Source organism: Myodes glareolus, chromosome 4 (genome assembly GCF_982192425.1).
Source record: "Myodes glareolus chromosome 4, mMyoGla1.1, whole genome shotgun sequence".
NCBI lineage: Eukaryota > Metazoa > Chordata > Mammalia > Rodentia > Cricetidae > Myodes > Myodes glareolus.
This window is the reverse complement of record NC_142029.1, coordinates 37450394-37511341: the sequence shown is the minus strand read 5'-3', so window position 1 is coordinate 37511341 and position 60948 is coordinate 37450394. Positions and strand designations below refer to the sequence as shown.

The 60948-nt window shown below is 44.0% G+C and overlaps 3 protein-coding genes across 3 annotated transcripts; all 3 read left to right on the top strand.

Moving 5' to 3' along the window:
* The first annotated feature begins 5526 nt into the window (after positions 1-5526).
* Positions 5527-7399, top strand: LOC146894613 (tripartite motif-containing protein 75-like). The gene is made up of 2 exons (XM_087905916.1): positions 5527-5545; positions 6810-7399. The coding sequence occupies exons 1-2, from the start codon at positions 5527-5529 to the stop codon at positions 7397-7399; spliced, it is 609 nt and encodes a 202-aa protein (XP_087762042.1).
* Positions 7400-10803: 3404 nt separating this feature from the next.
* On the top strand, positions 10804-11971 carry Ooep (oocyte expressed protein). The gene is made up of 3 exons (XM_048435691.3): positions 10804-11047; positions 11213-11395; positions 11700-11971. The coding sequence occupies exons 1-3, from the start codon at positions 10858-10860 to the stop codon at positions 11777-11779; spliced, it is 453 nt and encodes a 150-aa protein (XP_048291648.2). The 5' UTR covers positions 10804-10857; the 3' UTR covers positions 11780-11971.
* A 19596-nt stretch (positions 11972-31567) lies between these two features.
* Dppa5 (developmental pluripotency associated 5) lies at positions 31568-32711 on the top strand. Its single transcript, XM_048435690.2, has 3 exons — positions 31568-31793; positions 31876-32055; positions 32462-32711. Exons 1-3 carry the CDS (start codon positions 31682-31684, stop codon positions 32518-32520), a joined length of 351 nt encoding a protein of 116 aa, XP_048291647.1. The 5' UTR covers positions 31568-31681; the 3' UTR covers positions 32521-32711.
* Positions 32712-60948: the final 28237 nt, after the last annotated feature.

Sequence of the window (60948 nt, the reverse complement as noted above, 5' to 3'; positions counted from 1 at the left end):
TTCCACTGAAATCAAGAACAAGACAAGATTGTCCACTCTCTCCATACCTATTCAATACAGTTGTTGAGGTCCTAGCTAGAGCAATAAGACACCAAAGAGAGATCAAGGAGATACAAATTGGAAAAGAAGAAGTCAAATTCTGTTTGCTGATGATATGATAGTTTACATAAGTGATCCCAAAAATTCTACCAAGGAACTTCTACAACTTATAAACACTTTCACCAATGCATCAGGATACAAGATTAACTCAAAAAATCAGTAGCCCTCCTGTACACAGATGATAAAAGGGCTGGGGAAGAAATCAGAGAATCAACACTCTTCACAATAGAGAGAAATAGCATAAAATATCTCGGAGTAATACTAATCAAACAAGTGGAAGACTTGTATGACAAGAACTTTAAATCTTTGAAGAAAGAAATTGAAGAAGACACCAGAAAGTGGAAAGACCTTCCATGCTCTTGGGTAGGCAGAATTAATATAGTAAAAATGGCAATCTTACTAAAAGCAATCTGCAGATTCAACGCAATGCCCATCAAAATTCCAGTAAAATTCTTCAAAGACCTCAAAAGAACAGTACTCAACTTCATTTGGAAAATCAAAAAACCCAGGATAGCCCAAACAATGCTGTACAATAAAAGAACTTCTGGAGGCATCACAATCCCTGACTTCAAACTTTACTACAGAGCTACAGTATTGAAAACAGCCTGGTATTGGCATAAGAACAGACAGGAGGACCAATGGAACTGAATAAAAGACCCGGATATCAATCCACACATCTTTGAACACCTGATCTTTGATAAAGAAGCAAAAAATATCAAATGGAAAAAAGAAAGCATATTTAACAAGTGGTGCTGGCATAACTGGATATCAACAGGTAGAAAAATGAAAATAGATCCATATTTATCACCATGCACAAAACTCAAGTCCAAGTGGATCAAAGACCTCAACATAAAGTCAGCCACACTGAACCTTATGGAAGAGAAAGTGGGAAGTCACTTAAACGCATTGGCACAGGGAATCACTTTCTAAATAGAACCCCAGCAGCACAGACACTGAGAGAAACAATTAATAAATAGGACCTCCTGAAACTGAAAAGCTTCTGTAAAGCAAAGGACACAGTCAACAAGACAAAACGACAGTCTACAGAATGGGAAAAGATCTTCACTAACCCCACATCAGACAGAGGTCTGATCTCCAAAATATACAAAAGAACAAATAATCTAATTAAAAAAAATGGAGTACAGACCTAAACAGAGAACTCTCAACAGAGTAATCTAAAAGGCTGAAAGACACTTAAGGAAATGTTCAACATCCTTAGTCATCAGAGAAACACAAATCAAAAACTCTGAGGTTCCATCTTACACCTGTAAGAATGGCCAAGATCAAAAACACTGATGACAACTTATGCTGGAGAGGTTGTAGGGAAAAGGGAACACTTCTGCATTGCTGGTGGGAATGCAAACTGGTACACCCACTTTGGATGTCAGTGTGGCGATTTCTCAGAAAATTAGGAAACAACCTTCCTCAAGATCCGGTAATACCACTTTTGGGTATATATCTAAGAATGCTCAATTGTGCCGCAGGGACATGTGCTCAACTATGTTCATATTGAAAGACCCCAAAAGTCAAGGGGGTCTCACTTGGAGCCCTCTGCCCAAGAACCAGTCCACTGGATGCAAGAACAAGAGGCAGTTTAATGGATACACAGGCACCTGCGGATGCTACAGCAACCAAGTTACTGAGCATGCCGGGCTGAAGGCACATTATGTATTTATAGGGATTTAAGAGTTACATAAGAGGCTGCATAGCAACAAGCATTTCATTGGTTCTCAAATTGGTGGGCTTAGCTCACCCCAGGAATGGCCCCATGTCTATTCCCGAATTTCCCGGAAAAACCACAAAGCTAGATAGAGAACCCTGCAGCAAGTTGACAGTTTAGATAGAATGCCTTGGGGGTGGGGTACTTCCTCTCCTCAACCTAGTCAGTGAGTCTGCAACCCATAGATATCCTGTTTTAGCATTGGCTGGGGGGTGGGACACTTTCCTATGGCCCAACTAAATTTCGCAGGGTCATTAGCTGAGCCTTGGGGCTTTTTTTTTCCCTCTATGGCTCAGTTAAGTTTCAGCAGAGTTTAACATAGTATGTGGACATGGGGGTCTTTCAAGTATGTGGGGGGCCTTCAATATCAATTTTGTTTGTCATAGCCAGAGCCTGGAAACAACCTAAAGGTCCCTCGATTGAGGAGTGGATAAGAAAAATGTGGTCCATTTACACAATGGAGTACTACACAGCAGAAAAGAATAACGACAGCTTGAATTTTGCAGGAAAATGGATGGAACTAGAAAACATTATTTTGAGTGAGGTAACCCAGACACAGAAAGACAATTATCACATGTACTCACTCATAAACATAAAGCAAAGAAAGTCAGCCTACAAACCAACACTACCAGAGAACTTAGACAACAATGAAGACATTAAGAGAGATTTACATAGATCTAATCTATGAGGGAAGTAGAAAGTAGAAAAAGACAAGATCTCCTGAGTAAATTGGAAGCATGGGGACCTTGGGGGGAGGTTTGAAGGGGGGAGGTTTCTGAACCCTTCTTTTTATAGTAGGGGCACCAAGCATTAGGTCTGAACAAAGGAATTTTTACGATCTTGCCCCCCAACCAGAGGGTGAGACCCTAAGTGGGCAGGGAGGGGAGCAGAGAAAAATGTGGAGTTCAATAGTATCAATAAAAAATATAAAAAAAAACAACAAACATGTTTCCTTACAATTAGTGACTTTCGCTGTAATCTCCTTTAAAACGTATTTCATGATAGCTGCCTAGTTACTCACTGACATTAGAACCCACTGCCCACTTAGGGTTGTCTTTGACTCACCCTCTGGGCAAGATCATAAAAATTCCTTTGTTCAGACTATGCTTGGTGCCCCTACTATAAAAAGAAGGGTTCAGAAACTGGCCCTTTTGGGCCACAGCTTAACAAACTTCATCTCTGGCTGTGGTCTCAGCTAGCTGATAACCTTCTGTGCCCCGTGTTTTTTTTTTTTTTTAAAGTTTACTTCTGGTTTTCTTGGAATCTGGTTTCTGGAATAAAGTTTGCTTCTGGGTTATTAGACTTTGGTGGTCTGTCCCCCATCTTTGTGTGACCCCATCCCCTGGACCCAACACCCTCCTAATTACACCAAGAACAGGAAAGTTGGAGATTTGCTAGACACACCTGATCCTAAGGATAAAATACCTACAATTCAGACCCAGAGCCTGAGGCCAATAAAGGCAAGAGTTTAGTTAATAAATACAGAGAAATCAGAATGGTACAGTATAATGGGAAAAGACTTAAGACACCAGGACCTTCCCTTTTGGGAGCATTGTGAGAGGAACAGGCCCATTTAGTAAGACTAAGAAACTGTAGTACACCGTCTGTTCCCCAGAAGTCCTTTTCCCAAGGTCAGGCATTTGGGTAGGGTCTCCATTCCCTGGGGGCTTGTGGGAAGTTCCTGCTTGATAAAGCACTCATACATTTCTCCAGCAAAAGGAACTTGTGGTCCTTTCAGGAGCCCTGGTGGCTATTGTCAAGATCAATGCTAGATTCTTGACTTCAACCCGTGATTTATTTATTATGTATACAATGTTCTGCCTGCATGTATGCCTGCGGGCCAGAAGAGGGCACCAGATCTCTTTACAGACGGCTGTGAGCCATCTGTTGTGGGATTTGAACTGAGGACCCTTGGATGAGCAGGCAGTGCTCTTAACCACTGAAACATCTCTCCAGCCCCCACAAATATATATTTATTTTTATTTTATGTGTATGAGTGTTTTGCCTGCACATATTGAAGTCTATGTGCAGCGACCATAGAGGCCAGCAGAGGACACCAAATTCCTGGAACTGGATGAAACTAGAGCTACAGACAGTTAGGAACTGCCGTGTGGGTACTGGGAGCCAAACCTGCCTCCTCTGCAAGAGCAGCCAGTGCTCTTAACCACTGGGCCATCTCTCCAGGCCTTTTTTTTTTTAAACTCTTTTTTTTTTTCAATTAAATGCTGTCAGCCATCCCATTTCACCCTCAGAAACTGCCTGAAGTGAAACCCCACACCTCATCCTCCCCACTCCCCTGCCTCCGAAGCAAGTCTCTGAAGCCACTCTGCCATTTGTTTCTCCTGCTCTTTCTTTACTGTGCATGTATTTTTTTAAGATTTATTTATTTATTATGTATACAACATTTCTTCCATGTATGCCTGCATGGAATGTATGCCTTCCATGTATGCCTGCAGAAGAGGGCACCAGATCTCATTACAGATGGTTGTGAGCCACCATGTAGTTGCTGGGAATTGAACTCAGGACCTGTAGGAGAGCAATCAGTGCTCTTAACCTCTGAGCCATCTCTCCAGCCCCTGTGCCATGTATTTTTAAAAAAGATTTATTTATTATGTATGTAGTGTTTGCCTGCATGTATGCCTACATGCCAGAAGAGGGTGTCAAATCTCACCAGAGATGGTTGTGAGCCACCACAAGGTTGCTGGGAATTGAACTCAGTTCCTCTGGAAGAGCAGCCAGTGTTCTTAACTGCTGAACCATCTCTCCAGCCCCTGGTGCCACTCTCACAGTGAGATAGGGCAGGACGGGTATCTGGCCTCTGTTGACCACTGGTAGCCTTTGTCCCAGTACTACATGAGTGCTGCTAGGGAGTGATGAATGGGTCAGGCTAAAATTGGGGTGATCCTCTGAATTCTCATATGTGACTTTCCAACTGGTGTAGCTGGCACTTTCTTCACAATTCTAGGACTCAAATTTACAGTGCCATCAAATATCACTATTAATTACCCCATTTAGGCTTTTTAAAGTTAATCTTTTATGTGTATACATGTGAGCCTGTGTGGCTATCAGCACATGTGTGGGAACCTCCAATAGCCAGAAGAAGGTGTTGGATCCCATGGAACTAGAGTCAAAGGCTGTTGTGACCACTCAGCATGGATATGGAGGGTGGGGGAACTCTAGTCCTATTCAAGAGTAATATATAATCTTAACCACTTAGCCAACTCTACAATCCCCATTCCTTCCTTTTTTCTTTCTTCTTTGTTAGCTTCTTCTTCTATTTCTTCTTCTTCCTCATCCTTCCTCCTCCTCTGGTGCCACCTTCCTCCTCCTTCCTTCTTCTCCATCTTCATCACTTGAGAAGTCCTAGAACTCACCATGTAGACTAAATTGACCTTGAACTCACAAAGATCTGCTGCCTCTGCCTCCCTATTAAAGGCAAGCACAGATCCCCATTTCTAAGCAGAGTTAGTCCATGTGCGAGAGATCCAACACTCATTAAGTCTGGCTGGAGGTCTGCCCATCTATCAGCATCTGTGAATGGACTGTGTGCTTTCCACACAATGGTTAATGAACTCCGAAAGTCATGTAGCAGTAATTGCCCTGGACTTGGCTAGAGGCTGTACCTCATAAAGCAGATAATGTATGATATCCCCATAGACCTGTACACATCTGGGCATGTGCATATATGAACTCTTGTGTGGTGACTAATGACCCCACAGATCACTGGTGAGTGCAGGTTAGCAGTTTAGAACTCATCATTGAGGGATACATGCATGTGTCCCCACATGAACTAGGGTACATTCATGTCTGCATCTCTTATTCTACCTAGGAAATGCACACCGTCCTCAACAGATGTGTGTCTGTGCCACTGATGAATGATGTGACTAACGTGAAGGATGCAGGGTAAATACTCAAGAAGGCTAGCTATCGGCACTTCATAGCTTATCAGAGCCACAGACTCACTAAAGCCATGGGTTCCAAATTCTCAGGTCATTGTTTTCCTATGACATATGCCTGCTAGAAGCAGCCATTTTAACTTCATTTAGACGTTTATTTGGACAGAGTCATATGAAAATTTAAACATGATGCCTGTGCTATCTTGAGTGTGCACTCCGTGTTTACTCCTAAACGAAGGCCAGCTTTTTCTGTACAGTGTTCCAATTGACTGCCCATGTCAGGAGACATTAGTTTGAATGAGATGGCTGGGTGGTGGTGGTGCACACCTTTAATCCCAGAGGTAGAGACAGGAGGATCTCTGTGAGTTTAAGGCCAACCTGGTCTATAAAGCAGGACAGGACTAGGACAGGCCAAAGCTACACAGAGAAACCCTGTCTCGACAAAACAACAAAACAACAACAACAACAACAACAACAAATGAGATGGATCCAGAAACCTTGGCCAATCAGCATTATGTATTCAAATGTTCAGTGGCCTGAGACCTCTGAAAACCTCATATTAAATGATGAGCACACCAGTCATATGAGGGCCTCTGTATGCTGTTTTTGGACAAATCATAGGGAAATCTGTAGCTCCACTTTGTAACAGAGCTCCGAGGCATGGTTTGGAGAGCTAAACCACACAACACAACAGTTGTTGGTTGTTTTTACTCTTTTGGCTTTCTGGGGCCAATCAGCTCCCAAATAAACACACATGGAGGTGTTTTCTTATAAATGCCCGGCCTTAGCTTGCCTTGCTTCTAGCCAGCTTTTCTTAAATTAGTCAATCTACCCATCTTAAATTAGTCCATCTACCTTTTGCCTTTGGGCTTTTACCTTTCTCTATTTTTATATATCTTTTCTTTACTTCTTTCTCTGTGGCTTCCTGTGTAACTGGTGGCTGACCTCTGGAGTCTTCCTCTCCTTTCTCACTGCCTGCCAACCCTGCCTATCTTTTCTTCTGCCTTGCTACCAGCTGTTCAGCTCTTTACCAGAACAATCAGGCGTTTCGGACGGGCAAAGGAACACAGCTTCACAGAGTTAAACAAATGCAGCTCTACAGAAACGTACACAGCTATTAACAGTTCAGGTAACGCTAAACCCAGAAGCAGCCCATCCAAACCTGCTTGTGTCTGAGGAAAGAAAATGTGTCACATTGTTAAAGAAAAGACAAGGTCCTCCGAGTTCTTCAAAAATGTTTACCAATAGCCCTGTTGTGTTGGGGATTCTGAATTTTAATTCCGGGAGACGTTTCTGGGAGGTGAAGGTGAGAAAGAAGCCTGAGTGCGCTATTGGTATCTGCAAAGCCAATCTGTCCACTGGGGCAAGGCGGTCCTCCTCTGTCCCTCAGGGATGCTGGAGGATCATCTGGCAGGGTGACTGCTTTGATGTCTTAGGAGCTGCTGGTCCAAACTCTCAGCCGAAGGTCACAGCACCCAGAGTCACTGGCTTTTTCCTGGACTATGAGCTGGAAGAGATCTCCTATAGCGTGCCTGAGAAATCTCACATCTATACTTTCAGGGAAAATTTCACTGAGCCTGTTTGCCCGTATTTCTCCCTGGGACTTCACTCAGAACCTCTTAGGCTCTGTTCTGCCTCTGATGGTGAGCTAATACCCACAGGAGGTCTTAAATATGACATTTAATTCAGACTCCATACTGCCTTGCTCCCATCCCAGGTTGTCCCCAAGATTGTACAGCTGAGGACGACTCTGAATTTGTGTTCCTCCAAACTACACCTCATTGCTAGCATTATGGGTGTGAGTGCTGTACCCCACATTCTCTCTTATTTTATTTATGTATCTTTTTTCAAGGCAAGTTCTTTCTGTGTTGCCCAGATTGGCCTGGAACTTGCTAGGCTGTCCAGGCCGACCACTGTTAGCATGCCTATCTCAGCGTCCTGTACCCTGGGTTACAGCCATGGATCAACACACCAGGCAACAGGTGTATTTTTTTTAACTTCTATGCCTTACATCTGAAAGAAGTTTTGTTATTAAACCCTATGCCTAGCCAATGATGGACCATCGAGCCACACACACCCTTGTCATTCCAGAGACTGTCCTGGGAAGTCATCCAGGCTAGCCTTAACTAACTCTGCAGCCTCTCTGTCTCAACACATCCAAGTGGCTCGAATCACAGCCCTGTATCACAGACGCATTGCACCTCAGAAAGTGATGGGAGTTTTAAGAGTATATTTGTTTATTTCGTATCTGAGAGGGTCTTATACAGTCTAGGCTGGCCTCGAACTTGGTACAAAGCAGAGGCTGACCTTGGATTCCTGCTCGGCTACCCCCTGAGTCACAAATACCCAGCCTTTCAAACTTGTACTTGAAGATACCCCAGTTTCCTTAGAATCTCAGAAATACCTGAAATATTCATAAGGAACTGGATTAACAGTTCTAAAACATTTAAAACTGTTCCTGTGTTTTCGTTTTAGTAATCAGATCATTAATGTTAGCCTGGGTCTCTCCCTCCCTCACCCTGGCTCCATTCTTCCCTCCTTCCCTCCTTTTCCCCTCCCCTCTTCCTTCTCCCCTCTTTCTCTCTCTGTCTTCCAGATCCAGCACTAGGGACTGGGTTCAGGGCCTTGAGCTTCTGTGAAGGTTCTCCGCACTGAGCTCACAGCATCGGCCCCATGTGATTTTGATGTTGTCTTGTCAAAGTGTCCAGGCTACCTACCCTTGAATTTGTTATTCTCACCCTTTACACCCCTTCCCCAGTAGCTGGGACTGCAGACTAATGCCTCTGTGCCTCGATATGTTTTTGTGCAGTTTTTAACCAATTTTTAAAAATTTGTGTGTTTGCATGTATGACAGAGATAGACAGAGACACACAAGGAGACATGTAGACACAGGCAGACAGACAGACAGACTGACTGACTGACTATAGAGTTGAGGGTGTGAAGGTCAAGAGACACTTCTCTTCCTTCATCACATGTCATGGGATTGCATTTAGCACTGACATAATCAGGTTTGCAATGGGAAGCACTTTACCCGGTGAGCCTTCTCAGGCCATGATTGGTTCTTGGTAGAGGAGGGAAACATGGGAGAGGAGGAAAATGCTGGGTGAGCGAATTTGAGATGTTGTCACCAGAAGGGGAGACAAACTGTTCAAATGGTAGTTGTCCCCTGATAGTTGAACACTACATGTTGACATGTGACAAGGTTCCCATGAATGTACTGTTTTTATCCATTAAATTTTAATAAAAGAAAAATGAAAAGAAAAGGAAACACTGGCTGCTCTTCCACAGGACCCAGGTTCAATACCCAGCACCCACATGGTGGTTCACAACTGTCTGTAGCTCCTGTTCCAAGGGAACCAACATCCTTATACTGACACACTTGCAGGCAAAACATCAATGTCCACAAAATAAATTAAATTAAAAGCAATAATTACAAATTAACAGGCAGGTTTGGCAGCCCACGCCTTTAATCCCAGCACTCAGAGCAGAGGCTGGCAGATTTCTGAGTTGGACGCCAGCCTACTGTCCAGAGTGAGTTCCAAAACAGCCAGGCTACACAGAGAAATTGTGTGTGTGTGTGTGTGTGTGTGTGTGTGTGTGTGGTGAGCGTATGAAGATAAAATTTAGAGAAAACAGAATGATGAATCTCTCAGGTACTGTTGCCTGAACTGAAACCCATTCAGACTGGTTCCTTCTGGGGATAACTGCTAGAAGTCTTGGCTGTAATTTGAGTTTCAGTCAGGTACAAAGAGTTTCAAAAACATATATTAGGCCCGGAGGGATGGCTCAGCCGTTAAAGGCTAGGCTCACAACCAAAAATATAAGAGTTCGGTTCCCAGCACCCACGGCTGTCCCTCCAGGTACAAAATAATAATAATAATAATAAAATAAAATAAAAAAATAAAAAATAAAAACATATATTAGGCTACAAAGAAAATGAGGGAGAAATATTCATCCGACCTCCACATTCCTCTTAATCAAATTCAAACCAAGACACCTGAGGTAAAACAGTGGCACAGCTGACTCAGCAGTGCCTGGTAAACAGTAAAGACATTTTAATTCTTTGGAGGCTGCCACCGGCTCTGCAAGGGCTATGCAGCGATATGTACTTGGGGAACCAGGATTCCGACAGTGCTGCCTTCAAAATAAAGGAAATCATGAACCAGCTGTCATCCAGATGAGAATGACCAGGGGGCTTATCTTCCTCACGTCTTCACAAAATTAATACCCACAAAATTAATACCCACAAACAACACAGTGGCTCCCTGCGTGAGTCTGAAGATACAGAGACAAGGTGTGGGTGGTACGGACTTGCTGTGTGTTTGTAAAGTAGCTTTAGCTGGGAACATCTCAGGAGAATAGCTCAGGCGAATGTATGGACCGTGGGAGCATTAATGTCATCTCTACCTCATGCCCCGTAGGGAACCAGTTGTCCCAAGTTTCCAGCGGTCTGTTAGACACGTCAGCACCGCTGATGGGCAGAGCCGAGCTCCGGACAGAGACGATTCCTCTAGGAACCAGTGAAACATGCAAACATCAACAGATATCATTGTATTAAGGTTAAAAATGACTTTTTTTTGAACCTTAACAAGGAGACCCCTAGAGAGGAAATGGCAGTTTAGAATGAAGGAGGAAATTCACGCATCCATGAGTTAGGAATTTAGAAAGAAATGAAATTTGCAGAACTTGTAATGTGTTTCAATAACCACTTCTACCAGTTAGTTTAAACCATGATACACCGGCGTGAAGGATTTTTAAAGCAACAGTTTAGAGTTGGAGAAGACAGCAGACAGGGGGAGAGACTTTCTATAGACTCTACTAGCCCACCCTGAGCCCATGTCTTTGAAAAGTAACACGGAATTAACTGGAGCACTGCAGGTGAGTTAAGTCACCAAATCAAATACTCAGGGTTAGCAGTATGCTGGGCAGGCCTAGGATGGGACAGTCTGGATACTCCACAGAGTGGTGCCCTTCCCACCCACCTCCAACCCCGCCCAGACCCGGTGACCCAGGGCAGCCTACTTGCCTGCAGGCTCTGGCTGGGGGCGTGGTAACAAGGGGCGTGGCCGGACCGCTCTTTGAAAAGTGCAGCTGACCGCCAGGCCCTGCAGCTCCTCCTGCTTGCAGGCTGAGAGTTCCACTATGGGTCCTCGTGCTACAGATGCTGACGACCAGGCTAATGGAGCAACGCCATACCCTTCCTCGCTGAAGCGGCTCAGCGCTCCACCTATGTCCCCGCGGCTTTGTGTGAGGCCCTGGTGGTTCCCAGCGCACGAACTCAGGGATCCTCTCGTGTTCTACATGGAGGCCTGGGTAGCAGAAATGATCTTTGGTGAGCTTCTCGTTACAGGGGTGTGGGTTGGCTTCCCGTATTCTTGAAGGGCAGCAAGTCCTTACCCCATTCCCCAGTCCAATCTGACCATCTAGCCCAGCCGAGCCCGCCCCTTCCCACCTGAAGCCTTTCTACTTACTGCTTACAGTCTCTTTACATGTTTAGGCCCCAAACAAGTCCTAATCCCAGAAATAGAGTGGTTAAGCCAGGCTTTGCTGAAAGTGGACACTGTCGACTCTGGGAACGTAGCTGAAATCACCATATATGGACGACCCTGTGTGAAGAGTCGAATGAGAAATATGCTCTTGCACCTGGCAGCTTGCCATAAAGAAGAGCAGGTCCAAAGAGGTAAGGGTCTTTGAAGACCTACCCGGGGAGGAAGCCACGGGAAGATTCCCAGCTGCTGGAAACTATCTGTCTCTGGGGATGTTTTCAGAGGGAGACCCTTGAGGAAGAAGTGCAGGGTAGACCCACCCAGGTCTGTCACCCTCCCCCCCCATCACCTTCCAGCTCAGCCTTAGGCTCCACTCTTTCCAGATTCAAGGTCCAGGATCCCTTCTCTTTAAAACCATGCTAGAGGCTCCTCCTGTTTCTAATCTAGGGAACTGGATACCATTCCCCCCCTTGACTGTTAGTGTTGATTCTCTTTCAGCTCCAAAGATGAAACAACTTGAGGAATTCCTGAAGAACCATTCCCCAAACTCAAAAGCCCAGGCAAGAGGCACTTGCTGACTGACAGGCCGACCCGGAGGTGAAGAGTAACAGATTCTTGGTCTCCCCATTTGTTTTCTTTCCTGCCTTTGTGGGTGGACACCTGTTTGTTTTCATTTCTCCAAGTAACAATTTTTAGAACTGTTCAAATATAGAAATGACTTTTTTGGCCCGTCATTTTCATCACACACAATAAAGCAAACTTAAACATCAGTCATCAGTTGATGTGAGGGGTGGGTTGTGCCCCTGCTATTTCTAACACACACACTTCAGTCAGGCCCTCAGGGCTGACACAGTTGGCGGAGGGTGGTCCTTCTCAGGTGTTTGAGATGGGGTGATGTGTTTTCCAGGCTGGTTCCTAACGCCTGTGCTTGGGCAGTTACTTCACCTCATTCACCCCAGGAGGTGGGGATAAAGATGTCTTTGCAGCACCTGCTCTTCATGCTTGAACTCAGATGTGTCTGTTTCTGCCTCCCAAGCTCTTCGATAAAGGCGTCTTCTACAATGCCTGACCACTTTTTTGTACTATTTTTTGTTTGTTTTTGCTTTTGTTTTTTAGAGACAGGGTCGCTGTCGCTTTGGAGGCTGTCTTGGAACTAGCTCTTGTAGAGCAGGTCTTGACTCACAGAGATCCGCCTGCCTCTGCCTCCCGTGTGCTAGGATTAAAGGTGTGCGCCACCATTGCCCGGCCTGTTTTTTGCTTTTCTTTATTTAGTATTCATTGGTATTTTGCCTGGTAGGTATTTGTGAGAATGTCAGTTCCCCTGGTGGTGGAGTAAGTTAGGTGTGAGATGCCGTGTGGTTGCTGGGATTTGAACCCAGGTCCTCTCAGTGCTCTTAACCACTGAGCCATCTCTGACCCCCCCAACCCCATTAACACCATTGTAACTCCTCTCCCACAAACAAGACAACTGTGTAACGTCCTAGCTGTTTTGGAACTTGCTTTGTAGACCAGGCTGGCCCCAGAAAGACCCACCTGCCTCTACCTCCCTTCCCACTGCTGTGATTAAAGGCTTGCACCACAACTGCTGGGCCCCTTTGTACTTTTCACCTGTATTTTTTTTTAACCTGCCGACTCTCCTCCTTCCTCTACTCCCCACCCCTCCTCCCTTCTGAGCCCAGCTTGATTCTGTGGGTCTTGTCCTTGACCCCTCTGTCTCCTACAATCCTTCTCCTCTTCTGCAGGATTCCCTGTTGCCTAGCTCACTTAATGCCCTTCTTAAACTCTGGGTCGTAACCTCTTTGGGGATGGTGTATCAGATAACCTGCACATCATAGGTTCAGATTCATCACAGTACCAAAATTTCACTCCACAGTGGTGGTCCACGCCTTTAATCGCAGCACTTGGGAGGCAGAGACAGGTGGATTTGAGTTTGAGGCCAGCTTGGTCTACCAAGTGAGTCCAGGACAGACCCAAAGATACAGAGAAAGCCTGTCTCAGAACAAAACAAAACAAAACAAAACAAAAACAATACAAGGATATGAAACAAGCAAAGAAAAAGTAGCAAAATTAATTATGAAGTAGCAACAAAATATTATGGTTGGAGTTCATCCAAACATGAACTGTATTAAAGGGTCACAAGGATTAGGAAGGTTGAGAACCACTGATTTAAGGTGTGCACAGATTGACCCTCAGAGTTCCCCAAAACTGCCCTAGGCCACTTCTCAGGGGATTCCCGAGCATGGGCACAAGGTCTGTCTTAACAAGCTAAGTCTGTTGAAACCCCCTTTAGGGCAATCATTTGTCACTGCCCTTTAAAATTGGAGAACATCAGATGTGTGTGGCTCAGGGAGTTTCCCAACCATGAGGTGTAATGCCTACATTGTCATACATCACGAAAAACCAGCTAACGGACCTTGAGGAGGCTAAGGTCACAGGCCTCAGAGTTGGCCGTCCCTGTGTTTTCTAGATGTTTCTTCCATTGCAGCGTTCTCTTCTCCTGAGAGTGGGGGGCATTCAGGAGGGAAACAAACTTTGCTTGTCTGGGAACACTGAAGCTTGGAAGCCTCACCAACCTCTTCCCCAGGTTTCCAGAAACGGAGCACCAGCTGGAAGAGGGAGGTTGGCTGGCTGAGCTGCCAAGAGCAGATCCTCAGACCTGTCAAGCCACGCCTAGGAATAAGAGCTCCAGGCTGTAGCTCTCCTGACCCCCATGTCGGGTAGGCTGAGAGCTGCAGCTGCTTTTGGGTCATCGCTGCTGCTGTGAGACACCCACCCTCACCCATACTCCTGTGACTCTAGTTAAAGTCACTGGTTCTCCAGGGAGCACTCGGGTACAGCAATTAGTGGCTGTGGTCTGTGGTGGGTACCCGGCCGGGGTAGGTTGACTGTGTCCTGTGTCACCCCAGGAATAGTCTTTCACACAGCAAACTGATGTCTGTGATGTGGTGGCGGTGTTCATGGCCCCTGCTGCTCTCCTTTGCCCATGACACTGTGAAGGTCAGTCTGCAGTGCCACACCTACCTTTGCTCTCACCGCTACCAGGAAGTGGAATGCTTGGCACAGAAAGTGCATGTGGCATGACTTGGGGACACAGGCCTGTAACCCTGCCCTGGGGAGGCAGAGGCAAGCAGATGATTGTGAGTTCAGTCCCAGCCTGGTCTACCTGGCAAGCTCCAGGCTAGCCAGAGCTATCCAGTGAGACTTGTTCTTAAAACAATTGAAATAATAGTGCAGGAACCCTGGAATTAGACCAAGTTGTGCTTTGCTGGTTATGGTCTTTTTTTCTTTGACAGACAATAAGGTGTTCTAACTCTTTACAGATGATTTACACACACAGAGGTGCCTTTTTAAGTGAACATTGGCTTGTTTTATGTTTTCAAGTTTAACCATTTCTTTTTTTCTTTTTCTTTTTTTCAAAATTTTATTTATTTATTTATTTATTTGAGCCTGTCCTGGAACTAGCTCTAGTAGACCAGGCTGGCCTCGAACTCAGAGATCTGCCTTCCTCTGCCTCCAGAGTGCTGGTATTAAAGGCGTGCGCCACCACCACCCAGCTACTTTATCCATTTCTTTTTTTTTTTTTTTCTTTTAGTAATTTTATTAAATTATAAAAAGTTTCCATTTACGCCCCTCCTCCCAACGCCCTCCCACTCCCCCCCTCCCTCTCCTCCTCCCTCTTTGTCCCCAAGGGAAGTCAGGGTCTCCTGCCCTGTGGGAAGTCCAAGTTCCTCCCCCCTCACTCCAGGTCCAGGAAGGTGAGCATCCAAACAGACTGGATCCCAAAAATCCAGTATATGCAGAGGAAACCAGTCCCAGTGTCATTGTCAATGGCTTCTCGGAAAGACTGCAGGCCAGCCACATTCAGAAAATCCAGCCACATTCAGAGAATCTGGTTGGATCACATGCTCGTTCAGTCACGGTCCATCTGGCCTTGGTAAACTCTCATTAGATCCGACCCCTTGTATCAGTGGGTGATAGTATCCCTCGCAGTCCTTCGTCATTTTCTTCCTCCTTTTGCTCCTCGTTTGGAACTTGGGGGGCTCAGTCCGGTGCTCCAACGCGGGCCTCCATCTGTATCGTCATCCAACGCCGGGTGAGGGATCTATGGTGATAAGCAAAATATTCATCAGTATGGTCGCGGGCCAAGGCCGGTTCAGGCACCCCCTCCTCTGTCCAGAGAACAATCTGGGGATCTCTCCTTGGACCTGGGATCCCATATATAATCAAGTTTCCTGTAAACTCTAATATGACTCCCTTAGTTAAAATATATTCTTCCCTGATCCCACATTCATCCTTCCTCCCTTCCCCCCATCCCGGTCACCCGAGCTTTCTCCATTCCTCCCCTACTCCCTTCTCTCTAACCCTCTCCCCTTCCAACAACCCTCCCACCACCCCCCCCATGCACCCAAGGTTACCTGGGACTCTTGACTATTTCCTACCTCCTGGCGGATAGGTAAATAATCTTCATCAGGTTCGTCTTCTTATTTAGCTTCTCTAGGATCACGAATAATAGGCTCAAAGACCTTTAATTATGGTTAGAATCCACTTATGAGTGAATACATACCGTGTTCCTCTTTTTGGGTCTGGCTTACCTCACTCAGTAAAGCGTTTTCTATGTCCATCCATTTGCATGCAAAATTCAAGATGTCATTATTTTTTACCGCTGAGTAAAACTCTAATGTGTATATGTTCCACACCTTTTTTAACCATTCTTCTATTGAGGGGCACCTAGGCTGTTTCCAGGTTCTGGCTATTACAAATAGTGCTGCTATGAACATAGTTGAACAAACGCTTTTGTAGTATGTTTGGGCATCTCTAGGGTATATTCCCAAGAGAGGAATTGCTGGGTCCTGAGGGAGGTTGACTCCCAGTTTCCTGAGAAACCGCCACACTGATTTCCAAAGTGGCTGCACAAGTTTGCATTCCCACCAACAATGGATGAGTGTTCCCCTCATTCCACACCCCCTCCAGCATAGGCTATCATTGGTGTTTTTAACTTTAGCTATTCTGACAGGTGTAAGATGGTATCTCAAAGTGGTTTTGATTTGCATTTCCCTGATCGCTAAGGAGGTTGAGCATGACCTTAAGTGTCTTCTGGCCATTCGAAGTTCATCTGTTGTGAATTCTCTGTTCAGATCAGTACCCCATTTTTTAATTGGGTTAATTAGAGTTTTAGTGCCTAGTTTCTTGAGTTCTTTGTATATTCTGGAGATCAGACCTTTGTCTGATGAGGGGTTGGTGAAGATCTTCTCCCAGTCAGAAGGCAGCCTTTTTGTCTTACTGACAGTGTCCTTTGCTTTACAGAAGCTTCTCAGTTTCAGTAGATCCCATTTATTCATTGTTTCTCTTATTGTCTGTGCTGCTGGGGTCCTACTTAGGAAGAGGGCTCCTGTGCCTGTATCTTGTAGACTACTTCCCACTTTCTCTTCTATCAGGTTCAAAGTGGACGGATTAATGTTGATGTCTTTAATCCATTTGGACTTGATTTTTGTGCATGGTGATAGATATGGATCTACTTTCATTTTTTTACAGGTTGACATCCAGTTATGCCAGCACCATTTGTTAAAGATGCTTTCCTTCTTCCATTGTATACCTTTAGCTCCCTTGTCAAAAATTAGGTGCTCATAGGTTTGTGGGTTAATATCCGGGTCTTCTATTCGATTCCAAAGGTCGATTTCTCTGTTCTTATGCCAATACCAAGCTGTTTTCAATACTGTAGCTCTATAATAGAGTTTGAAGTCAGGGATGGTAATGCCTCCTGAAGTTCCTTTATTGTATAAGATTGTTTTGGCTATCCTGGGTTTTTTGTTTTGCCATATAAACTTGATTATTGTTCTTTCAAGGTCTGTGAAGAAGTTTGATGGGATTTTGATGGGGATTGCATTGAATCTATAGATTGCTTTTGGTAGAATTGCCATTTTCACTATGTTGATTCTCCCAATCCAAGAGCAGGGGAGGTCTTTCCATTTTCTGGTATCCTCCTCAATTTCTTTCTTCAAAGACTTAAAGTTTTTGTCAAATAGGTCTTTCACTTCCTTGGTTAGAGTAACCCCAAGATATTTTATGCTATTTGTGGCTATCATGAAAGGTGATGTTTCTCTGATTTCCCTCTCTGCTTCTTTATCCTTTGTGTATAGGAAGGCCACTGATTTTTTGGAGTTGATCTTGTATCCTGCCACGTTACTAAAGGTGTTTATCAGCTGTAGGAGTTCTTTGGTAGAGTTTTTGGGGTCACTTATGTAAACTATCATATCGTCAGCAAATAACGAAAGTTTGATTTCATCCTTTCCAATACGAATCCCCTTGATCTCCTTATGTTGTCTTATTGCTATTGCTAGAACTTCAAGCACTATATTGAAGAGGTATGGAGAGAGTGGACAGCCTTGTCGCGTTCCTGATTTTAGTGGAAAGGCTTTGAGTTTCTCTCCATTCAGTTTGATGTTAGCTGTCGGCTTGCTGTATATTGCTTTTATTATATTTAGGTATGATCCTTGTATCCCCAGTCTCTCCAACACCTTTATCATAAATGGGTGTTGAATTTTGTCAAATGCTTTTTCAGCATCTAGTGAGATGATCATATGGTTTTTTTCTTTCAGTTTATTTATATGATGGATTACATTGATAGATTTGCGAATGTTGAACCAGCCCTGCATCTCTGGAATGAAGCCGACTTGATCATAATGGATAATTTTTCTAATGTGCTCTTGGATACGGTTTGCCAGTATTTTATTGAGAATTTTCGCGTCAATGTTCATGAGTGAGATTGGCCTGTAATTCTCTTTCTTGGTTGTGTCTTTGTGTGGTTTTGGTATTAGAGTAACTGTAGCTTCATAAAAGGAGTTAGGCAATGACTCTTCTGTTTCTATATTGTGGAATACGTCAAGGAGTATAGGTATTAGCTCTTCCTGGAAGTTCTGGTAGAATTCTGCATTGAAACCATCTGGTCCTGGGCTTTTTTTGGTAGGGAGATTTTTGATAACAGCTTCTAATTCTTCGCGACTAACAGGTCTATTTAGATTGTTCACCTGTTCTTGGTTCAACTTTGGTATATGGTACTTATCTAAAAAAATGTCCATTTCTTTTACATTTTCCAACTTTGTGGCATATAAACTTTCGTAGTAAGATCTAATGATTCTCTGAATTTCCTCTGTGTCTGTGGTTATGTCCCCCTTTTCATTTCTGATCCTATTAATTTGCACGTTCTCTCTCTGCCGTTTGATTAGTTTGGATAGGGGTTTGTCAATCTTGTTGATTTTCTCCAAGAACCAGCATTTTGATTCATTGATTCTTTGGATTGTTTTCTCTGTTTCTATTTTGTTGATTTCAGCCCTCAGTTTGATTATTTCCAGTCTTCTACTCCTCCTGGGTGAATCAGCTTCTTTTTTTTCTAGAGCTTTCAAGTGTGCTGTTAGGTCTCCAATGTGTGCTTTCTCCGTTTTCTTTATTTGGGCACCTATTGCTATGAACTTTCCTCTTAGCACTGCTTTCATAGTGTCCCATAGGTTTGAGTATGTTGTGTCTTTGTTTTCATTAAATTCAAGGAAGTCTTTAATTTCTTTCTTAATTTCGTCCTTGACCCAGGGGTGATTTAGTAGTTGACTGTTCAACTTCCATGAGTTTGTTGACTTCCTGGGGTTAGCATTGTTGTTGAATTCTAATTTTAATCCATGGTGATCTGACAAGACACATGTGGTTACTAATATTTTTTTGTATCTGTGGAAGTTTGCTTTGTTACCGAGTATGTGGTCAATCTTCGAGAAGGTTCCATGAACTGCAGAGAAGAAGGTATATTCTTTCCTATTTGGGTGGAGTGTTCTATAGATGTCTGTTAAGTCCATTTGATTCAATACCTCCAATAAATCTCTTAATTCTCTGTTTGGTTTCTGTCTGATTGACCTGTCCATTGGTGAGAGAGGAGTGTTGAAGTCTCCTACTATTAGCGTGTGTGGTTTGATGACTGCCTTGAGTTCTAGAAGAGTTTGTTTTACATAAGTGGGTGCCTTTATATTAGGGGCATAGATATTCAAGATTGAGACTTCTTCCTGATGAGTTGTTCCTGTTATGAGTATGAAATGTCCATCTCCATCTCTTCTGATTGATTTTAGTTTGAAGTCGATTTTGTTAGATATTAGAATGGCCACACCCGCTTGTTTCTTAGGTCCATTTGCTTGGAAAACCTTTTCCCAACCCTTTACTCTGAGTAGGTGTCTGTCTTTGTGGTTGAGGTGTGTTTCTTGTAAACAGCAGAATGTTGGATCCTGTTTTCGTATCCAATCTCTAAGTCTGTGCCTCTTTATAGGTGAATTGAGTCCATTGATATTAAGAGATATTAATGACCAGTGGTTGTTGACTCGAGTCATTTTTTTTTTTTTTTTTTTAGGTAGTAGAGTGTATGTGTTTTCCTTCTTTGGGTTGTGCTAGTGAAGGGTCGCTAGATGTCTGAGTTATTGTAGTCAGTGTTGGCAATGTTGGATTCCTTGGGATGTAATTTTCCTTCTAATATTCTCTGTAAGGCTGGATTAGTAGTTACGTATTGTTTAAATTTGTTTTTATCCTGGAATATTTTGTTTTCTCCGTTGATAGTGAATGAAAGCTTGGCTGGGTATATTAATCTGGGCTTGCATCCATGGTCCCTTAGTTTCTGCAGTACCTCTATCCAGGACCTTCTGGCTTTCATGGTTTCTATAGAGAAGTCTGGTGTAAGTCTGATAGGTTTACCTTTATAGGTTACTTGACCTTTTTCCTTTGCAGCTCTTAATATCCTTTCTTTAATCTGAATGCTTTGTGTTTTGATTATTATATGGCGAGGGGATGTTTTTTTCTGATCCAGTCTATTCGGTGTTCTGTATGCTTCTTGCACCTTCATAGGAATATCACTCTTTAGGATGGGAAAGTTTTCTTCTATAATTTTGTTGAATATATTTTCTGGACCTTTGGTCTGCAATTCTTCTCCTTCTTCTACTCCTATTATTCTTAGATTTGGTTTTTTTATTATGTCCCATATTTCCTGAATGTTTTGTGATGAGAATTTGTTGGATTTGCTGTTTTCTTTGGTCAGGGCATTTATTTTCTCTATGGTGTCTTCATAATCTGAGATTCGTTCTTCTATCTCTTGTATTCTATTGGTTATGCTTGTTCCTGAAGTCTCTGTTTGTTTACCTAGATTTTCCATATCCAGCCGGTCCTCGGTTTGTGTTTTCTTCACTGCCTCCATTTCAGTTTTCAATTCTTGAACTGATTCCATTACCTGTTTGATTGTTTTTTCTTGGTTTCCCAGGGTATCATTTACGAATTTACTTATTTCTTCAAACTTTTTGTTATATTTGTCTTCCATTTCTTTACTCATTTCTTCCATCTTTTTGTTATATTTCTCTTCTATTTCTTTAAGTGAGTTATTCATACCCTGTTTAAGAGACTCTATTGCTTTTATAATGACACTGTTTTCCACTTCTTCCGGTATAGGGTGTTCAAGTCCTTCTGTCATAGGATCGCTGGGATCTGGTGTTTTCGTGTTGTTTTTCAGATTGTTGGAGGAATTCTTGCCTTGGCGCCTGCCCATCTCTTCCTTCAGATGCTCTCCAATGGCTCTTCCCTCCGCGGGGTCTTTTGCTACTGGATTAATGCCCCTTGCTATCCAGGAATCACTTTGCCTGCAGCCTTAGGTTGCTGCAGGCAGGCTTTAGAACAAAGGGATTTCCGTCCCTTTGCACTCACCGCCCAACCTGGCCCACGGTGCCCACCCCGGCTGAGATGGAGGAATTTAAGCCCCGAAAAAAGGAGAGGGGAGGGTATGGGTTCCAGGCAGAAAGCTGGGATGGCGTTGCAGGAGAGAGGGATTAGCTGGGGAAGCTGCCCCTTTGGAGTAGTCAGGGAGATAAGGGTGGCGGGAGTATTGTGTGTTCCCTAACCGGCCTTGTGTGGCGGTCAGGAACAATACACTTACCCCTCCACAGGAACAGAGCCCCTCGCTGGTCAGAGGTGCCCCTGCCTGCAGTCTTGGCTTGCTGTAGGCCGGCTTTGGGAACAAAGGGACTCCAGTCCCTTTGCACTCACCGCCCAACCTGACCCGCGGTGCCCACCCCGGCTGAGATGGAGGAATTTAAGCCCCGAAAAAAGGAGAGGGGAGGGTATGGGTTCCAGGCAGAAAGCTGGGATGGCGTTGCAGGAGAGAGGGATTAGCTGGGGAAGTTGCCTCTTTGGAGCAGTCAGGGAGGTAAGGGTGGCGGGAGTATTGTGTGTTCCCTAACCGGCCTTGTGTGGCGGTCAGGAACAATACACTTACCCCTCCACAGGAACAGAGCCCCTCGCTGGTCAGAGGTGCCCCTGCCTGCAGTCTTGGCTTGCTGCAGGCCGGCTTTGGGAACAAAGGGACTCCAGTCCCTTTGCACTCACCGCCTAACCTGGCCCGCGGTGCCCACCCCGGCTGAGATGGAGGAATTTAAGCCCCGAAAAAAGGAGAGGGGAGGGTATGGGTTCCAGGCAGAAAGCTGGGATGGCGTTGCAGGAGAGAGGGATTAGCTGGGGAAGCTGCCCCTTTGGAGTAGTCAGGGAGATAAGGGTGGCGGGAGTATTGTGTGTTCCCTAACCGGCCTTGTGTGGCGGTCAGGAACAATACACTTACCCCTCCACAGGAACAGAGCCCCTCGCTGGTCAGAGGTGCCCCTGCCTGCAGTCTTGGCTTGCTGCAGGCCGGCTTTTGGAACAAAGGGACTCCAGTCCCTTTGCACTCACCGCCTAACCTGGCCCGCGGTGCCCACCCCGGCTGAGATGGAGGAATTTAAGCCCCGAAAAAAGGAGAGGGGAGGGTATGGGTTCCAGGCAGAAAGCTGGGATGGCGTTGCAGGAGAGAGGGATTAGCTGGGGAAGCTGCCCCTTTGGAGTAGTCAGGGAGATAAGGGTGGCGGGAGTATTGTGTGTTCCCTAACCGGCCTTGTGTGGCGGTCAGGAACAATACACTTACCCCTCCACAGGAACAGAGCCCCTCGCTGGTCAGAGGTGCCCCTGCCTGCAGTCTTGGCTTGCTGCAGGCCGGCTTTGGGAACAAAGGGACTCCAGTCCCTTTGCACTCACCGCCTAACCTGGCCCACGGTGCCCACCCCGGCTGAGATGGAGGAATTTAAGCCCCGAAAAAAGGAGAGGGGAGGGTATGGGTTCCAGGCAGAAAGCTGGGATGGCGTTGCAGGAGAGAGGGATTAGCTGGGGAAGTTGCCTCTTTGGAGTAGTCAGGGAGATAAGGGTGGCGGGAGTATTGTGTGTTCCCTAACCGGCCTTGTGTGGCGGTCAGGAACAATACACTTACCCCTCCACAGGAACAGAGCCCCTCGCTGGTCAGAGGTGCCCCTGCCTGCAGTCTTGGCTTGCTGCAGCTACTTTATCCATTTCTTTCCTGGCTTTATATACTAGTGAGTGTGAGCATGCGCACATGCTCCTTAGGACTGAGCCTGGTGAGCGTAAAGTCAGATTTGAGTAATCTGTGCAAGCATATGTACCAAACAGTATTCCATTATTAGCAGTGTCTTCGTACTCTTACCTCTCAAAGTTTTAGCCTGTTTTATTTTTTGTTGTTGTGAAGCCAATGTTATGCTGCCTGTTTCTTCATCCCTAGCCCATGTGCTAAGCATAGAAGCTCCTGCTGGGCAGTGGTGGCAGAGGCCTTTGATTCCTGCTTGGGAGACGAAGGCAGGCAGATCTCTTTGAGTTCCTAGCCAACCTGATCTTCTGCAAGAGCTAGTTCTAGAACAGCTAGGACTATTACACAGAGAGACCCTGTCTCAAAAAAACTAAACAACAACAACAAAAGCATAGACGCACCTGACTTTTCTCATAGAAATTTATCATCCTTTGTTCTGGATGTGAATTTTATAAAAAAATATCAAATATTTTATTTATTAAGCAGATTGATGAAGCAAGCATTATTAATTAACAGATTTATGTTTAAATCTTCTACTTTCTCCAGTAACTTCTGGACCTTCCTGTTCTTAAGTCTTGAAACTCAGGTCCACAGACTGAATGTATTTTCAGATAAAGACTTGTATATGTGTGCCGGTGTTCTGCCTGCATCTATATATGTCTATGTATCACACGTGTGCCTGCTGCCTGGAAGGGCCAGAAAAGGGCATCAGAACCCCTCTAACTTGAGTTATAAACAGTTATTAGCCTCCATGTGGGTGTTGGGAATCAAAGCTGGGTCCTTTGGAAGAGCAACTGGTGTTCTTAGCCACCAAGCCATGTTTCCAGCCCACAAACCTTGACGTGATGGCTCAGCAGTTACCTCAACAGTTACAAACCCTTGCTGCTCTTCCAGAAGAGCAAGGTTTCAGTTTCAGAACCTGTTTGTTGGCCCACAATGGATTTTCAGGTCCTGGGGATCTGATGCCCTCTTCTGGACAACGTGAGCAGATGCACATGAGACAAAACAGACACAGAAGAAAAGAACTCTTGGGAAAAAATTTTTGTTTGGTTTTTTGAGAGAAGGTTTCTCTATATATCAGCCTTGCATATCCTGGAACTCACTTTGTAGATTAGGCTGGCCTGGAACTCACAGAGATCTGCCTGCCTCTGCCTCCCAAATGCTGAAATTAAAGGTGTGCCCTGCACACCTTGCCTGGCTTTGGCTTAAAAAAATTAAGGCAATGAATATAAAGCTAAGTCCTATCACTATATCCGTGAACACATGCTCATAGGGAAAGGACATGTGGACAAACGTGGGAACCCAGAGGAAAGATCATGTGACAACCCAAGTGGACCCAGACGTCAAACCTAGTGATCAACAGTTCTACTTACAAATTCTAACTCCCAGATTAACGACATGAATTTCTGGTGTTTAAGCTATCTACTTTGCGTCATTTTGTTGTGGTACCCAAAGAAATTAAAACATTTAACACTTTATGTTTGCTTATAATCCAGTTGCCAAGATTAGGTTTTTGTTTGTTTGTTTGTTTTGTTTAAGAGATGGGGTTCTCTGTAGCTTGGGAGCCTATCCTGGAAGACAATGTTTGGTTTCTGTGAGCTTTATAACTTAATACACTTTGTGTATGACAGCCTCTGAGTGTGTGTGTGTTTGTGTGTGTGTGTACATTCTTATGCACATGTACCTGTATAGAAATGCATGGAGTGTCCAGAGGTTGACAATTGTTGTCTTTCTCAAGATCTCTTCACCTTTAAGAACGAATAATCAACCCAGGGTCTCACTATGTCCTTGGGTGACCTGGTGATTGCTAACATAAACCAGACAGACCTCAAACTTGGAGATTTTTTTGCTTCTGCCTCAAGACTGCTTAGACTAAAGGAGGGGCCACCACAGCTAGCTCTGCCTTGTTTTTTTGAGACAGGGTCTCTTGTTGAATCTAGACTTCTCCTACTAGGCTGGCCAGTGTCAACACCATGATTTTGTGTGTGTGTGTGTGTGTGGGGAGGTTTGAGACAGGGTTCCTGTGTAGCTTTGGAGACTGTGTTGGAATTAGCTCTTGCAAACCAGACTGGCCTCGAACTCACAGAGATCTGCCTGCCTCTGCCTCCCAAGTGCTGGGATAAGATGTGCACCACCACTGTCCTGCTCAACACTATGATTACAGGTACTTCATGGATGTCCTGCTTTTTAAGTTAATGCTGGACAACAAACTCAGTCCTCATATGCTGTGCCGACTAGCTGTCTCCCACACCTCATTCTGTTAGTCTTCCCATACCCTGGGCAGAGAAGGGGGAACTGAAACACATACCTAACCTGGAACTTAATATACTTGATATATGATAAAGAATGGCTTTACATTCCTGATCCTTCAACCTCCCGTTAGTGATGGCCCCATCACTGTGCCTGTTCTACCCTGAGGATATTTGAATAGAATGAGGCCCAGCCATGGTGGTGTGTGCCTTATCCTCAGCACTCAAGAGGCAGAGAGGCAGGCAGATCCAGCCTGGGCTACAGAGTTTCAGAACAGCTAGGGCTACAAAGAAAAATCCTATCTTGAAAAACCACTCTCTCAGAGAGAGAGAGAGAGAGAGAGAGAGAGAGAGGGAGGGAGGGAGAAAGAGAGAGCTCTCTCATTCTCTTCCTCACATTTCAGGGTCAATGTTAGTTATATATTAGCTTTATGCCAGGCACCTCAACTGGATGCTTTGAACTTCGAGAGTTGGCTCAGCTCACAGCTGGGACAGCAGCATGAGGATGGTAAGACAGGGACAGCAGTATGAAGATTTAACACCTCCATGATGCAGACCAGCTGTGTCTGCACTTCCGTTTGCTCTTTCTACTCTATGATTGCTGGGGCTGTGGGTGAGGGTTTGCACATACCACAGCCCCTGTTCAGAAAACTGAGGACAGCCAGGCAGTGGTGGCCCATGCCTTTAATACCAGCGATTGGGAGGAATAAACAGGCAGACCTCTGTGAGCTCAAAGTCAGTGTACAGAGACAGTTCCAGGACAGGTTCCAAGCTATAGAGAAACCATGTCTCAAGAAACAAAACAAAAAAGTCTGAGATCAGTTCTGCAACTGTGTTTCTTTTTCCTCCTTCTACCTTTTGAGCTCAAATTCAGGTCATGAGTCTTGGGTACATTCTTCTCTGCTGAGCCATCTTAGCAGACCCTCTTTGTTTTTGAGCATGTGCAAAAGATTTTATTTGACCAAAATAACTTGTGGAGGAACTAGTTACACACAATATAATCAGTCTGAAGGAAGCTAAAGGCGCAGAGGAGGACACATGATGAGAAGGGTTTGCTAAACAATGACCAAACTGAACAACCACACACTCTCTTCCTCTACTGCATTTTTCACGTAAATTACAGAGTTGCAAAGCCCTTTTAAGCTCAGTTGTGTCTCAGTCACTATGCTGGTTGCAACCAGGTTTTCATGGGAAACAACTCAAGACACCTGAATGCAATAGTCACAGCTTGGGGGAAGTTCTCCAAGGACGGACTCAGTGGCTGCCCCATCTACAAGCGGGGTGTACTGGGTTCTAGCAGCTCTGGAAAGCACCTATTGTTCTTTAAAAATAATATGATGTTGGGATGATGGGAGCAGCTTCTAGTCCGACAAGGATGGCTGTGGGTCCTTGCAAGGATCTCCAGGGTGGCAGCGCCATGCGGCCAGGGGAGTCAGGCGGGCGGTTACGGCAGATAAAAGGCTCACAGGACATAGTATTATTTAAAAAAGAGGGAGACATTTATTGCTTAAAGAAGAGAAAAACAGAGAGACATAAGAGAAACATAGAGAGAACAAAGACACACGTACACACGACACGAGACAAACACACACGAGAGAGAGAGAGAGAGAGAGAGAGAGAGAGAGAGAGAGAGAGAGAGAAAAGATGGCGGCGGGGGCGGTCAGAAGTGGCTGGGGTGGGCGTGGTTAGTTCTTAAAGTGACAGCAAAAGAATAACAGCACCTGCTGTGTAGGGGTTTGATGGCGGTGATTAAATCCCTTGCCCCAGGGAACACAGTAACTGAGTTCAAGAGCACTTGACTGCTGGGGGGAAATCATGTTTGCTTTCTTTCTTTCTTGTAGGTAACAGACCATTTGCCCTTCTTGACTGACCGCTTTCAGATCCTGTTTCTCAACATTTAGCTGAGGGGCAGATAGCAAAGCTGACTCCATGCTGGACGACTTCTAGGGCAGAAACAGAACTATAAGGAATGACTGCTGAGGCCTTCTCCAGGTTGGAAGAGGGCTGGCTTCCAATCTCATGGACTCCCTGGAAAACATGCTGAGTGGCAGCCCCTGGGAACCACAAGGAGTGTTTTTGGTGATCTCAAGGACCTCCAAGAACGTCTCAGGGTTTCTACTGTTGGTATAAAACACCATGACCAAACCAACTTGAGAGGATACCCTGGGAAGCCTGGGCAGCGACTCAAGGCAGGAGCTGCTGATACAGAGACCAGGGATGGGTGCTACTTACTGCTTTGCTCTTCCTGGCTTGCCAGCTTGTTTTGTTGTGCACCCCATGATCATCTCCCCAGGGGTGACACCACCAGCAGTGGGCTGGGCTCTCTGGCAGCAATCACTAATTAAGAAAATGCCCTATAGACCTGTCCACAGGAAAATCTTTTGGAGGCATCATGAGACTTCTTCCTAGGTGATTCAAGTTGACCTAAAACTCTCCAGAATGATGGGAAAACTCTGTGTCAGCCTGATGAGCCAGGGGAGTAGAGAGAGGGGATGGGAAAGATGTCTCAGAATTGAAGCACTCTTGCTAGTCTTATGGAGTACCCAGGTTCAGTTCCCAGCACTTATATGGCGACCCAAAATAAAACTCCAGTTCTGGGGGATGTAATGCTCTCTATGGCCATTGTGGGCACCAGGTATGAATGTGGCACACAGACGCACATGCAACAATCAAGGGTATGGAAATACAAAACAATGCTAACTGGCCTCGCCTTTGTCAGTGTACCTGGGCCACAAAATGTCTCCTCTGCTAGCTCCCGAAGATCAGGGATTCCCAAACACAGGAATTTGTCTTTCTAGACCATTTCCCCAAGTCTTTCCTAGTAGGGTATTTCCGGAGGAGCCAAGATTGGCTGGTACTTTGCACCAGGTGGTTTGTAGACATGCTCAGCTAAGCTCAGTGTGTCCCATGATAACGAGGTGGCCCTGGTATGAAGGTTTCAGGCTTCAGGGTTCCTGCACCTACCTAAAGCAGTACATGTGTCACACTAGCCATACAGGATACACTCTGCTTTTACCTGAACCGGAAGGAGGGAGGATGGAAGAGTGGGTGGCTCTATCTTTCTACACAGAAGTTGGGGAACTGAGGTGGGGAGAGGCAGGATGGCATGAAAATGGGGTCCCAGTCACTGAAGATGCTTTCACATGCCCCGCAATGATCTGAACACATGTAGGTGTCAGAGGCCTCTGCCTTCCTTTTCTGGCCCACTCAGGAAGCACCACGTTCACCAGTTAGGCCTCTAGACGACCTGCTTTTGGGCTATTTGGGTACTAGGTATAGAACCTGTTGGACAGTTGACAAATGTCTCCCAGCACGTGAAATAATGTCCCTTCTTGTGGCTGAAGCTAGCCTTTTGAAAACTCTTGAGAATGGCCCTGTGGTGAAGCAAAATCAGAGAGGCCAAATTTGGTGGTTCAGGCCTGTAATCCTAATCCCAGCACTGGGGAGGTGGAGGCAGGAAGGTCTTTAGCTACAGAGGGAGTTAGGCCAGCACAGCAGCATGAATTACTTGAGATTCTGTTACACACACACACACACACACACACACACACACACACACGAGTCTGTGCAGAATTGCCTTTTATATCTTCTAAAAATTAAAGACATGAAAGTCCAGTTCTTCTTCTTCTTCTTCTTCTTCTTCTTCTTCTTCTTCTTCTTCTTCTTCTTCTTCTTCTTCTTCTTCTTCTTCTTCTTCTTCTTCCTCTTCTTCTTCTTCCTCTTCCTCTTCTTCTTTTTTAATTAGCTGCCTGGTGTTATATCATACTTCCATCCTCTGTTTCATTAAAAAAAATTTCAAGGTTTCTGGGCCTGGTGGTGCATGTCTTTAATCCCAGCGCTCAGGAGGCTGAGGGAAGATTAGAGGCAGATCTCCTAGTTCGAGGTCAGCCTGGTCTACAGAGTGAGTTTCAGGACAGCCAGGACTCCACAGAGAAACCCTGTCAGAAAAACAAGAAAAATTCAAGGGGTGGTTGAGGTGGTTCAGTGGGCACAGGAACTTGTCCCCATCTGACTACCTGAGTTCAAATCCCAGGTCCCACATTGTGTATGGAGAGAACTGACTTCTAAACTATCCTCTGACCGCCTCCACAAGTGTATGTGCACACACTTGTAACTGTTAGAGTTCAAACCTGGGACAATTGGCTAGGTGCCTATTCACCATATCAAAGTGAATTCTTTAGTCCCTTCCTGTGATAGGGTGTGACTGGCATACCCCACCCCATCCTAAATTTCTCCAGCCCTTTATAATCCAGCCGTTTTGGTTGCCTGGCCTTTCTGGTCTACTTACTCTCTTGGCCAGTTTCTTGGCCCAGGATGCTCTTCTGGTTCGGCGGCTGCTCTTTCTCTTTTCCCCTCCCCACTCTCCTCACAAGGCTCAGGGATATGTACACTCTGGACTCCCCCAGTGTCCCAGCTTCTGGCTATGTTCTTGCACATATCTACAGGAAACTTTCTCCCCTACACCTAGAAGCTGTCATGCCCTTTCCTTTTTATTTTTCTATTTTTTAAAAAGATTTACTTATTTATTAAGTATACAGCAGTCTGCCAGCATGCAAGCCTGCAGACCAGAAGAGGGCACCAGACCTCATTACAGGTGGTTGTGAACCACCATGTGGTTGCTGGGAATTGAACTCAGGACCTTTGGAAGAGCAGGCAGTGCTCTTAACCACTGAGCCATCTCTTCAGCCCCCTTTTTATGTATTTTTTAATTCATTAACCCTCTACACAAAAAATATTTTAAATAGAATGGAAACTGCGAAAGAGCTGAGAGTGTAGATACTTGGTTTTGCTTTGGAGCTGGGAGAGCTCAGCCTTAGGAGGCCTTGTGGCTCTTTTGGAAGATCCAGACTTTGGTCTTTAGTACCTATGTAATCCTGTAATTCCATTTTCAGGGAATCTGACCTCTGGCCTACATAACCACCTAAGCTCACACACACATACTTCCACACAGCATTCTTAACCACGGAGCCGTCTCTCAAAGCCCCTCTTTTTTGTTGTTGAGACAGGGTCTCACAACAGAGCTCAGTGTGGCTCTGAACTCAGGCTCCTCCTACCTCAGCCTCCCAAGTGCTTATTCCAGCCATTCTGTAGATATTTCTGAACAACTTTGTAATATACTTCATATTTATTTTCTCCATTGCAATGAAAGTCTTTGAGTCAAGAATATTTGCAAAGCATTTTAATGTCCCTTTATTTTTATTTATTTATTTATTGGTTTTTTTTTTTTTTTTTTTTGAGACAGGGATGACCTTGAACTCACAGAGCTCTGCCTGACTCCGCTGGGATAAAAGGCACTTCACTAAGGTCTCTTTAATCTACTAATAAAAGGCTCCTCTGACTTTCTGTGTTTACATCACAATTGATAAGCCAGTTGTCCCTTTGTTGCATTGTTTCTAGTTTAATTCAAAGTAGGGAGACGTTTTAAGTACCTACTTTTCTCGCACCTTTGTCCAACAATTTTTAGCAATCAGTGATCATTTTCTTATAGACCAGGCTGGCCTCAAACTCACAGAAATTTGCCTGCCTCTGCCTCCCAAGTGCTGGGATTAAAGGTGTGTGCTACCACCGCCCAGCTCAGTGATCATTTCTAACTTGTTATTGTTAGTGGTTACAATAAAACCCAAACCAAGCTGGGTGATGATGGTGCTCACCTTTGTTCCCAGGCAGAGGCAGGTGGATCTCTCAATTTTCGAGCCAGTTTGGTCTACAGATCAAGCTCCAGAACAGCCAGAGACACACAGAGAAACCCTGTCTCAAACACACACACACACACACACACACACACACACACACACACACACCAAACAAAACCAAACGAAAACTTTGCTTTAAGCTGTTACTGATAGCCATCTGGAAGGACTTTACCTGTTACCAGGCTGTTCTGGGCCTGGGAAAACCCAACTTCGTCTTTATCATAAACTATAAAACACCGAAATCGCCTCCTTACCAGTGAACCCACTATGTGCCTTCAAATTTGTTTGAAATACTGTTTTAAATAACGAATAAGCCAAATTTATTCAGACGATAGTCTGAAGTTTAGACCAATTTGGGGTGGAGTAGTCAGGCAAGGCACACACGAGGTGAGCTTTGAAATCCAAGTTGCTGTAAAACATCCAAAACAGGACCTTCCAGGAGGATCGTGGGCACCTGAGCTTCCAGAAAAAAAGAACGAATTCCCAAATATTGTTTTCACGTTTATTAAATGACAAGAATTATAATTGACTCTTTGGAAGTTGCTCAGGCACCGCACAAAATGACACCCCAGGATCTGACTTCTTCAGGTTGGGAAAAATTATAGTCCTTTAGAAGTCTTCGAATCTTTCAGTGTGGATTCCCACTTTTCCGGATTCAGGCCCAATCAGTTATTTTAAATTTTTTTGTTTTTGTTTTTGTTTTTCGAGACAAGATTCTCTGTATCTTTGGTGCCTGTCCTGGAACTAGTTCCTGTAGACCAGGCTGGCCTCAAACTCAGAGATCCGCCTGCCTTTGCCTTCTAAGTGCTGGGATTAAAGACGTGCGCCACCACTGACCGGCTCCGACTTTTATTCTTAAATTTCCTGTTGTTTGGAAGAACAACTACCTTAGTTAGTTTAGGACGGCAGGGCTGGTGGTGGACTGGCATTGTCTCCCAGGGGCATAGCCTGAAGGTGCAAGCAGTGAGTCTGAGATTGGGCCCCCGAAGTGGGAGGACCCTAGTGGGTGTGGTCTAGCCAGCCACGGCCCTCACAGGTGCTACATTTCCTGAGCGCTGGGGTTGTGGGCCACAAGGTTAATCCTGAACTAGTCTTTGCTGCAAACTGGTTGCTTGAGTTGGAACTGAGATGGGAACTTTCCCGACCCGTAAAGATATCCCACCATGGGTGAAAATTCCTGAAGACCTGAAAGATCCAGAAGTATTCCAAGTCCATACACGGGTGTTAAAATTTCTGTTTGGTGAGTGGCAAATCTTTCGCCCGGCTGCCAAGTTCAGGCCCAGGCTCCCTGGCCTGGACCGCTCATTTGCTTTCTCCAACAGGCCCACACGGCTCTCGAATCCCTCACTTCGAGAAGGTGAGCCGGGCTATGTTCGAACTGAAGACCCTGGAGTCTTCCGAACTCACCGAGGTCTTAGTTTATGGCTCTTACAACCACAAGCTTCGGGCCAAATGGATGCTTCAGTCCATGGCTGAGAGGTACCGCCTACGCCAGGAGAGAGGTGAGACTCCGAACCAAGGCTCATCCCTCCACCACGCTGACGTCCCTTCTCACTTCTCCGCTGCCTGCATGCCCCGAAGGGTGACGTGCCTTGGGTGTCACGAGGGACCCCTTGCTCTCTGGGCAGTCTCTGAGAATCTTAGTGGTTGGGGCCCCAGAGGTGTGTCTAAGATAAGAGGGGGTTGGGACTGGTCCCTCTGGGTAGGGTTATTCGAGGTAACTGCGTCCCACCCCACCCATCTCCAGGCTTCTAGGAGAACATTAGAACTGGCCTAGTGATGCCGGGTTCCAGACCCAGAATACTGGACTCCAATTAGAGAGCCACAAAAAGATGCTGGAAGAGGCGGTGAGTCCGGAGGGCTCCCATTGTTCCCCAGCACTTAGTTCTGTCGGTGTTTCTCATGCAGGAATGCTCCACCTGGAGGAAGCCATGAAGACCCTGGAACTAGGAAAGTGTTGGGAGTGAAGCCTGTTTCCAGGCTGTGTGACGGATTAGGCTGTGGCCAGTGTTGGCCTAGTTCTGGTGTGTGTTTTTTGATTTTTAAATAATAATTTTAAATAAATCCTTCGCAGACTAACTACATATTCCCGGATCCCAAAGTTGCTAATAAATAATAAGCAGTAAAATTTAAATAAACAGTAAAATTTAAATAATCAGATAGCTTCTTGACTCTGTATCTAATGGATTGAAGGTCACAGTTTTCCATCAGAGGCACCACGAAGGTGTGATCCTTAAGCTTAACCCTTCCAGCTTGTCACTGAACTGAAATCCTAGGGAAGTGTGTGCCACGCGGTCTGGAGCTCAGCTGGTTTATCATGAAGAATCAAAAGCTCTAAAGGGCACCAATGTAAAATAATATTTGCATGCTCTCCACCGTTAAGAATATGGAAGAGCCAGAACCCTTCCCAGTGCACCTCTGTATCCCTGTAAAAGCCTCGACAGACTACAGCTTGTGGGATCTTTGTTTGTTTGTTTGTTTGTTTGTTGTTTTTGTTTTTTCGAGACAGAGTTTCTCTGTAGCTTTGGGCCCATCCTGGAACTAGCTCTTGTAGACCAGGGTGGTCTCAAACTCACAGAGATCCACCCGACTCTGCCTCCTGAGTGCTGGGATTAAAGGAGGGCGCTACCACAGCCCAGAGTCTTTTTTGTTTTGGTTTTTGGCTTGCGGGATCTTTTAGCTTCTGCATTGAACCTGTTGTGAAATCCTGTCCACTTGTAATACGGGTTGTGAGTGGCTGCATTAGTCACCAAAGGGAAGGCGGACTTAGATGGCTGAAGAACCACCGAAGTAGGTATTTCAGTTTACCCTAGCAACTAATTTGATAGTTAACCTGAAATAAATCCCACTTTAGGAGCTTTCTGGCTCTATGGCCTTAGGCGAGTTGTTTAACACCCCCCCCTCCCCAAACTACCTTTAACTTAAATATAAGCAGGGTCTCTAGGCCCTTGGGAGGCAGGAGGATCATAAAGGAGTTCATGGCCAGTCTCAACTACAAAGCAAGTTCTAGTCGAATTTGGGCACTATCTCTACCACAAAGCAAAACTGTATGTGTTCCTACACAAATACACATATATGTAGGGTACTTAGAAACTAGTATCACACGTAGCAATAAATACTACCTTGCAGAGACTGACAGTAATGAGAAAAAAACCCTAGTCTGTTGAGATAAACCTAGTGTGTCCACAAACAACTGCTTTCTCTTTGTGACCAGCAAGGAAAGCATTATTTTGCCCTGGAGCTCAGGATGACCTTTAGCCCAGGATCTCTTGCCCCCACTTCCCAAGTGTCAGAGTGCGTGTGCCATCACACCCTGTGCCAAGTCTTCATTGAGTCTCCCCATCCAATTCAAAAATCCAAACATCTCTTTTCCCATTAGGCCCTACGCAATCTCACCTGTGTATAATAGGCTTTATTTTCTGCCCCATTTTATCCTTCCTTCCCTCCAGATACCAGGTTTGTTACTTGAGGATCTTTTACTTTTGTCGTTTTTGTTTTTAGGCAGGGTCTCGCTGTGTAGCCCCGGGACGGTAGACCAGGCTGTCCTTGAACTGTGGGGAACACCAGAAGCCAGTTTGGCTCTTCTGTGACACATATTTATCTCCGTTGGGAGCCCCGCCCGAAGGTTGGCTTTCTTCTCGACATTCATGAACCTGACAGTGTTAGCAGTTCATTTTCACTTTTTCTTCACTAGAGTATGAATTTAAGGCAATTAAAAAAGAGGCAATAGCAAAAAATACTTAAGGGTAGTGTGGTAAGACACAGAGACAGACTGCCTGCATTGTGCTTCAGTCTTCAATCCTCTGTGAGGATAAGGGTTGCAGAGGGAAACAAATGAGTTTCAGCTGTCCTTCCTGAACCTCTGTCAAATCAGGATACCCACCACAAGAGTGATCAGATCACCATATACACATACACATGTATACACATTTATATCACCGTGAGAGATACACATCACCACATGCATACACACATATACTTATTTATATTACCATGAGAGATACACATCACCACATGCATACACACGTTTACTCACTCAGTTATATCACCATGAGAGATACACATCACCATATACATACACACATGTACTCATTTGTGTCACCATTGAGATATATCACCATATACATAAATATATAAATATCTACATGAACACACTATCAACACAATACATCTAAGTATGGTCATTGATATATATTCCTTTTGATTTTGTTCTCTTTTGGGCCAGGTTCTTATGTAGCACAGACTCTCAAACATCAATCTTCCTGTCTCAGCCTCCTGACTACTGGGGTTATAGATATGAGTGCCACGCCTGTGTTCAATACATATTTTTCTTTAATTAATTTTTAATTTAAAAATTATTTTTTATATGCTTTGTATATGCATATTTGGGTATAGCATGTGCGTTGTCATAAGAGGGTGCTGAATCCCCTGGAAATAGGTGATGATGAGCTTACCATGCTGGGAACCCAAATCCTCTGTAAAAACCCGAGCGTTCTTAACCACTGACCCATCTCTCCAGCTCCACATCCGCAAATGAGAGACTGTTTTTGTTTCATTGCCTTAATGGGCTAGACTTCTCCCACCTCGGCTCTGAAGGAGGTACTCTAGCCTGAACCCCTGCCTCCTCCAAGGTTCGTGTCACGGGTCTCTCAAAGACAGTACCCCAGACAGCCTTTATACAGTTTCCTGGTGTCATCAGATGCCACAACCCCTGTGGGTCCCTCAAAGACAAATGCACGCTTGGCTTGCTAAGGACCAGTCATTCCCTGCATTAAGTCCTTTGAATTTCATTCTTGAGAGCCCTGGCTTGAGATTTCTGGACCATTCAGATATTTTGAAGGAAATAAAAACTTTGGGTTTTGTCTTAATTATTCTTATTAGCTTTTTAAATTTTAGTTTATGTATATGTCCCTGTGTACTGTTTGTATTATGGTGCCCGAGAGGTAAGAAAAGGCTTCAGATCCCCTGAACCTGGAGTTGTGAGCCACCTTGTGGGTGCTGGGAAGCAGACCCAGGGCCTCTGTAGGAGCCACAAGTGCTCTTAATCACTTAATTAGGCCACGTCTCTAGTTCCTGTTTTAAAATGGGCCTGGTGGTCCACGGTGATCCCAGCACTCGAAAGGTAGAGGCTGGAGGACCAGGAGTTTGAGGTCACTGCGAGCTACCTTTGGAGGTCAGCTTTGCCTACCAGAGACCTTGACTTCAAACAAACAGTAAACAGGCTTGGTTGGGGGGGGGGGATGGGGAGGCAGAGAAATTGGTAGAGTTCACCCAGCATCCATGAAGCTGTGGATTTGATTCCTAAGCGCTTCAAAAATTTGACAAGGTGGTATAAATATATAAATATATATATATATTATTTATTTTTTTTTCTGAGACAGGGTTTCTCTGTATAGCTTTGGTGCCTATCCTGGAACTTGCTCCGTAGACCAGGTTGGCCTTGAACTCACAGAGATCCATCTGCCTCTGCCTTCCGAGTGCGGAATTAAAGGCATGTGCCACCACTGCCCAACTGGCACATAATATTCTCAACTCTTTGGGAGCTGGAGCTAGGATCAGAAATTCAGGGTCATCTTTAACTATATAGTGAGTTCAAGGCCAGCCTGGGCTACTTGAGATCTTTTCACAAAAACAATTTTTTTTAATGCTTCCATCAGGAAGTGATAATTTTTATAGCAAGTATATCTTTGATTTTAAGTAACTAAACACAGATAAAAGACTATTTTGGAGTGTAAGAGAAATTTGCTTCCACTTTTTCTTTCTTTTCTTTTCTTTTTTTTTTTTTTCGAGATAAGGTTTCTCTGTAGCTTTGGAGTCTGTCCTGGAACTAGCTCTTATAGATCAGGCTGGCCTCGAACTCACTGAGATCCTCCTGCCTCTATTCAGTAGTCTAGACAGGTGTGTTGAACTCATTGAATGCTGCTGTTTTGCCAACACGTCTGTAGGATAAACTCCTGGGGGCAAATTACTATCGTAAATGAGGTCAGGAACAAAGCTCCTGTGGTATGAACTATGGCAGAACACTTGCAGGGCAGCATGCTAAAACCCTAGCTTCAATCTCCAGCACCACAAACAGGGCACAAACGAAAACCAAGACCTCACAATTGCCAGCTGTTACCACTTTCCTTTAGTGACAATGGCAACAGTCTCATTACAGGAGAGATCACTGTTTCCTCCCTGACCCACCCAGGCAAACCTCCCTTTCTCTCTTTCTCTCTCTCTCTCTCTCTCTCTCTCTCTCTCTCTTTCTCTCTTTCTCTTTCTTTCTCTGCTGGTAGGTGAAGTATTTTCTTCAGCACTTGCTCAAGCACCCTGGAAAGAATCAGCTGACAACGAAAGGGTGTGTGTGTGGGTAGCAATGCTAACTGACGCTTGAAGTTCAAGACCACCTGGAGAAGAGAGTATTTAAAATCCAACCTTGCAGACTGGGAGGAGGGCAGCTCGGTTCGGTTTACTCTCCAGTTCAACCCCCAGCGCACAACACCCCTCCCCAACAACAAAGGTTGAGTTTGCCCTTGAGAATTTGTGCGGCACAGCCCCTAGAAAAGAGAGGGAAATTCAAGACAATACCGTGAATTCCAAATATGTGGCCCAACAAAGAATCTTCAGCCCTAGTAACAAAATCAAGAATGCTTTAAGAAAGTTCAAAGGAAGAGTTTGGGAAGTAAGCGCATAAAGGTTAATTTATTATTTGAAATGTTTTTTTCTTAATTTCTAGACGTCGAAGAATTGTGATTATGGAAGACAACAAAATACTCCCCCGCCCAACTTTCGTTGTTATGTAAATGAAAAGGGTCAAACCCCACAGTTAGCCTGGAGCTGTTTGTGGGAGGTACAAAGGGAAGCTGACTGGGAAGGTGTGGCATGTCACATCTATAATCCACACCTTTGGGGGAAGGGGACTGGAAGACCAGAAGTTTTGTCAGGGCTTTGCATAAGCACCAAGAACAACCACCCCAAAAGAAACCCCACAAAAAAGTAATACTACCCTCTTTAATAAAAGCCAAACAAAATGGCTAACAACAATACCAATAACCAAGGCTAACTGGGAGCCTTGAACATCATACAGTTAAGAAAATCAAGTCATCAACTGTAAGAGACCTTGCTTCATCTCACACGGACAAACCAAAACAAACCAAAACATAGTGATTGAATCTTTTAAGCTGTACTTTATTCCCAGAGCTAGCAATCTGAGAGAATGTTGGATTTAAGTCCTAAGGACCTGTCTTCCCTCTCGTTTAGCCAGCGACTCCTACAGGGAGAAAAAACAAAGCAGTCAGCCTTCTTGTCCCTCTGGTCATGCGACTCAGGTCTTCTCTCTAAGGACTGGGGCGGCACTTTTCTTCACATCTTTCTCTGTAGAAAGCGAGTGTTCTAGATGCCTAGGCCATGTCAGCTGGCCTTTCTCTTGAGCCAGTCCTTAGGATGACTCAGGACTGAGGCTAACAAAACAAACAAATCATTAGCAGTGAGTGCAGGTAGAAATGTGGTCTTAAGTACAGGATATGCAGTGTCCTATCACAGGCCTCCTAAGGGTTAGTATCTCTGTGTTTAAGTGTATGTAATAATTCTGAGGGGTATAGGAGAAGCTTTGCTCCTTGGGAGCTTTGCTCATCTACAGGAGGAGATACTCCATGCCAGGGTCTGGTGCTCCCTCGCCCTCTCCTAAAGTATCTGGGAGGTTGACTGAGACAACCTTCAGCCTCTACAGAAGGGAGGGCTCTGCCTTCTAGTAGTGGCTTCTAGTCTGGTAGGAATCATATGGATCCTAGGATCCACTTAATAACTTCAGTGCTAAATGCAACAAGGAGCCCTGATGGTACTCGACAGAGTGACTGCCTGCGACAGGACCCGGGAGGAAAGCACTGGGAGGGAGGACGCCATCTCTGGGCAAGCCGTAAGGACCTACGATCCAAAGAGAAAGCAGAGCACTCCCTGCTGGAGACCTGGGAAATAAGGGCTGCTCAGCATGGTGGTAGCCAGGAGGGAACCTTAGGGAGGCAGATGTGCAGGGTCTGGAAACTTCTTAAGAGATGAAACAAGCTAAGGGCAGGAGGTGATTTGCTAGCCATCCAGAATCAACTAAGTAGTTTCATTCCCTCTGTCTTCCAACTGGGATCTCAGTTTGGATCCCCACTTCTCTCAGCCCCTCGCTACCATCTGCCCACGGCTCTTACGGATTGATTTACTCTTGTCCATTTTTGTTTCTCGATACTGAGCAGAGTCCAGGACCTCACATATGTTAAGCACCCATTGTATCACTCAACTATAGAATTGAGTGCCTGCTTTCCCACCTCTATGGGAGCATCATTGTAGGAACATATTGGGAATTTGAGGGAACATTTTCTTTTCTCTTCTTTTTTTTGGTTTTTTGAGACAGGGTTTCTCTGTAGCTTTGGGGCCTGTTCTGGAACTAACTCTTGTAGTCCAGCTGGCCTCAAACTCACAGAGATCTGCCTGCCTCTCTCTCTCTAGTCCCGGGATTAAAGGCTTGAGCCACCACCACCCAGCTTGAGGGAACATTTTCAGACAAGCATCCAGAGTGTTATTTACATGGAGGAAATTTGAAACAATAACTTATTTGTAGTTGTTGTTTTTTTTTTTCTCTTTTGACTTTTTGAGGGTTCTTTGCTCTTGGAGGATCCGCCACCCAGCTCTCAAGTCATGACACAGAGGCTTATTCTTTCTTATAAAGGCCTTAGCTTGTTTTGTTTCTAGCCAGCTTTTCTTATATTAAATTGCCCCGTCTATCTTTTGCTTCATGCTTTTATCCTTTTCTATTTCTGTATACCTATCTTTCCTTCTTTCTCCTTGACTTGCTGTGTAGCTGGGTGACTGGCCCCTGATGCCTTTCTTTCCTTGTTCTATCTGGCTCCTTTTTCGATCTCTCTACCCAGATTTCTCCTATTTATTCTTTCTGCCTGCTAGCCTCACCTATCCTTTCTCCTGCCTTGCTCTTGGCCATTCAGCTCGTTATTAGACCATCAGGTCTAAAGGCAGACAAGGAATCACAACTTCACAGAATTAAAACAAATGCAACATAAAAGAATGCAACACATCTTTGCATCATTAAACAAATGTTCCACAGCATGAACAAATGTAACACATCTTAAAATAATATTCTACAACACTTGTTTGTTGACTAAACAAATGTAGATTCCCTACCCCTGGAGGGAATGCCTGTAAGGTATTAGGACTTGAGAGTGAGAATTAATTGCAGAGCTAGTTGCTTGCCCAGGTCCTATAGCTATTTGTGATTCCTATAGTGTAAGCACCGGATCAGCCAAAGTCTAGTCAAGAAAACAATGATTTCATAGAGTTTCTAGCATTAACAAAAATACATGATAATGTTGGTTCCACGGGGATCACACAAAGATGGGGAACAGACCACCAAAGTCTATTAAACCAGAAGCAAACTTTTCCCCCTTTCTTCTTTTTATTAATAATTTTCCTTGTCCTTGAGAATTTACTTCATATATACAATGAAATATGAACATATCTACTGTAATACTTTTGGTCTGGTCCCTTTAAGGGGCAAGCCACGCCCACTCCCAGCCACTTCTGACCTCTCTGTCACCATCTTAACCTTTCTTCTGTTCCCTCTCTCGGTGTGTGCACATGTGTCTCCACTATGTATTTATGTCTCTTTGTCTCTCTGTCCCTCTGTCTCTCTGTCTCTCTGCCTCTTCTTTAAGTAATAAATGTTCATCTTTATATTCAGCCTTATGTTTATTTATTATATCCTGTAAGCCTTTTATCCACCGCACCTGGTCACCCGCCCGCCTGACTCTCCCGGCCACATGGCTGGTACCAGCCTGTCTGGGATGAACCCGCTGCCGCTCGTGGGGAACCTGCACCACCCTAGCCGTCTCTGCCTGGACTAGCGGCTGTGGTCACCCCATTATTATTTTTTAAAGAACAAAATCTACCATTTTACCCCTCCAGCCCCCACACTCCCCCCTCCCAACTCCTCCTTTTCTTGTTCTAGACTCGGTCTCATTATTCAGCCCTGGCTGATCTGGAACTCCCTATGTGGACCAGGCTGGCCTCAAAACTCGGACATCCACTTGCGCCTGCCTCAGGAGTGCTCAGTCTTTTGTTTCTCCAACCCTCTAAGTTCAATTAGTGCTGCCAATAAATGCTTAGGTGTGGGACCATCCACTGGAGCATGGGCAGCCTGCTAGTGTCCCTGCCTGGCAGCTATCACTAGCCAGCACTGCCTTGGTCAGGGTGGGGCTTGGCCAGAAGAGGGCGCTTCACGGCACACTCCTCCGATCCTCTGGCTCTTCTTTGCCTCACCTTCCAAGATAGAGAAGCAAACTTTATTTCAGGAAAAAAATAAAAAATAAATCTCCCTAGGGCACAAAAAGATTATCAGCTAGCTGAGACCACAGTCAGAGATGGACTTGTAAGGCTGTGGCAAGGGATGGTTTCTGAACTCCCCCTTTTATAGCAAGAAGCAACACGCATTAGGCATGAACAAAGGAATTTTTACAATCTCAAGGCAAAACTCAGATACAAATTGCCTTTTTTTTTAAACATAGATTTTTTTAAAAATATTTATTTATTTATTATGTATAGATAATTCTGTCTGTGTGTATGCCTGAAAGCCAGAAGAGGCCACCAGACCTAATTACAGATAGTTGTGAACCACCATGTGGTTACTGGGAATTGAACTCAGGACCTTTGGAAGAGCAGGCAATACTCTTAACCACTGAGCCATCTCTCCAGCCCCACAAATTGCCTTTTTAAAAAACAATTTCCATTTACAGTTTTTCAGTTCAACTAATGTTTGTATTTAGTCCATTGTTTTTCCCTGGTGCTCCCTGATAGTGTTTACCAAAACTCGGCCCTCCCTAGCTCTCAGGACTTTTCAGCTGCAAGCCTACCAGAAACCACTCCCCTGCCATCTGGAACTCATGAAGGTCTCGTGCTCAGAGCAGCTGTAAGCATAGGAAAACAAGTTGTTTACTCTGGCAGACAAGGGGTCACAGAAAATTCAGGGTCTGAGGGTCTGCAGTCCCTAACAAACAATACTGGAGAAATTTCCATGGACTGCTGAGAAGAATATATCCTCCCACATAACTATCATCCAAATTGAAGGGAAGGAGTGCCTTGGGCAGAAAAGTCTTCCACTAGGTATGCAGGCAGCTTTGCTCTTAGACAGCAGTAGAGGCGTCTCAATGCTGCATCAGCAGAAGCTGGCCAGACTGAGGTGTGACCAGAGCCATTGGCTGGTATCCTGAAGGATTTTGGAAACAGTTTTTTTTTGTTTGTTTGTTTGTTTTTGTTTTTGTTTTCCGAGACAGGGTCTCTCTGTAGCTTTGGAACCTATCCTGGAGCTAGCTCTTATAGACCAGACTGGCCTTGAACTCAAAGTGATCCGTCTGCCTCTGCCTCCCGAGTGCTGGGATTAAAGGCATGCACCACCACTGCCCGGCTTTTGTGTGTGTGTGTGTGTGTGTGTGTGTGTGTGTGTGTTTACTTTTAGACTTAAATTCATTTGAAAAACAAAGATTTAAAAATACTAGGAGATAGGATAGAGGTGGAGATAATCACGCTTCTGAGGAACAAAGGGGGGAAGGACAGTGAAAGAATTATAAACACTCAATGGCAAATGTCTTCTGAGGCCCATGTTCACCTGGCAGAGTCAAGCATGTGCCATCTCAAAATAATGTCCATGGTCCACAAACTACTTCAGGCCTGAAGTCATTGGCTTGTGACTTCAGAGAGGGCCCCTTGATCCTTTTCCCTATAGGCAGGGACGTGTGGCGATCCTTTGGAAGAAGGACAGAAACAGCTCTGATCACAGGAGGCTGCTGGCGAGGCCGTGGTGAGAGCAGAGGAACTCGGCAGTAACCCTGAACTTCTGCTAGCCTCCTCCCCTGTCCCCCACTACCCCCACCCCGCCCCTCCTACAACACGACCAGAATGATCTGAACTCTGAGACCTGTGTGTCCTGACATTCTTTCACAAATGCATTGTCCCTTGTCTTAAACATCTGTGATCACCATGCTTTGGAGCTTGTCTCCTATGAAGGTCTCTGTGTGTATGGACTGTAATAAAAGGGTTGTGCTTTTCTCTCGTCATTGTGTTTTCTGGTTTCTTCCATTCAGCCAGAGAGACCACAGAAGCACTGAGAGCTGGGAGAGGGATTCCTTGCCACAGAACAATGGTGACTGGGACTCTGGGTGGAACCACTTGTGCTCATAGTCAGAGGGACAGGGAATAGAGAGGGCTTAAGACCTTGAGAGGCAGGGGACATCTGTGTGGTTCTAGTCCACTGCTGACGTGATAGAGTAGCCCAGACTTTCTAGGGTCACTGATAATATCACTGTACTGACAAGTTAACCAACTCGAGTTCTGCAGTTCACTGCTGATGGCTGATCTGCCTTACGAAGATATTTTGAGTTTTCTGATACTTGCAAGTGAAAGCATCTCAGGTACCACATCTACCAGCAAACAGCATCAGGGAATATGCTTAGAGGCTTCTGAGGGGTCAGAGAACAGTGTGGGTCTCTGTTGAAGAGAAGCTGAAGGATGGGGAGTAAGAGATGTGTTAAAACACATTGAAGTGGGAGATGAGAAGCCCACAGGTATGTCCCCAACTTCCCCTGAACCAGCAACTCAGAGATTTTTCTGGACAAACATCATTGTGTTCAGGCATGTCTGTGGGTGGAGCTGGGGATTGATGACAGGTTCACAGTTTAGACTGTGGGAAGTTCCATAGATGGCTTGGAAGAGTCATAGTAGCTGCATCTGTCTTTTGGTGACATTTGGTGACACTCAGACTTTGATAAATGGTGTGGGAAATCCTTCTGTTTATATGTGTTGCTTTTATTGGTTAATGAATAAAAAAGCTACTTTGGCCTGCGATAGGGCAGAGTAGAGATAAGGCAGAAACACTAAGCTGAGTGCTGGGAGAGAGTAGGCAGAGTCATAAGATGCCATGGAGCACAGAAGTCAGCCAGAATCTTGCCAGTAAACCATGAGTCTCATGCTAAAATAGAAAATAATAGAAATGGGTTAATTTAAGATGTTAGAGCCAACTAGAAATACGCTTAAGCTATTGGACAAAGAGTATTGCAATTAATAAAGTTTCTGTATAATTATTTTGGGTCTGGGTGAACAGGAAATGAATGAACAGCCTCAATCAAAAGAACTGCAGTAACCGTCTGGGGCATAGATCCACATAAGACCTAAAAGCTTAAGAAAAAAAAGAGGATTTCTATACCCACAGAAACAGGAGCCAGTTGGAGCTTGTTGGTAACACATAGTTTTAGATAGGCTCTGTTTTCTGGTGGCAGGCAGAGGTGCAATTCCTTTAAGAGGTTTTCTGATTCAGCTTTAGTAGCAAATATATTGCATGACTTCTTTAGAATCTGGCTTCCTGATTTATGCTGGCAGAAGGAACTCTGGCTTTTGGGAAGCCCCGTACTTAAATGGAGTCTGTGAGCAAAATTTCTTAATGGCAACATAGACCTGCTGCGTCCCTGGAGCTGGGGCAACGTGCATGGCTCTCAGAGGCAGCAAATATGCCTCCGCCATGTTGGACTGGTCAGAGCAAACATGCAGTGCTGCAGAGTTGGTTCTAATCATGCCCACTTAGCATTTTAAAAAAAAATAAAGTGTTCCTGGTCAAAAAATAATCACAGATATGCAATAAAGACAGATTCAGATAAAGAAGACCTCTGAATGGGTCACAGTGTTAAATGAATGTACATAGGCTTGGGAGAGAGAAGAAAAAGAGTAGAGGAAAAACAATGCAAAAAGAGTATGGACAGTCATAGATTAAAGGAGTAAAGATATTAAAATAAATACTAAACTTGTAGAAAAAGTCATAGAGTAAGAAAAATAAGCCATGGAAAGATGGGATATACACAGAGATTCTGGACTATGTATATTATTGTGTTTTCTTTGAGTTTTTTTTGACTACTGAGAGATATTTGATTCTGGGAGCTGCTAAGCTAAACCAACATATATATTTTGAAGGTATTTTTACTTCAAAATTTGGGTCTAAGGATATGTTGCCTTGGAAAAGAGGTTGTGCCTTTGTTTCCACAGAGGATGAGAACCTGTGGATTCCTTCCAGACTAACGTGGTTTGATGGACCAAGACCACCTGAAAGGTTGTTGTGCACACCCTCAAAAATTACTTTGCCCAACAAAAAGTACTAAGCAGTTTGGAAGGAACTACGCCCGAATTCCCTAAATGATTATTTATAAATGTTCGTTTACATTTAAAGAGAGATAAGCTATAGAGATTTACATTGGTATGTTCTTGGTCTATTGGTCTATTGATACAAATTTTAGGTCAATTTTGTTATATATCTGCTCTGATTAAGGTATTATGTTTGTGAAGTTCATTTAAGAATGTAATGAATAATTAAGAAATACAGGTTAATAGATAGTCATCTATAATAGTCAAGTTTGTAGTCATGTTAGTTAGGTTTTCTAGGTATATAGAGATATATTTCATTTAGATAGATAATCTTCAAACCTTTCAAAGACCTATGGAATATGGCATTTAAAATGTCTTAGGAACTTAAGACTTTTCATGACAATGAGACACATCTGCTCCTGGCAGCACCAATCTACTTCAAGAGGGTGATGGAAGATGGGCATCAAAGAGGCTCCTTATGGATGGAGTTTGTTAGCCATTTGGGCAAGAAGCTGCTCTTGCCTGGATTGCTTGATGTTATACTGTATGAACTGGACATGCAGGACCCATAGAGAAATGACTACTGAACTTGCCTAGACTTGGAAATGACATTGCTAATGGTGACATGACAGCTTTCCCACAGCAGTAACTGCAGGGATGCCCAGATGCACATAGACCCAGAGCATGCTGGAATAGTGTGTTGATGGCCATCCAGGTGAAGTCAAGAGTGAATTGTGAAATTTCTTTCTGTCCTTCAGTTCCAGATTAAAACATGACAAAAGTTAAGACAAATAATCTTTTATAGGATATTAACATTATCATCAGATACAATAAGCAGGAGGCTTGTAACCTGAACTTCAACTTAGACTTGAATTTGAGACACTGTAAAATTCTGTAATTCAAAGCTACTTCACAAACATTCCCCTAAATTCAGTAGTTTAAAGTCACATCTTATTATTACAGTTGAGGATTTTGTAGGTTGAATCAGTTAAGGAAGGTCCTAGTACTTTAGATTCTCATGTAGTTTTTCCTTCCTTCCTTTCTTTCTTTCTTCCTTCCTTCCTTTCTTTCTTTCTTTCTTTCTTTCTTTCTTTCTTTCTTCCTTCCTTCCTTCCTTCCTTCTTTTTTTGCTTCTCCTTCACCCTACAAGTGTAAATTTGAGTGTGTGTGTGTGTGTGTGTGTGTGTGTGAGAGAGAGAGAGAGAGAGAGAGAGAGAGAGAGAGAGAGAGAGAGAGGGGATGATGAGTTTCTATCGCATTGCTTATAAACTCCTGTCTGAGGATTGTTTACAGGGCCTTGGGAACCTTATCAGTGATTACTTTAAAGGACTCTAGATTTTCAGGGAGGGTTGGGGCCTTCATAGCCCTGCCCCCCATTTCCAATTTGTCACATTTCTAGTCTATCATGAAACTCTGGAATCCTGAACTCTGTGGAAATCGATGGGAGTGGCTCTTCCCTATTGGTCCCCATCCCCTTGGTGAGAATGGCCACCTCATTAAAGTAGCTTCCACACTCACATGGAGCAGGAGTTGGGGAGCTGAGCACAGCAGAAGTCTGGACTCTCACTAGGTCAGTTCTCTCTCTTATAACCTGTATAACAAGTTCCATGTCTGCATCAATGGAAAATAGCTTTTCAGTGCTTTATTTAGCATGCATTAATTGTACAAAAGAGCTGGTTTTATTATGCAGTTTTATTGTTATTAAAAACTGTCTTTGATTCTGGTTTATGATGTACATGAACATGGTCCAATGTTGCTTTGTACATGAACATCAAGTAGCAAGCTATTTCTCCTCTTCCTTTCCTTTTCTTTCAGTTCTTCCTCCCTTATTTCCCCCCTCTTCCTTCCCTCCCTCTCCCTTTCTCATTTCCTGCCTCCCTCCTGTCCTTAATTCCTTCTTTTTTCTGTTCCCTTCTTCTTCTCCTCCTGGTCCTCTTCTTTTTTTTCTCTTTCTGTTTCTCTGTGTCTTTCTTCCCTCCTCCTCCTCCTCCTCCTCCTCCTCCTCCTCCTCCTCCAGTGTCACTGAGCTGAAGGGTGGGGTTTAAGCTGTTTACAAGGGAATCTAAATGCCTGGGATTTAGGACAGTGAGGAGCAGACCTAAATTGTGCTCTGAGGCAAACCTGAGATCAATAACGTTCTTCTCTTGAATTGTGTTCCAGTCTCACAGAGAATGTGCAGATTCCTCTCACTTGAGAACTTGAATTCACCCAGACTCTCCCAGGCCTCCCTCCCAAAGCCCTTTCCCAGTTGGTTTTCTACCACATTTGTTTGTGTCCTGTGGATTCTGATTGCTTTGATGACTCTGTTTAAATAGCAGAGTAGCAGGTTTCATACTTAGGATTTGTTACTTTATTACTATCTTATTTAATCACAAACAATATAACCTGTTTTTAAATAGTAATCCCAAGGAAACAAATAAAAACCAAAACAAAAAACAGAACTGTGAATTTCGAACTATTGAACCCTAAGAAATCTGAGGACTGCGGACTGAACCTTCCTTCATATACCAGGGAGAAGGCTGTCTAATGATGTCCTCTGTGATCACTGCTGTGTGTTTGAGAGAATGAATAGGAGACCAGAAAACAGTTTAAAATTCTGAAGGAAGACATAGAGGAAGAAATGAGTCTGTAGAGGAACGAGGTTAAACCCAAACTCTGACCCTCAGCAGTTATGCAGTCAACCCTATGCCAAGGTTCAAAGCATTCATCATTAATCTGGAGAAGCCCAGCAGACTCTGAGACAGTGTGCAGCTCTAAAACCAGGAGGTTAAGGAGAGAGCCACACACCTCAGCATAGATGTTCTTTGTAAGGTACATGTCACCATAAGGCTGTAAGGCAAGCGATGTTGTAGGATGACCACAACATGGGGAGGGTTCTGAAAGTCTCAGAATCAGAGTCCCTATGAAGTGCCTAGTGCTGAAGCTGTCCAGGACAAACTAGAGTTCATGGGAGGGAAAACAAATGCAAACAGAAAGGCAAAAACAATCAGGGGTTTATTACGTGCTGCAATCAGCTCTCAGGTGCCCACAAGGAGTTTGAGGTCAGCCTGGTCTACAAACGCTAGTTCCATGACAATCTCCAAAGCTACAGAAACACCCCCCTCGAAACACCTGTCTCGAAACACCCCCCTCCAATTTTTTCTTTAACTTTAACAATTAGGGAAGTAAAAATTAAATCTATATTAAGGTTTAATTTTGCACCATTAGAATGGCTGGACACAGCCAAACAACTGACAACTAATACTGAAGTTGGTGTGGGGAAAGGGAACCCTTATTCACTACTGCTGGGATTGCAAACCAGTGAAAACCACTCTGAAAATCAGGGTGGGGAATCCCCAAATAGTAAAAAATAAATCTACCATCAAACTCCTCTGTATCACTCCTAGCCATATTCTCGCCCAAAGGACTCAGCATTACATGCACAGATATTTCCTCAGACATGATACTGCCACTCTACTCACAATAGTTAGGAAATGGAAACAACCCACGTGTCCTTCAGTATGCCCACGACAGAATACTACTCAGCTCGAGAAGGAATGAAATCCTAGTGAATGGAACTAGGAGATACTTGAGTTCAAGTCATCTAGACCCAGATAGACCGCATTGTGCGTCCTCTCTCTCCTGTGTTTCTTATTTCTAAATCCTTAGGCGTGACGAAACGGCCTGCAGTCATCACAGAAATGAGACAATTAAAAGGAGACCGTGGTGGGCACTAGAGAGGAGAATAGCAAGATACGAGTGATATGAAAGGGAAAATGGGGAAGGGGAGGGAGAAAATGTAGGGGAAAAACAATATATAAAGAATGAGAGGGAAGGAGGTGAGTGTGTGCTATCTGGGTGGACTGTCCCGGAAGAGAGCACAGCCTCCCCCACCCCCCCAGCTTCTGCTGCAGGGTCTTCTGTGTTCCACTTGACCCTACCCTGCCCCCACTGTCGCCCTTTTGTCTCCTGTGTCCTTGGAATACCAGTTATCCCTATTTCAGTGCTGAGGAGTTCCATCCAGAGGGGTGAGTGTGTGCTATCCGGGGCGGACTGTCCCGGAAGAGAGCACAGCCCCCACCCCCTCAGCTTCTGCTGCAGGGTCTTCTGTGTTCCACTTGACCCTACCCTGCCCCCACTGTCGACCTTTTGTCTCCTGTGTCCTTGGAATACCAGCTGTCCCCATTTCAGTGCTGAGGAGTTCCATCCAGAGGGGTGAGTCTGTGCTATCCCGGGCAGACTGTCCTGGAAGAGAGCACAGCCCTCCCCCCAGCTCCTGCTGCAGGATCTTCTGTGTTTCACTCGACTCTGCCCTGCCCCCATGGTCACCCTTTTGTCTCCTGTGTCCTTGGAATACCAACTATCCCTATTTCAGTGCTGAGTAGTTTCATCCAGAGGGCTATCCCTGTGTCTGTGCTGAGGAGTTCCATCCAGAGGGTGCTGAGGAGTACCATCTAGAGGGACAGGAACAGTTCCTGCTACTGCACTGAAGATATCCACCCAGAGAGTCAGTCACAGCAAAAACTGAACCAAGACACCAAGACTCTCCAGGCTCCATTTGAAGGAAGAGATGGGTAGGCGCCAATGCAAGAATTCCTCCAACAACCTGAAAGGCAACAGGACATCACCAGAATTCAGGGATCACGAAACTAGAAGAATTGAACACCCTACTCCAGAAAAAAATAGAAGAAATTGAATCTAAGCGGAACTATATGAAAATAATAGAGGAACTTAAACAGGAGGTGAAAATCTGCCGTAAAGAAATGGAGATAACAAACAAAAAAGTAGATGAAATGAATAAATCTCTCAAAGATACCCAAGAAAAACAATAAGTCCAAGAAAAAGAAATCAAACAGGTAAGGGAAACAGTTCAAGACTTGAAAAATGAAATGAAGGTAATGAAGAAAACACAAACCGAAAGAAGGTTGGATATGGGAAATCTGGGTAAACGAATAGGAACTGCAGAAACAAGTATTACCAACAGAATACAAGAGATAGAAGAAAGAATCTCAGACACTGAAGATACTGTAGAGGAAATAAACTCACTTATTAAAGAACAAAACAAATCCAACAAATTCTTAACACAAAACATCCAGGAAATCTGGGACACTGTGAGAAAGCCAAACCTAAGAATAATAGGTGTAGAAGAAGGAGAAGATTTATAGCTCAAAGGCCCAGAAAATATATTCACCAAAATTATTGAAGAAAACTTTCCCAATCTAAAGAAGGATATTCCTATGAAGGTACATATAGAACACCGAATAGACTGGATCAAAAAAAAAAAAACCATCCCCTCACCATATAATAATCAAAACACAAAACATACAGAATAAAGAACAAATATTAAGAGCTGCAAGGGAAAAAGGTCAAGTAACATATAAAGGGAAACCTATCAGAATGACACCTGACTTCTCAATGGAAATCATGAAAGCCAGAAGGTTTTGGATAGATGTGCTGAGAAACTAAGAGACCAAGGATGCAAGCCCAGACTACTATACCCAGCAAAGCTTGCATTTACCATCGATGGAGAAAACAAGATATTCCAGGACAAAAACAGATTTAAACAATATGTAGCCACAAACCCAGCTCTACAGAAAATACTAGAAGAAAAACCACAAACCAAGCCAACAACACTCATAATAACACAAGCTTCTGAAAACCCTCCACCAGCACAACTCAAAGAAGGGAAACACACAAACAATAGCACCAGGAAAAATAACTGGAGTCAACAACCACTGGTCATTAATATCGCTTAATATCAATGAACTCAACTCACCTATAAAAAGGCCCAGGTTAAGAGAATGGATACGTAATCAGGATCCAACATTCTGCTGCCTACAAGAAACACACCTCAAACACAAAGACAGACACTACCTCAGAGTAAAGGGTTGGGAAAAGGTTTTCCAAACAAATGGATCAAAGAAACAAGCGGGTGTGGCTATACTAATATCTAACAAAATAGATTTCAAACTAAAATCAATCAGAAGAGACGGAGATGGACACTTTATACTCATATCAGGAAAAATTCACCAGGAGGAAGTCTCAATCCTGAATATCTACGCACCTAATATAAAAACACCCACATATGTAAAAGAAACATTACTAGAACTCAGAACATACATCAAACCCCACACTCTAATAGTGGGTGATTTCAATCCTCCTCTCTCACTAATGGACAGGTCAACTTGACAGAAACTTAACAGAGAAATAAGAGAACTAACAGATGTAATGAACCAAATGGACCTAACAGACATCTATAGAACATTCCACCCAAACAGAAAAGAATATACATTCTTCTCAGCATCTCATGGAACCTTCTCAAAAATTGATCACATAATTGGTAACAAAGTAAACATCCATAGATATAAAGAAATTGTAGTAATCACCTGTGTACTATCAGATCACCATGGAATAAAGTTAGAATTCAACAATAATTCTAACCCCAGAAAGCCTACAAACTCATGGAAACTGAACAGTCAACTACTGAACCATCCCTGGGTCAAGGAAGAAATAAAGAGAGAAATTAAAGTCTTCCTTGAATTCAATGAAAATAAGGACACAACATACCCAAACCTATGGGACACTATGAAAGCAGTGCTAAGAGGAAAGTTCATAGCACTAAATGCCCACATTAAAGAAAACGGAGAAAACACATGTTAGAGACTTAACAGCACACCTGAAAGCTCTAGAAAAAACAGAAGCAGACTCACCCAGGAGGAGAAGACTGGAAATAATCAAACTGAGGGCTGATCAACAAAATTGAAACACAGAAAACAATCTAAAGAATCAATGAAACAAAAAGCTGGTTCCTGGAGAAAATCAACAAAATTGATAAACCCCTATCCAAACTAATCAAACGACAGAGAGAGGAAATGCAAATTAACAAGATCAGAAATGAAAAGGGGGACATAACCACAGACACAGAGGAAATTCAGAGAATCATTAGATCTTACTACAAAAGCCTGTATGCCACAAAATTGGAAAATGTGGAAGAAATGGACACTTTTTTAGATAAATACAATTTACCAAAATTAAGTCAAGACCAGATGAGCAGTTTAAATAGACCTGTAAGTCGCAAGGAAATAGAAGCTGTCATCAGAAGCCTCCCTACCAAAAAAAGCCCTGGCCCAGATGGTTTCAATGCAGAATTCTATCAGATCTTCCAAGTAGAGTTAATACCTATACTCCTTAATGTGTTTCACAAAATAGAAACAGAAGAGTCATTGCCTAACTCCTTTTATGAAGCTACAGACACCCTGATAACCAAACCACACAAAGACTTAACCAAGAAAGAGAATTACAGACCAATCTCACTCATGAACATTGATGCAAAAATTCTCAATAAAATACTCACAAACAGAATCCAAGAACACATCCAAAAAATTATACATTATGATCAAGTAGGCTTCATCCCACATAGGCAGGGCTGGTTAAACATACGAAAATCTATCAGTGTAATCCATCATATAAATAAACTGAAGGAAAAAAACCATATGATCATTTCATTAGATGCTGAAAAAGCATTTGACAAAATTCAACACCCCTTTATTATAAAAGTCTTGGAGAGATCAGGGATACAAGGTTCATTCCTAAATATAATAAAGACAATATACAGCAAGATGACAGCTAACATTAAATTAAATGGAGAGAAACTCAAAGCCATCCCACTAAAATCTGGAACAAGACAAGGCTGTGTCCACTCTCTCCATACCTCTTCAATATAGTGCTTGAAGTTCTAGCAATAGCAATAAGACAGCATAAAGAGATCAAGGGGATTCGAATTGGAAAGGAAGAAGTTAAACTTTCGTTATTTGCAGATGATATGGTAGTGCACATCAGCAACCCCAAAAACTCTACCAAAGAACTCCTTCAGCTGATAAACACCTTTAGTACTGTGGCAGGATACAAGATCAACTCCAAAAAATCAGTTGCCTTCCTATATACAAAGAACAAAGATACAGAGAGGGAAATCAGAGAAACATCACCTTTCACGATAGCCACAAATAGCATAAAGTATCTTGGGGTAACTTTAACCAAGGAAGTGAAAGATCTATTTGACAAGAACTTTAAGGTTTTGAAGAAAGAAACTGAGGAGGATACCAGAAAATGGAAAAATCTCCCATGCTCTTGGATTGGGAGGATCAACATAGTAAAAATGGCAATTTTACCAAAATCAGTCTATAGATTCAATGCAATCCCCATCAAAACCCCAGTGAAATTCTTCACAGACCTTGAGAGAACAATAATCAAGTTTATATGGCAAAACAAAAAACCCAGGATAGTCAAAACAATCCTATACAATAAAAGTACTTCTGGAGGCATTACCATTCCTGACTTCAAACTCTATTACAGAGCTACAGTAATGAAAACTGCTTGGTATTGGCACAAAAACAGAGATGTTGACCAATGGAATCGAATCGAAGACCCAGATCTTAATCCACAAACCTATGAACACCTGATTTTCGACAAAGAAGCTGAAACTACACAATGGAAAAAAGAAAGCATCTTTAAAAAATGGTGCTGGCATAACTGGATGTCAACCTGTAGAAGAATGAAAACAAATCCATATCTATCACCATGCACAAAACTCAAGTCCAAACGGATTAAAGACCTCAACATTAATCTGACCACATTGAACCTGATAGAAGAGAAAGTGGGAAGTAGTCTACAAGACATGGGCACAGGAGAGCACTTTCTAGGTAGAACCCCAGTAGCACAGACAATAAGAGCAACAATGAATAAGTGGGACCTCCTGAAACTGAGAAGCTTCTGTAAAGCAAAGGACACTGTCATTAAGACCAAAAGGCAACCTACTGATTGGAAGAAGATCTTCACCAACCCCTCATCAGACAAAGGTCTGATCTCCAAAATATACAAAGAACTCAAGAAACTAGACACTAAAACTCTAATTAACCCAATTAAAAATGGGGTACTGAACTGAACAGAGAATTATCAACAGAAGAAGTTCAAACGGCCAAAAGGCACTTAAGGTCATGCTCAACCTCCTTAGCGATCAGGGAAATGCAAATCAACACAACTTTGAGATACCATCTTACACCTGTCAGAATAGCTAAACTCAAAAACACCAATGATAGCCTATGCTGGAGAGGATGTGGAGTGAGGGGAACACTCGTCCATTGTTGGTGGGAATGCAAACTTGTGCAGCCACTGCGGAAATCAGTGTGGCGGTTTCTCAGGAAACTGGGAGTCAACCTCCCTCAGGACCCAGCAATTCCACTCTTGGGAATATACCCAAGAGATGTCCTATCATACTACAAAAGCATTTGTTCAACTATGTTCATAGCAGCACTATTTGTAATAGCCAGAACCTGGAAACAACCTAGGAGCTCCTCAACAGAAGAATGGTTAAAGAAGGTGTGGAACATATACACATTAGAGTTTAACTCTGTAGTAAAATACAATGAAATCTTGATTTTTGCTTGCAAATGGATGGAAATACAAAACGCTTTACTGAGTGAGGTATCCCAGACCAAAAAGAGGAATATGGTATGTACTCACTCATAAGTGGATTCTAGCCATAATTTAAGGACTTCGAGCCTATAATTCGTGATTCTAGAGAAGCTAAATAAGAAGGTGAACCTAAAGAAAATCATATAGTTATCCTCCTGGATATTGGAAGTAGACAAGATTTCCGGGCAAAACTTGGGTGCACGGGGGTGGGGGGGGTGGGGGTGGATGTAAGGGGTGATGGGTAGAGAGAGGGGAGAAGGGGAGGATTGGGGAAAGCTTGGGGGAATGGGATGGGTGGGATGGAGAAAGGGTGGATATGGGAGCAGGGAAGTAAATATCTTAATTAAGGGAGCCATTTTAGGGTTTGCTAGAGACTTGTCTCTAGAGGGATTCCCAGGTCCAAGGAGAGGTCCCCAGATTGTTCCTTGGGCAGCAGAGGAGAGAGTGCCTGAACTGGCCTTGTCCCATAGCCACACTGATGAATATCCTGCATATCACCATAGAACCTTCATCTGGCGATGGATGGAGATAGAGACAGAGACCCACATTGGAGCACTGGACTCGCTCCCAAGGTCCAAATGAGGAGCAGAAGGAGGGAGAACATGAAGGAAGTCAGGATCACGAGGGGTGCGTCCACCCACTGAGACAGTGGGACTGATCTAATAGGAGCTCACCAAGGCCAACTGGACTGGGAGTGTTGGAGCATGTGATCAAAATGGACACTCTGAACGTGGCTGGCAATGAAGGCTGACTGAGAAGCCAAGGACAATGGCACTGGATTTTTATTCTACGGCATAGACTGACTTTGTAGGAGCCTGGTTTGTTTGGAAGCTCACCTTTATAGACCTGGATGGAGGGGGGAGGACCTTGGACTTCCCATGGGGCAGGGAACCCCGACTGCTCTTAAGGTTAGAGAGGGAGGGGGAGGTGGGGGGGAGGGAAAAGGAAGGAGGGGAGGAGGTGGAAATTTTAATAAATAAATAAAAAAAAGAATGAGAGGGAAAAGAGCAAATCATTAAATTATGTGAAAACATCATAAGAAATTATGTTATTTTTGTATTTACGTAAAATTACACATATGTCCTGGCTAGTTTTATGTCAACAAGACAAAACTAAAGTTATGAGGAAAAGGGAACCTCACTTGAGTAAATATGGCTTGTAAGCTCACCTGTAGCACATTTTCCTAATTAGGAATTGACGCAAAATGGTCCACCCCATTGTAAGTGGTGGCACTTGTGGGAAGTGGTTGTGGGTGTAGAAGACATCAGACTGAGAAGCCTGCAGGAGCCAGCCTGTAACCAGCAATTCTCCATGGCCTCTGCTTCAGGTCCTGCCTCTAGACTCCTATGCCTTGAGTTCCTATCCTGACTTCCCTGGGTGATGGACTACAAGCTGTAAGATGAAATAAACCCTTTCCTTCCCAAGTTTCTTCTTCTGTTATTCACAGCAACAGAAACCTAAGAAAACAGATAGGGTATTTGTATAACTGTAATTTTCAATGGAGTTATGTCACTTGGGGTAATAACGCTCTCCCTCAAAGTCCCAGACTACCTACTACAAGTCTCACTACCAGGTATGAGGCACTCCCCTTTGAGTTGCTGGCCAGAGGAGTGTAAGAGACTCCCCAAACAACATAGGCTTTTATGTTGTCCTTGAAGGTAAGAACCCATGGCTCAAGACACCACACACTTCTGACACAGGACATGGAGGATTCAAGCTGGGGCTTCCCTGAAAACCTCCCCCCTGAGGACTAGATTCCATAACACCAGCTGGGACTGTGCAAGCTGCCAGGGGAGGAAGGCAACCAATAGTCCTACCTCGCTATTGACCCCAAACAACAACCAGCATGGCAAGACAGACCCAAAGCTCATATCTTGATAGTAACCAACAGCTATCTAATTAGACCTAAGCCTTGATCAACATGAGGGAAATTGTGCCTGATAATGAGAGAATCAGCAAACCATCCAGGACTAGCAAAGTCAGGGATCTTAGAGGAAAACATACTACTGCCATCTTCCTTAACCAGTAAAATTCCTAACTGCATTCTAAATTCTTTTTCTTATAACCAGAGATAGGTATAAATCTCACAGGAGAGGAGGTGATACAAATATATTTTACACTCTTTTGTATGGACCTAACAAAATCATATTACTACTCTACTATATATAACTTAATGGAAATCTATGCTTAGAAATTTTACAGGTATGTAGAATTTTCATAACATTACCTCTCATGAATGAGGCTTCTATTTGCAGCAGTTGGGAACCACAACAGAAAGCCACAATTGGTCAAAATGCAGAGAATACCAAACTATGGGATTTCCAGGCCCACCCAACTGATACATCTACAACTCAACTCCCACACCTAAAGCTCAGGGAACGTCCAAGAAAAAGAAGCAGAAGGATTATATGAGCCAAAGAGACAGAAGTCTGATGTAAGAGTGTGCCTTCTATGGCAAGGAAGCTACACCTGGAAAATCTCAACATGGCTGCCTAAACAAAACCTGAACAATTCCAACACCAGTTGAGATCCCAATATAGATGAAGGAAATCTGGTTGGCCACGCCTATACATAAGGAGTTACAAACACCATGCATCTGTTGAGGGGTAAGTTGGCTTTCTCAGGGATGTTCCACTTGGTTGGATTAAATACCAAGTGGTCAAACATATTCACACTCAGCCAGGCAACACTAGACAGAGTCAGCAGAACGTATTTATGTTTATTTTTTATATGTATATATAACAATAATTAAAGAAAAGGGGACTGAATTTTTGATAGTTTGGGAGGAATGGACACTGGAGGAATAGTAGGGAGGAAAGAGAGTGAAGAATGATGTAATTATATTTTACTTAAAATTTAAAAGAAAAAATTACATTAAATACTGGTAGATGTGGCAGAGATGACTCACTGGGTAAAGGCATTGTCTGCCAGACCCACCACCTGAATTTAATTCCCTGATCCCACACAGTGGAAGAAGAGAACCAATTCCACTAAGTTGTGCTCTGACCTTTACATCGACACTCTGACATGCATACATGTGCGCACATTTACGTGTAAATGTGGAAGGGTGAAATAAAATGGCTGGTGATCAAAGAGGAACCCCTATTAACTGCCTGTGATATGTAAACTCGTATAGTCACTGTGAGGAGCAGCAGAGAAGGTCCTCAGAGAACGCAAAACCCTAAAATTCATGCCAATTCTTCACTTGTCAGGTCTTGCTGACAAAAGACCTAGGTCTCATGTCTGTCACTGTGCATTGCACCAGCAGGCTGTGGTCACAGTTACTCCTGAAACTTTGTGTTGCCATGGTAAATGGCTCAACTTACCACTTCCCCTAGGAATGTGTTTTGACCACTGAGAGGTAACTCCTGTAACTTTGTTCATTGCTTCAAGCCACGCATCAGGGAGGACTTTTGAGGCTAGAGGAGAAGGAGCTAAGAGGAATTAGAATTCAGACAGGAGAATTAGAATAGAGAAAGAACAATAAAGAGACATGTTTGGAACAACATGGTATGAGAGTTTGCTCACCCTCAGATACCCTAATTTCCTTTTGTTTGCTATAGTGTTCAATTTGAACCTGTAAGAGGTCTTGGACCCTCATTAAGAATATAATGCCACTAATATTCCATTCCTGGGTATATTCCCAAAGGCTTCAGGGCTATGACCATAGAGGTAAGTGTATCTCCATGGTTCACACAGCAGGAAGTGGAAGCAGCCTAGATGAACATCACCAGATAAAGATCTATGGTATGGCTATACAACAGAATTTTATGCAACAGCAAAGAAAAATAAAATAGTGACATTTTCACAAAATAGAAGGAACTGGACATTATTATATTAGGTGAAATAAGTGAGTCTCAAATTGAGAAATGTCTCAGCTTCCCTCTTAAGTAAAGAAACGTGTGTGATGTGTTTGCATTTGTAGGTCACACAACAGAAAGAGAATTATGACAGACGAAGAGAAATCTAGGGGAAACTGAGAGGCTGACGGAAGGTAAGGGAATAGTCGAGCTGCCATGCCAAATGCACCTGGGATGCAAGGGCTTTTCTTAGCTGGAGGGAGAGGGTGATGGGGCAAGGGAACAAGGGTGATGCATAGGCTTGAAGACATCCTGATGAAACCTGTTACTTCCTGACTACCTACAAAGTCTAAAAATAGATTCCTTCTGCAATTTAAAGAGCAATAAAAAAATAAACTCAAAGTTGTGACATTAACAGTGTTGTGCCTGGATTTAATAAAAATTATTATGACCTATTGTGTGTTCACTCTGATAAAAGGCAAGATAGTAAGAATCCTGTTGTGCCATTCTCTGGCATGTGGCCCTGGAGAAAGGATACAACTCCTACTCTATCTGAGGACCCAGGAAATGACCAGGAGCCATGTCATCGGGGTTGTTTCTGACATTGAGAAAATCAGCAGAGTTAGCTCCTAAGCGTTAGCAAAAACACTTGGAGAAGTAGCTGCTTAATTTTTTTGGTTTTCTTTTTTGAGATGATAATCTAATTATATCATTCCCCTCCCTTATTCCCTCCAAACTCTTGAACACACTCCCCATGATCTCCTTCAAACCCAGAGACTTTTTCTCTCTGTTGGTACAGCATATACATGCATGTATATACATTTATATCTATCTGCTTTTTAAAAGTACTTTATCGCTAGGCAGTGGTGGTGCATGCCTTTAATCCTAGAACCAGGAGGAAGAGACAGGTGGATCTCTGTGAGTTGGAGGCCAGCCTGGTCTATAGGATCTAGTTCCAGAACACCAAAATAAACAATCAAACAAAGAAAAAAATTACTTTGTTTTGTACTTGAAAGCAGGGTCATCCTATGTAGGCCTGGCTGACTGAGAATTCAAGGTCTTCCTGCCTCCTCCATCCAGGTGCTGGAATTGAGGGCATGAGCCATCACTCCAGATTTAAGATTTTACCTTTCAAGAGAGTGTTATGTATTTAAGATTTAACATTAATTAAATTAGTAAGACTCTGTCTTCGATATAAGAAGCAGGACAGTGACACCTGATCTCAGGCGACCTGAAGGGCACAGAAGCAGCTGGTTACAGAGAGGTTTATAGAGAGGTCAAAATAGGAAACCAAAAAGAACACAGTCTACTTGTAAGGTATGTTTTGACTTCTTAACTGTGAAACTAGTTATAAAATCACTCTGCACCCTTTACTTTAGACCTGCTAAGTCCTGCTTTAAGTAACTTCAGACCCCACATACAAGACAAGAGTCACCTGAACACAATGGATGGTCTATCACTCAACTTGCCTATGTTCTCAGCACCTGTCAATCTGCTCCCTCCACCCAGGCTCTGGCTCTTACCTCCTCTGCCTGTCATTGGGGCTTGAAGATGTCAGTTATCCTCATTGTCCCTGGATGTCTGACTCCACATCCCATTGCCACTTTATTAGAGGTAAGTTATTCGCTTATAGCTCTCAACCTCCATGTTCAGCCTCTACCCCCAGAAAGAAAGATAGAAAGAAAGACAGACAGACAGACAGACAGGGAGAGAGAGAGAGAGAGAGAGAGAGAGAGAGAGAGAGAGAGAAGTAAGGAACAAAAAGAATGAAAACTACTCCTAGATTTTCTACCAGAAGGATGTATTCTGCTTACTATGGGGAAAACTCCCATGCAAGTATCTTCATGTAAAATCTCCCTCACAGTTTAAGTCAGCTTCACAAAGGCTCAGACTGAAATGTCCCTCCTCCTGTGGATGCAGGCAGTGAGCCCTATGATGCACAACCCAGATGTGATTGTTTCCTTACAATTACACTGGTGCTGCACCTCTTCTCTCATCGCCCAGTTACCTCCCCGAAACTCTGCTGGGATGCAGGCCTGTGACGCGCTTCCTGACCAGCAGGAATGGACGGTCACAAAATCAAGAATCCTTCTCAATCACAATTTATTAGAGCTCCTTGCTTGAAAGGGGGAATGGGGAACAGGGATGACGAGAGAGAGAGCGAAAAATCCAAAGACAGCCGCTTTTCTAGGGTGAGAGGCTCGAATGCTGATTGGTTGATGCCATTCTACTAGGACCCAAGGCCACGGGACAGGTCAGGAGACCGAGTCTCTTGAGATGCAAAACAAGGCTCGAGCACACCCGCCCAAGGCAGCAACATCAAAGGATATGTATACCTCCAGGCTGAAGGACTGCTGGCACTATCTGGCCAAGGCGACATCCAGGCGGCTCCCTACAGCTCCTCCTTTTATTGTCTTTAAGAGCAATAAGGCAAAACTATTTTCCAATCTGGTCCCCACCTCATGATGTGTGGACTGATTAAAGAAAAGAAAAGCAAGACACACCCTTCCCGTGCAATGGGACAACTACTTCCCTGGGAGTGCTAGGGCTGTGTCTGCACACCCTCCGCCTATGCATACCTTCCTCTGTGCTGTGGGACTATCTGGTCCCTAGAGGGTGCAAAGGCTATGCATGGCTAATTGCCTGTGAGCTCTTTTGAGGCTGAGAGCCAAACCTGGGGTGAGGATACACATTCCAAGACTGCCAAGGCCTGTGCCACAAAGACCTTGTCCCTCCTCACTTGGGCTAGCAGGTAGCACACCAATCAAAGACATACAGTACTTCCACCTAGACACAGCATGCCAAGGATATCTCTGCTCCCACCCATCCCCAAGGAGGGAGAAAGGCAGAATAGAGTCAGTCAGAAAATTGTTAAGAGATAAGAGGTTGCACAGGGTGCTGCTCAAGGTGATAACGTGAAACAGTTGCTCTTGACACCGCCCAGGGTGTCATCTCTGCTGCCTCCGCACGAATCTTCCACAGCAG

What these genes read in the sequence shown, in the direction of transcription:
- Ooep (XM_048435691.3), top strand. Translation starts at nt 10,858, where the DNA reads ATGGGTCCTCGTGCTACAGATGCTGACGACCAGGCTAATGGAGCAACG. An exon ending in GGTAGCAGAAATGATCTTTG is followed by an intron (nt 11,048 to 11,212) that starts GTGAGCTTCTCG and finishes TTACATGTTTAG; the next exon opens with GCCCCAAACAAGTCCTAATC. An exon ending in AGAAGAGCAGGTCCAAAGAG is followed by an intron (nt 11,396 to 11,699) that starts GTAAGGGTCTTT and finishes ATTCTCTTTCAG; the next exon opens with CTCCAAAGATGAAACAACTT.
- Dppa5 (XM_048435690.2), top strand. Translation starts at nt 31,682, where the DNA reads ATGGGAACTTTCCCGACCCGTAAAGATATCCCACCATGGGTGAAAATT. An exon ending in GGTGTTAAAATTTCTGTTTG is followed by an intron (nt 31,794 to 31,875) that starts GTGAGTGGCAAA and finishes TTTCTCCAACAG; the next exon opens with GCCCACACGGCTCTCGAATC. An exon ending in CCGCCTACGCCAGGAGAGAG is followed by an intron (nt 32,056 to 32,461) that starts GTGAGACTCCGA and finishes TTTCTCATGCAG; the next exon opens with GAATGCTCCACCTGGAGGAA.